Below are 70749 nucleotides of genomic sequence, written 5' to 3' on the forward strand. Positions count from 1 at the left end.
AGCTGACATGAGTAAAATAAAAAGGACCTCCTTAACATCTATAGGTAAGGTTTTGTGCAAGTGTCAAGGCGCCGCGCCACCTATTTAGCGGAGCAAAAACAGATTTCAGACAGAGACGAAGACAGACGATTTCGTTCAAAAGTGTATTAAAGGGACCCTCCCACCTTAACATTAGATTTGAGTTGAGATAGCCAAAATGGGGTCCCTGGCTCACAATTACCGGTTTCGGCACTCACAACATCGAGAAATGCCTTAAATCGGAAATATTGAATTTCAAAATTGCAGCATTTTGATTCAGAGGGGCTAATGCTTAGGAATACCCCTCTGAATGTGTGACGTCAGCGCAAATATCTAATGATTTTTAAATGTTTGACTAAAACGTTTTGTAGCACGCGGTGGTATATGCTATTTGCGCGCAACATCTGCCGCAAACGCCGCACTTCTAAAATAAAGTCGCTAGAAACAGCGGAGATCCCAAAAAAGTAAACAAAAGTAAAAGTCTAATATCTTGAAAACCGGTGAATATTTTTCGGTGAAATTTGGTAGATATTCGTTTTCGCTCTTTCTGAACCGAGCGACATCACTTTCATGCCAATTCATAAACTTTTTTGAAGGTGGGAGGGTCCCTTTAACCCTCGCCCGCACATGCCATTTTCCCATCCTAGAACGCACATGGGGGGGTGGTTGCCACCCCCCCCGCGCCATTTCGTTCCTGTTGGAGATAGAGCTTAGCAGTAAAGACCAAAAAGATTCTTTGGGAAGAGACGAATCCAATGATACCCAGTTTTACCTTCTCAGGTCAGTCATTGACCTTCCAGGTCAGGTCAAACTAAAAAATGTTGCTGTTTTGGGTCACCGTTGGATATCAAGTGCGCTGCTTATCAAATACCGATGACGATGCTGTTTTCTGGTGCCAAGCCAGCTAGAACCTCTTTGTCACGCTATCCGACCAGAATTTTGCTGCTGAGGTCATTTCAGGTCAAGTTAGGTCAAGGTCAATTATATGTGTTTGTATGTCTGTGTGTGTCTGTGTGTATACTGATGTGTGCACCGATTGTTTTTGGGTCCATATCACATGAAATCATGATCTGAGAAGCTTTTACCAAAAATGCAGTCAAAAAACTTCACAAAAAGTAAATTCAGCTTGCCTAAAACGCAATTATCTTAGATGACCTAGGTTGACCTTGACCCTGACCTTGACCCCTGTACATCGTCGAACAACATGTTACATGATAGGTGGGAAGTAAGACTGGCAAAAAAGGCCGAAATCAGGGTGTCAAAAGCTCACAAGGCCCATGGCAAACGCAAGATGTTGAGAATTGGCCATTTGGGTCATGACATGACCTGAAAAACAAGGTCATATCTCCGAAACCAAAAATCACAGAAACTTGAAATTGTCAGTGGACATCAAGAAAGGATAGAGGAGCAGCTATACGAAAAATCAGCCTTCTAGCTCTAAAAATGTTGAGTGCAGAGCAGAAAGACTACCTGGGGGGGGAGGGGGTGGCAACCACCCCCCCCCCATGTGCGGGCGAGGGTTAAAGTGACATAGTTGTCATGTTATCAGGAAACTTGTAGATGGGCGATTCATCTATGCATGTATTTAGTTTCCACTTCCTAGATTCCTCCGCACTATTCAGGTATGCACATTGTACAATGTACCCATGTACATTGTTCACCTAGTACCTAATCGGCTAATCTACGCATCTAACATTGCATGCTTGAATATCATGCGAAACAAACACCCTAAAATGCATAAATTCGTTCTCTGCAGTCCATGCATTGTTTATGGGCATTATTTCCTCGCCGTTGACTTGTGCTCAGTGGTGTTACAACTTACAATAAACGAGCAGTCATCGCATTTCGGATGCAACCCAATTTCCCCTGTCGTCAGCTGTTTCTGAGCCGAATTCAACACTTCTTTTGATCACCTAAGATGAAACACGAGTACCGATCCTTTTTCAAAAAGCTGCCGTCGGCAGTTTGTAGCAGATTGGAGCTCATTATAGATGTTAGGAGCCAACGAGTGCATTTGATCTCTGCAAAACACTCTGGACGATAAAATCGGAATTCTGGGTACGAACTAACGAACATTTTCTGTCCGATAAAAAAGGCTCCGAAGAAAAAAAAATGATTTAATGCAGTGGCACAAGAGCATGGTGCACAACTCACAGCACAAAACGCACGCATACCTACATGCTTTATAGTAAACATCCATGCATTTGTATGCATGCATTCACACGAATGCATAGATTATCCATATAGCACATTGCACGCACCCGGACCCAATTCCTCTACCATCTGCACCATTGACCGACACGCTGGTTGCCAAAACGGGACATGAGTAGCGCCAGCCCCTAGCCTGTTAACCTATAGGTATAGGTACTTTTTCTCAGACCTCCTCTCTTCCCCCTCTGCAGCGGAGACTGGAAGCGGACGCGCCTTTAGGTATATCACTGACGGCTTACTTGCGATTGGTCGGAACTTGTTAGGAGATGGAGGGCTAACCCTTAGCTCCGAGACTTCAGTTTCCAGGCTCCAGCCTGATCTCCCGACACTTCTCAGCTCATTTATAAATCGATAGAAGCAATGGGACTTGACAGAGTTGACACCATGTGCCTTCGTACCTACCGAAGTTTACCCCTATATAGGTAGGCAATCTGCACTGTGCACCGTCCGAAGAACCGTGATTTTGTAACGCTCTCAGTCCAATCAGTGTTATAACTTAAAATATATTTTGCAAATTGCACGCATGACCCATTTTTTTTCGTTTTTGCCACTTTTTTGCATTGTTTGTGATGGCACTGAAGACTGAAGACAAACTAGGCACTAAGGTCATTTATTTGAAGTCATCACATCACATTCACATATTTTCGCCGCTAGGACCCCCGATCAAATAAGGCGCAAATAAGTCGGAGGTTTCAGAATGCACTAACAAGCTCGAAATGAACAATTGATATTCAACACACCCGGCTGACGGCATAACTTTGGTTCTATTGTATAAGCATTATCAATGGTGTAAATAATTTGTAATACCCCGCAGGCGCGGATCCAGGGGGGGGGGGCGACGGGGGCGGCCGCCCCCCCCCCCCCGACATCCGAAAAAGGCGCCCATAGCCCGCGGCAGAGAGGGCGCCCCGAGCAAAACAGAGGCGACACAGCAAAGGTTGAGCAGAAATAGGGCGCCTCCAGCAGAAGTTGGGCTCACCAAGCAGGAGAGCGACGCCCAATTGCCCATTCCCAGCAGATCAGAGTCGCCCCAGAAGCAGATGGGCGCCCCCAGCAGAAGAGGGGCGTCTTATTACAAGAATAAAAAGATGCCTTCTGTTCAAGAGGGGCACTCCTGGCAGGAGAGGTGTCCCCCTGAAGAGGAGCGACGCCCCAGCAAAAGTAGAGAGGCGCCCGCATTCCAAGAAGAAGAGGGGCGCCCTAACCGCAGATAGGCGCCCCAACAAAGAAAAAGAGAAGCCCCATAATAAAAAAATGGGTTCCACTGGCAGAAAAGGGGCGCCCCCGGCAGCGGAGGGGGCCCAGCAGGAGCAAGGAGCCTCCAGCAGGAGACGGGCGCCCCAGCGAGGGGGGCGCCCCAGCAGAAGAGAGGAGCCCCCTGCAGGAGAGGGGCGCCCTCAGCAGAAGAGGGGCGCCCCAGCAGAAGAGAGGCGCCACAGCAAAAGTTGATCAGAGATGGGGAGCCTTCAGCAGAGGTTGGGCTCGCCAAGCAGGATAGGGGCGCCCCATTGACAATATCCGGCAGAAGACAGACGCCCCAGCAGCAGATGGGCGCCCCCGGTAGAAGAGGGGCGCCTCATTACAAGAAGAAAAGGAGTATATTCTGCACAAGAGGGGCGCCCCTGAGGCAGCGGAAGGGCAACCCCAGGAGAGGGGCTGTGCCCCAGTAAAAGGAGAGTGGTGCCCCGCTCCGAGCAGAAGAGGGGCGCCCAAGCAAAAAGAGGAGCCCCATAAGAAGAAAAGGGATGCCTCTGGCAGGAGAGAGACGTCCCCCGCAGTGGAAGGGCGCCCCCAGAAGAGGCGTCTCTAGCAAAAGATAAGTGCCCCTGCAGGAGAGGGGCACCCCAGCAAAAGTTGGGCAGAAATGGGGCGCCCCCAGCAGAATTAGGGGTCGCCGAACAGGAAAGGGCCGCCCCATTCACAGTAGAAAAAGGGACTCCCCAGCAGCAAAGGCGTGCCGTAACAGAAAAGGTGCACTCCCAGTAGAAGCGGGACGCATCAAGAAGAAGAGGGGCACTTCTAGCAAAAAAAATGGGCGTCCCAGATAAGTGGGCCGCCTACAGCAAATTGGTCGTTCTTAGAAGAAATGAGGCGACTTCAGCAAAGTGAGCCTCCCTATGACGGATTGGGCGATCCAAGCAGAGGTTGGGAGCAAATATCTTCAAAAGGGCGGCGCTGCGCGCAGCCGTCTTAAAGATATTTGCGAAAAACCTAGGGGGACGTGACAACGCACGGCGTGGGTTTTAAACTCTCGATTTTGACGACGGTTTGGCGCCCCCGGATTGCCAGGTCGCCCCTATTTCAACTTGCCGCCCCCCCCTCCCGAAAATTCCTGGATCCGCCCCTGATACCCCGGGGGAATCATTTAAAATAAAATGAGCAAATTGTATTTAGCTGCGGTTTGTTTTTAAAAGATCTTTCAAAACGATCCATAAATGACGCGAAAAAGACATTTGCTGCGCCCATAAGTGAAGGCCCGAAGGCCTGTGATTTTGTAAAGCTTATTGACGCTTGATTGACGCTGGTAACTGGTAAGTGTGTAATAATGTATTAAATTTGTCAATAGTCATCTTGCGTATTTAAGAAATATAATGGTGCTCTAGTAATTGCATCCTAGAAGTGCTTCTTAGTAGGATGCCTGATTTGCTACGCAAAAGTCAAGTCACTGCGTAGTTCAAGTTTTCTATTTCAATTTGAATTGTTCATTGCTTATGCCATCAGTAAGCTTAGCACCACTACCCAAAAACAGGTGATCTACATATCCAACCAGCGCTCGATTTCCTGCAGGCTTTGCACATTTTGATCGAAAGCCTCATTTACTTAGGAGACACTGTCTTGGAGGCTCACCGCTATTTCATTTTTGCCATTCTAGACTAACAGTTGGGTGGTGAGCTGGGCACTATCAGTCGGTGACACACCAGGGAAATAAGCTAAAATTAGAGCGCTCTATTTATTGCTCCCGCTACTTCACCGTCTCCCATAGGGTCCTGTGTTGAGCTGGTGTCGAGGCTCTAAAAATGACGCCGATTTTTGCACCCTTCTCACGAAAACCGCTCGGACCGCCTGGAAACTAATTGTTCCGCTCTAAAAATTTCATGATCGACGGGAAAATGAATGAGGAAAAGATTGGTCCTGAAATAATTCTGAACTCCCTGTAGAACATATCGAAATATGGCTGCAAACTAGGAGCATGTCAAAATCGACAAAACGATACAAATAAACTTACCGGGATTTTTTTTATTTTCCATGCATCTGTGTATGAAATCAGTCGGTTTTTCGGAAAGATAATCTTCTGTTTAATAAATAATTCCACAATTGCAATCGAGAAAAAAAAAACATTTCTGCTGTGACGGCAGTTTTGGCATTGTGCCAGTAGTGTGGCGTGCGCGGTGCTGCGTGGTCGTCGGGACGGAGTTGTGAGTATTTTCGGTGTTTTAAATGGTTGATGGCCATTTGAACCAGCTTTATATTATTTCCTACAAATTTTTGCATCAAATTATTGCTTTGAAAGACCATTGAAACCCCTTATCTCTTCATGAAACACGATCATATTTATCGTCGACGAAAATGGCGCGGGACCCCATATGCGTTCCGATCGAAATAAATCGTAAATTAAATAATATTCGATGATAAGTATCATATTCTAGTGACACATTTTCATAAAATAAGGCATAAACTTTGCAAGGAAGTCAACATTGGATGATTGGATTCTTATTTTGCTCACATATCCTTGTGTAGTCAAATGACTCAATTGTTAGATAAATGTAAGCATATGTTTTGGCTTGATGTTTGCTGTGAAACCACCCAGCCACTTGCTGGTTGAGTGGTTTTTGATAATAACCTGATAATCATTTCTCCTTTTCCTTAAAAGAAACTAAAATTCTTTTCAAAGTAATCCATTTTTAGGAAAGGCGGCTTGCTCATTGACATTTCATGTTCTTGTTTTGTTATTGCTGGCAGTATTTTGATACAATAATGCAATATGAATTTTTTGCAATAATAAAACCTAAGACAAACCTAGTTAATGCGTCAATCAAACACCCAACAGAAAGATTGTGAGTCCTTGTGACGTGAAGTAGAACATTCTATGAATGTGTTATATAGAATATGCCAAATTTTAAATTAATTATACTGATAGCTGAGCATGTGAATTATGCCACAATATAATTTCATATTCTGGTTTTGAAATAGCGGGCAGTATTTTACTTCAACAAATGTAATATACATGGAATACATGTTGTTATGTTATGTTAAAAGTTTAATAACAGCAAACAGAAGGGGCTGTTTCAGCAGATAATGTTTGTACCTTATGCATTACCTTTCTTTTCTGCAGGACCATGCTTCCGCTGGGTGGTCGACATTTGCCTCCTGAAGAAGTTGAGCAACATGAAGACCACCAGATGAGGTGTCTGCAGTTCATGTGGAACTCTGCAGACTACAAGTGTTATGCCAACCACAACCAAAGTGCTGTGATCATGGAGGCATGAACCTCATGACAACACTTCAGATTTGCAGTTGTACCAAAGTGTGATTCAAACCACCTGTGGCATCTCACTCAATGTGTGAACAGTGTGATCATTGTGCAGTGTTCAGCTGCAACTAAGACATTTATTAGTGACTTGTTTTGCAATTAGCCACCAAAAGCATTTTTGGGCTGGCTGCTGTAATTTGTTGTGCAATGCGCAATAGTGGTAGTGTTTTGTCACTTGTCAAGTTGTCAGTTGTGCATGTTGCATGTTTCTCTTCCCTCGGCCCTCATTATCAGTTAAGTGGTGAATTGGCATCACTCAGTCTCCCCAGATCTCCATTGACTGTCTGTCAACCACCTAACTTGAGATGGTATTTGCTAATAGTGTCAGAAAAGAAGTGATTGTAGACATTTTTAGGAATATGAGCTCCGTTTCATGCGTGTTGCGGTGGTCATTTTGTCACTTGTCCCATAGTGTAATAAATGGAAACTGTTGTTCCCTTTTCAAGGTACTCGCGGATGCAGAAAGCGTTGGGCCTAATTATTAAACGCACCCTTCTATCAGCGACGCACGAAATCGACAAATATCATCCTTTTTAGAGCAGGAGGAAACGAAAACTTGTGAACATAGCTGTACCTACAACAGTGCATAAGGAATTGGAATTCTGGGAGTTTTTGAAATTCGGAGAAACTCAAGTTGTCGACAGGTATGCCCCCTTGTACGTCAAAGACCGCCTAAAAAACAAACGTCTACAAATGAAGGCAGTATTCGTATGTTCGTTGTAATTGCAGCAGCCTAGCAACATGCATTGCGGTCCGATGGCGAATTACACTCGTGCTAAAAAAAAAACTATGCCGGTAACTGCCAACGTACTTAGGTCGTAGGTGAGGAGAGAAAGGGTTATGTCAAATGTCAACATCAAAGAAATGGCTTCATCTGAGCTGTGCCTATTGTACATAATTCAACCAATCTATGCATTTCGTTTCTTGCTAGCTACTCATGCTTTCACTCCTGCTTCAGAGTAATCATCCCATATTGTACGTCTTAAGATATTGATTTCTATGGCAGTTCGCAATTGCTAGCCACGTCTCACCTCAGTTTGGTGGCCCCGCATCGGCCCACTCGGCCGCTCTAAAATTGACTTACGGAGGAGGATGGTGGCTTTTATTTTAGCTTCTCCGCTGACTGCGGGGAGCGCCGTCGCCGAGGTAGGAGCAATAATTAGCTTAAGTTTGGGACTAATTTCCACGCTTAATTAACATTTTGATGTTATTTTAATTAATTCATGTTAATCTTTGACGCATTCTCTTTCTATTGATACCATCCACCGGCCTGAGAAGTACTGCCTTGCTGCGTAAGGGCCGATAAAAGATCACGCTTTTAGGGGTATCTCTTCAACATGGGGCAGGAGCAATAAATAGAGCACTCTAATTTTAGCTTATTTCCCTGGTATGTCACCAACTGCTATGGCTATTAAGCTATAGCTTCGAATTAACTAAGCAATGTTCTTCTCTGAACTCAAGTGTTGTTGAAGTTTGAACTTTGAACAGTGTGTAGCTCTCTGAATACTGGGTCAAAGCTAAGGCTGTGTAACCCTTTGGTAGTTGTAAAACAGGTGTCACACTTGTTTTTTGCAACCAAGGAGAGGTGCTATACCCAGAGATGCTTTGTTATCAAGCCAAGCCTAACCAAACCTGACCTAACCTTACCTACAACCTACAAGTTACACCCTAAAACCTACAGCTTAAACCTACTACCTACCGCCTACAACCTAACAACCTACAGCACCTCCCCTTGGTTGCAAAAAACAAGTGTGACGCCTGTTTTAGTACTCTACTAATACTACTACCTAACCCCTTTACATGGCTTGTAACATGTACCTTTGCTTAGTAACCTCAGCTTGCTCTTTTCTCTGTCTATTTTCCTTCTATTTCCACACACATTATCAAAACTGCCGTCGGGAGGAAAAAAGCCGTATCTGGGGCACTTTTTCGAATTGAAAATTGTTCTGGAGAGGCAAAAACGCGTTTTTTGTTATAAAATTCGTTAACTTTGCTCAATGTAAATAGAGTGAATAACCTTATGCTCATGTTATATGTTGCAAATTGATATAATTAAAACTAAATTGATATATTTCGATATTGCACCGTCATCAGAATAAGAATAGCAATTAAGCAGCGAAACAAAGCCGATTCAAACGGAATACAAAACGTGCATCTTTTGATATGGTTCTCGTTGGATAAGGTCGATCAGTACGTACAATCATTCAAGTGCGTGTCAACATTTGCACATTATACATGATAATGCTTTCAAATATACATAATGCCAAAAATACATATACGTTTACAATATACATACTTTACATAATAGTAGGATACATGGATGGATATATACTTTACATAATAGATGGATACATACATATGCACATACAATATACAATATGCATAATAGATACATACATAATATGTATATACAATATACATAATACACCTAATATATAGTTGTCTATTGTTACTCATACATACACAAACACATGACATATGACAATGCTAAACAATAGGTATTCTACAATATTGTATGCTACACTGGAGCTACCGGAGCCACTGGGGGTGTGTATGACGGGGGATTGAGGAGAGGCCATGATGAGGTTTGTGTGTTGAGGTGGGGTCGCTGGTTTCTGATTTCGATTGATTCGGCTATTTTGAGGTTTGGTACATCTTTACAAACTTTTTCGATCGACACGCTAAACGACTCGGGCCCTACTATGCTGGTTGGGTGGGTGTGTCCTAGCTACATGATCTCCGAGTGGAGTGTCCTTAGTTTGGTTTTTTGCGTCCCTCAAATGCTCGTGAAACCGCTCCCGGATGCGTCTTTTAGTTTCTCCTATGTAAATACTAGTTTTGTCTTGGCACATGTTACACACGATTTTGTACACAACGTTTTTGGTGTGGCAGCGACCAGGCAGCCCCGCCTCACAAGTGTGACATTTCCTTGTACCTGCCGGGCAGGGAGGACTTTGCATGGCTGACCTGGTGAGGTGTTGCGCTAGTGTTTTTCCACTGGTCCAAGCGACCCGCGCATTCAAACCCGAGCCCCTGAAGACTCCATCCACCCGTCGTGCTAGGGTTATTCACTCTATTTACATTATTAATCATGCTCAGAAATACCATAGCTTACCTCCAAGAACTTTGCTCAATAACGAAACAAAACATACTGCAGTGATCGGAAAGAAATTTTACATCCAATGAAAGTGGTTATAAAAGGGAAATTATTTTAACCTAAAAGCAAAAGGCGAAAAACTTTTTTGCTTCCAATTCAACCCCGAGTTTGCGGAATATTTCTTTCACGAAAAAAGCCGTATCGTGGAAGAAAGCCGCATCGTACGAGACACCTGAGCAATACTGTCATGAAAAAAGCCGTATGTCTGATACATTGGTTAACCGATCGGGAATAAAGCCGTATCGCCATTTTTGTTTAATCATATTGTCGTCAAAAAGCAGTATCATCTGTGCATTTGTATTGACAGTACATATTTGTCCATAAAAGAACTAAAGCAGTTCCGCTGCTGGTTCCGTTCCACTGCTTCAGCTCTCAAGTATGGATATTTAATTGAACGTTCGATACAAAAACAAACATGATACCCATTTTAAACTACAGCATCCATGCATAATCGCATTATTGTCGTAACTTTAGGCTCTTGGATTCTGATTGCGCAGAGTGCCATCAAAATACAGCTTGACCAACCGACCAGGGACGTAGCCAAGGGGGGGGGGGCACAGGGGCCATGCCCCCCTCTAAAGGCGAAAAATAAAATAAAACTTTAAAAAAATACCCACAGCTGCACCACACCCCAAGAGATAGTGGGCCAAATCCGAAGAGTTTTCCTTTTCTGGAGGGGCACGACACTAGGCAGCGACCTGTGGCCCCTCCCTGAGCAAAATCCTGGCTACGTGCCCGCAACCGACAAGGGGAATCACGAATGCTGTCTTTGCACGGTGCTTCAATTTTCGATTACACTGGACTCCAGAGTTAATTCTGAGCCACCGATATATTCGGAGAGATGAGTGTGCCGGTCTGCCGCTGCGCCGGAGCCACGGCGACAATGTCGAGAGAACCGAGATAGTGTAGTTTCCCATCGTCGATCTGCAGACCTCAAAGCACTTCAAGGGGGCAAGAGACGATGAGTGGGAATGTTGCTGATTAGCTGTACACAAGGTTCCCGGAAAAGGGACGCTGTTAAGTCACCTGGTGCGCAGCTATAAGCACGGAACCGCCCGGCTCCTGAACCAAAATAGAGGATTGTGTAAGAACTTCAGGAATTCCCGTAAAGAAACTGCATCTACAAAGCCTGTGCGAAACATCTAGGGCGACAGCACTGTGCCGCGGCTGAGGGTGTAAGCGAATGCCGCCTCATTGTCGGAGATCGCTAGACTGCTGAGAGCTCCACACGTCTGCGGGAACGCCCTTTAGAGGACGCACCCTCAAAAGGCCCCTGCATGTGCACTCGTATTCACAGGGCTCTGATTATAGCGCCTACTGCAACAGAGCAGAGGGCTATTCAGTACGCCTTGCTGCATCCTTCACCAGCCACAGCTGTGCTGGTAGGCTCTGGGTAGCTGCCCGTAGAATATGACAATGTTGGGCTTGTGTGGGTGCTACAAGGTAGCCTAAATATCCAATATGATTGAGCATCATGGGTATGAGGGAGCCGGAAAGAAGACGGTAAAGTCATTGACCAGGAATGGAAGTGACAGGGGATGACGTCCCAAAGATACATGGGCGTGGTCACAATTATCACAATGAATGTGACGAGGTTGGCAATAGCAATCGACCTTTCACGGTATTCAACTATGTATATCTTCACTATATCTTCAACGGTTTTACGACAAAGATTGTAGGTCGTCGTACTAAGCGTGCCGGCTACGAGCTGCATGTCTATGATGATTACCGTGTCGAACTTAATATGATGCTATTTTGGTTTTGGGGTGGGGTGGGGACAGGGAGGACAAATTAATCATGGGGGAGGCTAGATCGGGTATTTTTTATTGGAATTTTAAACGAAGCTGGGGAAAAGAACGGTCGGATTATACTGGCGCTCCCGGCTGGTTAGCACATCAAAATACTGAATGCCCGGCACCCTGCTGACACCACCGAGCTGGCAAAGTTCTGTTGGCTTCAAACTTCTCAAGTTCACTCCCTATTTTATTTCAATTAAAATTCCCCTATAAATGTTCACATGTTGCTGCGATCACGTAGCATGTTTGTGTAAATGTTCAACTGTTCCGTCCAGGATATGCCGAAGCCATGCTAAATGAGTAGATACGGCTTTCTTCCAAACTGCCTGGACCAACGATTCGGCTCATATTTCACAGGCCACCATCAAATAAAAGCCGTATCTACAAGATACGGCTTTCTTCCTGACTTATCAGTACCACATTCTTTGTTTGAAATTTTGCATAAATGCCGTATCTGCCGAATTTAAGGATACGGCTTTCTTCCTGCGTGTTTTGCTATCCCTGATGTAACAAATCCGTTTTTGAATTTTTATATTATATATAATATTTTCATTTTTGAGTGTACACACGTTTGAGCAGTACCATTATACGCGTCATGAAAAGAGCTTTCCAACGATATCAAAAACGAAAAATCGATAAAAATGCGACTTACGGCTTTTTTCCTCCCGACGGCAGAAAACATTTATAATATTATCTGCCTCACTAAATTTAGTGTCAGTATGAATGCCTGCATGTCTATCATAATCAATAGACAGTTTTGAATTGAACTCTGAGCCAGAGTAATAAACTGACAGAGTTAAACTTGTATGACTTTTGCCATCCAGCAGTCAGCACCCATATTCATAAATCATAATTCATATGAACACAAAACATGTATAATTTCCAGAACAGCAGTTTTAGTTTGAACTGTCCTAAACTATGGGAAATGGCTGCTCAGGCTGCTTCCATCAGCAATTTATTTCAATTTGCACAATAAGTTCGTAGTGAGTACCTTCTGGCTTCTGTACTCAAGCTTATTTCATTGCAGGCAAAATACAAACTATGGCTGCTAATCATGCATTATTCCAATGCGGAATTGCACTCATATTTCATTATTGCTAAGACCTTGGCTAAGACTAAGAGAGAACAGACAATTTAATTTTGAATCACCTATTTCACGTGACCTGGCATGATCTCCAGTCCACCCAGAAGAGATGGCGGGCCGTCGTCTGTTTCGCGCCCTCATCATGGGAGCCCCGGGCTCCGGAAAGGGCACCATCTCGGAGCGTATCGTCTCCGACTTTGGACTGAAGCACCTCTCCAGCGGAGATCTGCTGCGATCGCAGATCCTCCAGAAAACAGGTGGGGCGCCGGCGTGCGTGGAAAACAGAATATTTGGATCGCTGTTGGCTGGTGGTGCATTAGGAGGGTTGCTGTAGTAGTACTGTTGACAAGCATATAGTGGATAGCGTGACGTGTAATAGCATTTTGCTGGTCAGGAGGATTGTAACAGGTAGCGATAAAATTTGTTATCGGGAACCAGCGTGCGTTTTGTTGCATGCCTCACTCCCTTCTCAGTCTTGTGACTGTCTTCAGTGACACCTCACTCTGCATTCATTTCTCTTAGTATCTTTATGCCTCTGCGTCCCACCTTACTGTGTGTCCCCCATATGTTGTCAGACGTGGGCCTGCAGGCTCAGAAGTACATCGACGAGGGCGCCCTGGTGCCGGATGAGACGATGGTGGCCCTCATCTCCGCCGAGCTGAAGAAACTGGCTGAGCACAGCTGGCTGCTGGACGGTAAACACTGCCTAGTGCCTACTAAAGGTTCTGTCCTAACATGTCTGATACTAAAAAAAGTAGACCTACTTTTTAGCCATCGATCGGCCGCCGATTTCCAGCGCGATCTGGGTACCCAGCAAACTCGGAAAAAAAATCCAACTGATCATTTCGGTTAAACAGGTATTGCTGGAAGAAGAACGTTGTCGATACTGATTTTGCTTTTTGCCTACACGATTCGCGCGACGAAGACCCCTGACCAGTAGCGGCGGAACACCTTCGATTTAGGAGGAGGGGGGGGGGGGGGGGGGGGGCACCGCCGACTTTTGGTCCCATTCTTTCCATGCAACGCCCATAGGGCTAATGTTAAAATGTCAAAATCAAAGGGGGGCGCGGCGCCCCGGTGTCCTCCCCGTTCCGCCGCCTATACCCCTGGCAGACTGTGTTTGTTATACCCCGTAGCGCCGCTCGGTGCTCAGTGCTCCCGTATTTTTCTCGCTGATTCACGTATCGCTTGCCCTCCGCCAGGGTTCCCCCGTACCCGTCACCAGGCCGAGGCGCTGCACAAGGTACAGCCGCTCGACACCGTCATCAGCCTGAACGTGCCCTTCCAGGTCATCATTGACCGCATCAAGGACCGCTGGGTGCACCTGCCCAGTGGCAGGATCTACAACACCCTCTTCAACCCGCCCAAAAACCCGGTCAGTGGCGCGCGACTAGCTGATAACGACGATTAGTTTGTTGATATAGGGCTGCTCTCTTTGGCAGTAGTGATATGAAATGCAAATAGTTGCGTCGTGTGGTAGACGCGGTATTTATCAGATCTATGCTATGGTGTGGTTGCTGCTTTCATCTTCATCTTCATCTCCTTGTTATCAGGAGAAGATACACGATGTCCTGCAGGGTACATTTCTCGCCGATTTCATTAGCATGAATATGTACTCAGTCTTCTGCGTGTCTGACCCTCTTTTCCTGCTCCGTCCGCCGGCAGTTCACCGATGACGTCACGGGAGAGCGCCTGGTCCAGCGGGCCGACGACGCGCCGGACGCGGTCAGGAAGCGCCTGGAGGTGTACCAGGCGTCCGCCGGGCCGGTGATCGAGTTCTATCGCGAGCTCGGCGTGCTCGAGGAGTTCTCCGGCAGCGAGACCAACAAAATCTGGCCGCACGTCCGTCGCATGCTCCAGCAGCGCATCCAGTAAGTGGCACCGCGGTCAGAAGGGATGACGTAGATGGCGATGTAGTCTACTCAACTGCTTCCATTCCTGATCGGTAATTCCGAGTCGAAAATGCTTCAGGGAAGTGATTCAGATGTAGAGGCTTGTAGTGTATGGTTAGCCTACCTGTCGTTTGTTGAGTTAACAAGCGAGGGTTGGGTGTAGGTGGCGGTAGTACCGACAGTGTTGTGAACTAACTGATCGGTGATGGTTTGTTAGATTTGTGGATGGCCTGCAGAATCGGTGCCAGTTGCTGAGGGCAGGATTGGGGATCAGCTGTTCGTGGTGTGTGGTGTGAGAGATGGTTTGTTCGGTCGGCCGGCCCGCGGTTTACGTGGGCTGGCTCGACAGTATCGTAAATGATGTGATAACAGCACAAGTTGCAATATCGGGCTGAGCGAAAAAGCGTGCCATGCGGCAGGAACGATTAGCGTGACAACTTTGATAGTCGGCTCTTTTTTGTGATGTATTCATCTCGTCGTCAGTGGCTGCGCAGTCGCCATAGTTCAGTGGCACAATCGTCAATGTGGGGTCCAATATTTACATTTTCCCCAGCCGCGTTGTAGCCGTCTCTGGAGCTGCCAATTTCGCCGTAGTAACTGCTGAACGTGTGGCCTCCGTGTCCTGCTCGCTGTGCGCTGTCTTCCATGTGTAGAGGCGTTCGTCTCGCCAAGGACGAGGAATGTGTGATGTGATAAAAGCTTTGCTTTTGACTATCTTTAGCGGGCGGCGTTTAACGAGGTTGCGCGATCATGACGAATGAGTAAATTTACTGATGCGCAATCGCACAAACCCTCCGAAGTTCTTGCCTCTAAATGAGCGCTTTCAACCATCTTCAGTTGCATTTTTGTGTTGCATTCCACGCCTTCAGGCTACCTGCCCAAGGTGTTCTACAGTTACTGTTGAGTTTTACCACAAATAACAGTGTCGGTTTTCAATGTTCCACAAGTGAGTGACAAGTGAGTGATTGTGATTTACGCACACTGGTAAGTGTTGACCCCTAATATTCTGTAGGTTTACCATATGGAATCATGTTTTATAAACATGTATTGTTTAAATACGACTCGGAATTAACATGCGAACCAAAATAAACGCTCTCTCCACCGATGCCATTGTTTCTTCTCCATCCCTCCCCTGCCCACCCTCGAGGCCAGGTCACCGGCACCGACCTGAGTGAGCACTCCTGACTCCGTGTCCTGACCCCAGTGGCCTCCCCTGCCGGCCGTCCCTCCTTTGACTGCACTCCCTGACACACGGCACCGGCACAGTTAAAATGGAGCTGCAGCCACCCGCCACTGAGTCTCCCAAACGGCCGCCAGTCATCGCGGCCCGATTGTCCACCCCGCCGCCGCGCCGGTGGTCGGTGGCAGGCCCGTTTGATGACGATTCCCTACACAGTCCGCCGTCGTCCGGCGTCGCAGCGGCTCGCTCCGCCGTCCCGGCCCGCCGCGGCGGCCACCGGCGGTGTCTCAGCTGCTGCGCACCAGCTGCTCGAGCTGCCGCGCGCACGCCGCCACCTTCTCCGGCTCGGGGACGTTTTTCAGCCTCTCCAGCACCGACTCCACCTCCAGACTCCGGGCGAGCGCCGTCATGTCCCTGGCGGCCGCCGCCAGCGTCCCGAACCCGACCAGCGCTCGGAACTGCGCCTCGCCGTCGGTCAGCTGCTGGAGCAGCACACCCAGTGCCGAGAGCGTCTGCGCGCGCGCCTCCAGGTCCCCGGCGCGTGACAGGCTGACGGCCACGTTGAGCAGGAGAGTGGCCAGCGCCACCTCCACGGCGCGGCTGGCGGCCGGGAACAGCGCCAGCGCGGCGGCCGAGACGTCCTCGCGCGCCGCCATCACGGCCCGCTCGCCGCTGGCGTGCCGGAAGAGGTTACAGGTGGCGCGCAGAGCTAGCATCTGGTTGGCGGGGGGCGAGTCGGGCTGCGCGAACCGCTGCAGAGCCGCCAGCAGCGCGGGCCGCCGCTCCTCGGCGCAGAAGTACTGGCAGGTCTCCGGGTTCCGGACGGCCAGTCGCAGCAGGTCGATCGCCGGGAACGCCAGCTCTGACGGAGGAGAGGAGAGAGGTCAGTGAACATGACATTCATCCCATGACACCACTCGCCATCAGCTATATAAAATGGGCACGGGTCTGACAGGTTCAATAGCAAACAGGCGATTGAGTAGAGTGCATGTCAGCAAAACATCAGATATCAAATGGCTCCACAGACCGGCCTGGCACGCTACTTCCCTGTCTTATACCACACCAGTATCACTTGCCTAGATTTAACACAATCGTTTGCCTCGGGCCACACACACCCCTGTCCTCTAGTCTCTAGCCACCCGCAGTACGCAGCGCGCCGAGCTAACCTTTGGGCCAGTCCAGCAGCCGGAGCAGCATGGCCAGGTGATGGGGGGCCGGCGACGCCGTCGGCTCGGCCAGCTTGGTCAGCTCCTGCAGCACCGTCTCCTCCAGCCGGTGGCACCCGTCGCCGGTGCGCTGGTTGAACTCACGCAGCTTGGCTGGGGGTGGGGAAGGGAAATGCGTAAGTGGAAAAGCCAAAGAGAGTTTTGATAGTCGAATAATACAATGTGTACAAGGTAAACAATCCAGTAATTAAGTGACTTTGTTTGAAGATCATCTATACCCATCATTCAAAAGCATGCACTCTGAAAATCGTGGACCAGTACTATTGCTATGCCAGTTGGTAGCTCGCAACCGCAAAACGTATGTTAGTCAGGATATGAAGAAACAAGCTTTCCAGCTTGTGCACGACCAAACCCAAACTGCCCTAAACATACTCTGGTAGATACTCACTGGCCATTCCCTCCACGTTTCCTTTGTCGAAGTACACAAAGTCGTTCTGCGGGAAGTATCGTGACGCGGGTGGGGCGGCGGCGGGGGCGGGGGTGGTGTCCATAGCGGTTCCGGGCGGTACGTAGCGGCCACTGCCAGTGAAGGGATCTGCGCCGCCGGCCCCCACGTGGTGTTCCCCGGCCGCGGGGACGTACCGACCCGCTCCTGCGGAGATGAGAGCACACCTCCGGTTAGAGAAGGGCGTGTGTGCCAAACATTTAAGATTTAATCATGGGTGGTCATTGCTGAAGAACAAGGACGATGTTTGGCTACCTATGAGCGCCATCTGCAATTGAACTGGAAACCTTCCAGTCCATGAAGCCGGTAGGGTTAACGGATGAACAACACAATAACGACTGCTTGGCATAAAGCAATCCAATACTTAATATAGGTAGATCTCCTCAGCTAGAAAACATCGACGATGGAGGACATTGAAAACTTGCAGAAAAAATCGACACTCGAAAGCAAACGCGCCTTGGTGACAAACAAAGCTGTCCATTCAAGTTGCTCATCAACGCCCATCGTATCCTAATCTACCCACTCACCAGTGAAGGGATCATAGTACTCTCCCGACGGCTGAGGCGGCTTGGCGGCCGCCCCGGCGCCGCCGCTGTTCTTGATGATGAAGTTGGCCACCGTATCGAGGAACTGCTGGCTCAGCTCGTGTTTGTGGATGAAGCGCTGCGCCGCCTGCCACGGGTCCTCGGACGTGTTGTAGGGCAGCTTCAGCGGCGGCGCGCCCTCCTGGATGTCCACCGTGAACACGTAGTCGTACTCCTGGTTGGAGGGACGGGAGGGAGTCAGTGGCGGACAGGTAGGGTGGATATGACAGCCCTCCGTAATACAGCCTAAGATATGAGACAGTTCAGTAAAACATTCGTGCTAGGGGAGACAAACTAGGAAAGACGTTCACTTTTCATTAAAAAAAAAAAACTGATCACATGGCAGCGGCCCTCCGAAACAATTTTTGTGCTACATCTCGATGATGCACCACATCCTAGGAAATCACAGACCCACCATATTGAGCCACACTCCGGAACAGAGGATCCTTGCCCCCTCCGACATCTCTCCATCTTCACTCACCTTCCCATCGTGAAGCACCTTCCCTGAGGTCTCAGTGGAGCCGCCAGAGGCGCCCACCACGTCTCCGACCTTTTTCCAGAGCTGCTCGGAGGCCGACCACGAGTGGCAGGTGACGTTCGTACCGTCCCGTACCATCACAGTCTGACCATCCCGGCGGCCGGGCGCCAGCAGCACCTCCTTGCCGGGGAGGTCAGCCACCTGTAGGAGGGGCGGGTCAGGTCAGCTGGTCAACCATCTATAAAAGGAGGCGGTCCGGTCAGGTCATGTACCTACAGAAGAGATAGGCTAGGTCAGACATGAAGACGATGAATGCTAATTGCGAGCCAGCCCAGTGATCAATGCTGAGTCGTGAGGTGGGTAGCGGGAATCTGAATTCCAAGAGGGAATAAAATCATATGTGATGTTTGACTTGGAGTAACGTGCCAGAGCTTCTGTAGTAAACGCGGTAGAATTGGTTACACGAATTAATTTGATCTATTCGACTGCACACCGTCCAAACGTCTGTACCTTGTATCCTCCGAGCTCTGCCTTGCTGAGCTGAGTGCCGGCAACCTCCTGTTCGTACACCTCCTGTATATCGGGCGGCGCCTGCCGCTCCGGGGCGGCGCTGAACACACGGCACACGCCGTCACTGTGGCAGAGAGGGATAATAGTCACTGGAGTGAAACAGACCGCTGAACACCCGGCACACGCCGTCACTGTGGCAGAGAGGGACCATGGTCACTGGAGTGTACAGACCGCTAAACACCCGGCACACGCCGTCACTGAGGCAGAGAGGGATAAGAGTCACTGGAGTGAAACAGATCGCTTAACACCCGGCACACGCCGTCACTGCGGTAAGAAGGGGTCACTTCAGGGAACACAGGACAGGTAACACCAGACACACGGCGTCATTGCGGAAAAGAGTCAGAGTGGGTCATACAAAACAGCGTGCCGCTAAACGGGTGTCTGGGGCGCATAGCGACGCGAGACTGCCAGCTCTCTGGCCGTCTGCCAGTCTGATCACGCGTGACGGCGTCCTAACACCGAACATAAAACCCATGTGTACAATAATGCACAACTCACTCCTCCTCTACCGTCTCTGCCACCAAGGTCATCTTCGGACCACGGCTCCAACGAGGGCGGCCGAAATAGCCGTTTCACAATTTATGGCAGCGACAACAGCATCAAGGTAGACCTGGCACGTACCTAGGTAGGTACCACAACAAAGATTAGCCGACTGACCTGGTTCCGGCGGCGATGTCTCCGTTCTGCAGACAGGCCACGGCCCACACCGACTGGGCCGGCAGGTTGATGGTCTGGTCGAGCTGGCCGCCGCGCCACACTCGCACCGTCCGGTCCTCGCCGGCAGACACGAGATCCACGCCGTTCGGTAGGACAGCCACGCTGTGGGGTGAGAGAGGGATGGTTACTGGACCGTACACACAGAAAAGAGGTCCACGCCGTTCGGCAGGACAGCCACGCTGCGGGAGAGGGAGGGGAAGGGGGTTACATGACCGAGCACACAGACACGAGGTTCACGCCATTCCGCAGTACAGCCACACTGGGGAGAAGGAGGGAGCGAGGGTTGCTGAACAGACACCAGGTCCACGCCGTTGGGCAGAACGGCGACGCTGCGGACGGAAGAGGGAGGAGTGAGGACTAAAATAAACGTTCGAAAACTCCGAAAGGGAGCTTGTAACTGGACGTACGTCTTTTTCCACACACTCTCAATCAAACCGGTCCCTCAGAGACACCAGCTGTGGAACGGAAACTCCTCAAGGATGCGAATGTACGCCGAGCAGAGTTACATAAAATATTCAGCGACAAAACGAAATCAGCATCCCTGCAATCAGCAGAAGCATTGCATTACAGTACATTACCACCGAACAAAACTAACAGCTTGGCAAATTGGTCGTACTGTCTCACCTGTACACAAAGTTGGAGTGCCCGTACAGAGTCTGTACACAGGTGCCATTGATATTCCACCGTCGTATTGTCGCGTCGTTACCGCAGGAGAGAAACTCTTCCTCGGAGAGGAGCGCCAGGCCACGGACACAGTCTTCGTGACCTAAGGACGGAACAGATGGCCGCTTAAATACCCCACTAGCTGGCGAGACTGACCAATGATGCCAGCCGTAACACGAACATTGTAACACCATTAGATGAGCGGCGTAACTCATTGTGCAATATGCATCGTGATCTGATTGTGAATGAACCGGAGAAACATGCAATCGGGAAACGTTCTGAATAACTCGTTTCTTCGTCTTTGTCAAAACTCAACAATTCTGATATTTTCACGCCTACAGCTATTTCCATTCTCACCCACCTGTGAATTTCTGTATGACCTTCCCGGTCTTCCACGCCAGTATGGTCTTGTCTGCCGATCCGGTGATGACCAGACCCGACCCGGGCAGGATGGCCACCGCCCAGACGGCGGCGGCGTGGCCGCTCAGGGTCAGCACGCACTTCTGGCCGAGCCACACGCGCGCGCTGCAGTCCCACGAGCCGCTAACAATCGTACCGAACTTTCCCGCCGCCAGCGCCGCCACTGCACGTAAAGGGACAAGGAGGGTCAAATGGCGCAGAAATATTCAATAGATGATTATCATACCAAACGAACGGTGTCGCCCAAATGCCCAGGATATGAGAAACAGCGATTGAGATAAAACGCCTCAACAAAATTACGAACGTAAGAACCAGGATCGCAATTAACAAGAGGAACATCTTCATCACCAAAAACGGTTATCAATTATCATCCGACGATAAAATAAAAGCATAGGCCCAAGAATCAATGCCCTCCAATTCAAACCACGACAGCAAAGTTCCCCCTTCTCGTCACCCCCGCGTCCGCGGCTCACCGGTGCCCGTGTGACCGGTCAGCTTGAAGAGCGGCTCGCTACTCTTGTGAGAGTAGACGTGGATGTTGCCGTCGTTGCTGCCCGTGAGGATCAGTCCGTCGGGAAACTCGTCACCAGGCGGCATCACACACGTGGACACCACGTAGCGCGTGTGGCCACGCAGCGTCTGCGTGGTCGTGAAGCCGACCCCGTCGCTGAAGAAGCAGCGGTAGACGAGGTCAGACGCGAGTCAAACGCAGACTGATTGGCTGAGGTGGACTGTAGGACGGCCTGTCTGGCCTGAGCGTGACTTTGATGAATGAAAAGTGATTAAAGGTAATGTGAAACTCACTAGGATGGGTGTACTGCTGACTGACCTGTCCGGTGTCCAAATGCGCGCCGTCTCATCTCTGGAGCAGGTGATGATGCTGCCTTGAGGACAGATGCCAGCTGCCACCGCTCGTACGTCGGAGGCATGCCCGACCAACGCCGCACGAAACTTGTACATGACTCAACGTCTGCAGGAAAACCTGCAATGTGCAAATGGAGGGGAAAGCTGATTCTTCTTTCTCTTTTCTGTTCTTCCACAGTCTTGTACCACACACAAGACACATTTGTCAATAACAATCAATAATGAACATTGCATATTCACCATGATGAGCACCTCACTCACTGGCCTGGCTGAGCCAGGACAGACCACTGCCCTCACTTGCACTGCCTCCCATCTCAGCGTGCACAATGCCTGACTCAGGATAGGATAGGCTTGAGGCATTGGAAGATGATAAGTGTTGATTGATACAGAGTGATGGATATTATAGATATGATATGATTATGAAGAACAATATCATGCCGTATAGATTCTATGAATGATGTTGATGTTTCATTGTTCCAGGGTAGATATTACACTCAGTACAGACTATAGCCTTGGTACAGACTACTGACTAGTTTATTTCCATGTTAACATCTCCCTGGTTGATGGTATGACAAATGACAAAGAAGGTCAGATATTTATTTCTGTTCCATAACCTGCTGCAAATCTGTGCAACATCAAAACCAAATGTTGGTGAATGGTGCTGATTAATCACCTGAGAATTTCCCAGGTGCAATAGGAAGGCAAATCCTAATTCCATAAAAACTATACACTGTAGAGTGCAGTCTGCAAAAAGTAATCTTTCTCTGCACCATGAACAGCTCAAACTCCATCACATTCACAGTCCACAAATCTGCCACCTAATTGCTAAATATCAGACCCAGGGCTGTCTCAACCCTGTCTCTGTAACCTGTTGGGGGGGGGGGGGGACCTAGTGGCCAGTGGCATTACAGCATTGTGGCATGCTGATTGGGCAGTGGTCCGATATTACCTCATGGCTCATACCTTCCAAGTTATTAAAATTCAAATTGGGTAAAAATGTAATTTGGCTCCCAGGTTCTCTTGCTTTGGGCTTTCATACTTTTTAATGGGATTTCATTACCATTATGGATATTTGACTTGACTACCTACCTACCTATCGTACCCCTACTCCATATTGAGGGTCTTGCCAAAGGTATATGACACAACAGCCTTTGGCAAGCAAACGGGATGAGTACGCATGGGGTAAAGGCCTTGGGGTAAAGCACTTCAACCAAAATCAAACCAGTCACCCAGTGGCTGCTGAGAGGCGAGAGCAGCCCCAAACCAACAAATCTACGAAAGCTATCCACACCAAAAGGCACTGAACCTGGTCTGATACACCACAAGACTTGCTGGCATAGGAACAAGTAATTAACAATAAAAGGGCTTCAGGAACTTACCTTTAAGAAACTTACAGCTTCAGTCTTCAGCAATGTTGATAGTTGATAGTTGATAGATAGAGGTGATAGTTGAGGAGATAGAGGATTGGCAATCAAGACACGTAGAGTAAAATCAGTTGCTCTTCAACTTGCTGTAAATATTGCTTTGATGCATGCTGCATGAAGTGCATGAGTCTGCACGTCACACAAGGTCAAACAAGTGACCCTGCAAAGCTGTCTCTGGGTCTTCATCAGCTTCTGCAAAGCTTCTGTGCCTGTTCAGGGAGTACTTGCTCTGCCGCTGAGCACTGGGTCCTGTCTGTCCCTCTCTCGTGGTCCTGTCTGCACCTTGCATGCCTGCACAGCCTGCATTACTCACAAAATGCCACTAAACAGAACACCACCAAGGTCCCGCCCAAATGGTAAAACTCCAACAAACCAGAATCCGTCCCCGGATCATGTGAGTACGGTGGCTAATACAATTGGCCTCCTACCCCTTGATGTTGGCACCAGTGTTTCTCCTACGGTTGTACGGGCTAACCATGGGGGCAATCTCAACCCCTCCATCTGTCCAGGCGGACCAGGCAACTTGACGTGCCACCTGGAAGTGAAAGACTCCCAGCAAGGGGTCCAATGCGATCTTTGTGGAAACTGGTTTCATGCATTTTGCCAAGATATAGCCAAAGCCGCCTACAATGCACTGAAAAGATATGATGTACTGTCATTTATCTGTGACTCATGCCGAAAACTTCCAAATCTCGGCAAACTTCAGCCCAGGTCTTGCATGAGTGAGTCAGCTATGCAAACAGAGAATTGTCAGGACCAACTCCAGCCAGCAAACAATGACCTTCTAACTGAACTAATTAAGAAGGTGGACAACCTTGAACTGGCGGTGAAAAATCATTTGACAGCAGGCACTGCTGCAGATCAAGGAAGCCTGCCCCCATCTGAGAAGCAAACACTCTCTGCAAGAGATGGCCCAACATATGCAGAGAAACTAAGGGGGCCCCACTTGCAACCTCACCCCCCACAAACACATAGTAGCTACCCTTCCCAGGGTGCACCTCAGATGATTCAGCAAGCAACAGATAACTACCGTAGAGTCGTTCGTGAAGAGCTTCGAGAACTAGAAGAACGCAAGAAACGTCAAAACTCTCTGGTCATTAGGGGCCTCAGGGCTAAGACTGCAGCTGAGGCAGCCGCCAAGTTTAGCGAAATATCAGAGCTTCTGATAGGTGAGAAAGTTGTGCTTTCTGAGGCATGTCAAATCAAGAATGATGCAGATCTATACCGGGGAAACGTCCACAACGTCAGACAAAGAAATCTGTTACTTGAACACGCACGAGAACTCAAGTACACCTCTTACTCACATGTATTCATCCGAAAAGATCTGACCTATACCCAGCGTCAAGAGCTTCAACAAAGGCTGGCAGCTCGGCCACGGCAGAGTGAGTGGCACCAGACAGCACCCCGCCAAGCCCAACATCCAACAGTTGGTGGTACAACAACAGTGTCAAACATGCCCAACGCTCAACACCAACCAGATACTGAGCCATCAGAGACACCTGGTGAGCATTCAAGTACAGAAGAAACTGTTCCAAAACAGCTCGAAACAGGCCCCCCTCCCCGTCCACCAAGGGACCAAGGGATCACGGCCACTGAAGCTCCAGCCTGTCAAGCGGCTCCCACTCAGCCAGACCCCCCTCGAAGTAACAGCCCACCCAGGAACTCGGGAAACTGAGATGGCATGGCCAAACTAGCCACACTCAAGTTTTAAACTTTGCACATTGTAATGTAAATGGCCTGTGCACCAAGTTAAACGTTCTTCAACACATCCTCAATATGCATGACACCACTGACATACTGCTAATATCAGAAACTCACCTAACTCCAGACGTTGGAGATGCTGTTGTAAGAATACCTGGTTATTCACTTCTGCGCAATGATAGTGGGGGCTCAAGTATACATGGTGTTTGCGCATACATCTCTGAAAGACTTCAAGTTGAGGATGTTGATTCATCTTACCCCAATGTCATCATATTTCATCTGTCCGCCCTGGAATTGCATGTGGTTGCAGTATACAGGCCACCCTCGAACTCACCGGAACAGAATGACATGCTAATGGCATTCCTGCGTCAAATATGTACTGGCAAAGAACTCATTCTCATTGGAGATTTGAATCTACCGACCATCACTTGGTCACTTGATTCTATGAAGCCCATCTCTTCATCAGACTCGAAGTTTTTGGACTTGTTTGACACACTTGGACTCACCCAGTGGATCCATGAGGCAACATTTCCACGATCAGGGAACATACTGGACTTGATTTTGACAACAGAATCAGACAGGATAAATGAAGTAGAGGTGAGGCCCCCACCACCTGGCTGTGACCACTGCAGTATCCACTGTCAGTACACATTCGACAAAGAAATTTGCTCATCATCACACGCACCTGGTCACATACTCTGGCACAAAGGACAATACAATAATATCAACAACGTCCTCAGCGAGGTGGATTGGGATGTTGAACTTGCGCACCTGAACGCAGAAGAGGCCTTCAACAGGCTCCTTCAAGTCCTACAGCCACTGATACGCCAATATATCCCCATTTCTAATCGCAACAAACCAAAGAGCAAAGTCCCCTGGAAGACAAATCCTCCGACATCTCTCAAGACGAGACGTACCAGGGCATGGCAACAATACAAGCGTGCTAGATCTCTACATGGTCGTAAATCGCACATCACTCAAGATCTCCTCTCTTCATCTATGCGAATCAATAAGGAGCTTCACCTCTTCACTTTCTACTCGCAAGTGGAATATGAAAAGTCGCTACTTCTGAAGATGAAGGAGAACCCAAAGCTACTACATGCTCACCTCCGCAGCAAGAAGAAGTTCCGCTCCTCAGTAGGACCAATTCGACTTCCTGACAGCACCACAACTGACAGTCCAATTGAGATGGCAGAATGTTTTGCCGAAGCTTTCGCCAGTGTGTATCGACCTGAAGTGCCGTCACACCCAGCACCTCACCAACAGTGTGATGGAGCACTTGAATCCGTCGATTTCGACTCTGCAGAGGTGAAGAAGGTGCTGATGGATCTCGACGTGAATTCTGCTATGGGCCCAGACGGTCTTCATCCCCGTTTTCTGAAAGAGTGTGCAGCTCACCTGGCTCGCCCTCTATCCAGGATATTTCATCTCTCACTGGAAGAAGGATCACTCCCCTCACTCTGGAAGCTATCCATCGTGGTACCAATCTTCAAGAAGGGGTCTCACGTCGATCCTTTGAACTACCGGCCGATCTGTTTGCCATCAGTCCCCGCAAAATGCCTGGAAAGACTGATCTCTAATGGTTTGAACATCTTCCTCAATGAAAACAACATCTTCATCGATCACCAATTTGGTTTTCGACCAGGGATGTCTACGGAGGACCAGCTTCTGTCCACTTACGAGTATATATCAAGTGAGATCGACAAAGGGAAAATAGTTGATCTTATCCTCTTCGACTTTGCAAAAGCATTCGACGTTGTCTGTCACCATATTCTGCTAGACAAGCTTGGGCACATAGGCATCGGGGGAGACCTTCTAAGGTGGCTCAAAGAATTTCTATGTGACAGATCGATGCAAGTGGTCGTCAAAGATGCGTACAGCGCACCAAGATACGTCAAAAGTGGTGTACCCCAAGGGTCAGTCCTCGGCCCAGTTCTTTTTCTAATATATATTAACCACATCGCGACAAACCTTAAATGTCACTACAAGATATTCGCAGACGATCTCAAAATATACACATGCATTGATAGTTCGAACATCGGCCGTGACACTGCAAGTCTGCAATCTGATATCAACCTTCTCCACGCAACCGCCAAGTCATGGGGATTACACATGAATTCAAAGAAGTGTGTCACTCTTCGTTTCAAGAGACGCTCACACATCTTGGATAGACCCAGCTATACCCTCGATGGACGTCAACTTCCCGATTCAGTCGCCCAGGTTGATCTTGGAATACTCGTTGACGACCAACTGAAGTTCCATGAACACAGCAGAACAGTGACAAGGAAAGCCGGCGGCGTAGCCCACAACCTCCTGAAAGGCACAGTATGTAGAGAACCTGAATTTATGATACACATACTTAAAACGCACATCAGGCCTATTCTGGAATATGCGTCGCCTGTCTGGAACACTGGATATGTCCAGGACAGGAAAAGGCTGGAATCAGTGCAAAGGCTATGGACCCGCCAGATAAAGGGACTTGAAGGCAAAGAGTATGGGGACAGGCTACGAACGCTCGACCTTTACTCCATAAAGGGACGACTACTGAGGGCTGACCTGATCAAATGCTGGAAAATCTTCAACGGAAACTGTCCAATACAACCTGCAGATCTATGGGATATCTCCCGTGACACTCGTACAAGAGGTCATCCGTTCAAAATCCGAGTGAGCCGCAGTCAAGTTGACGCCAGAGCCCGCTTCTTCTCCCAGCGTGTCGTCCAAGACTGGAACTCCCTGCCGACCTGGGTGGTCACATCCAAGACACTGAAGGAGTTCAAGTCTGCCTTGGAAACCTGTCTCGGAAGTCGACTATTTGATTATCTCCAGTAGCTGAAAAAGAAACACACCCAATCAATCCTGCCTGTCCCTGGTAGGCGCCCCCTCTTATCAAGCAAGAGTGGGGTTATACGCGCCAGGGACTCCCATCCCCGCCCTTGTTCCTAATTCCCTCCCCAAATCCTCACTATCTTGTCTATCCATTCTGATTCATCTCATTCTCCATATGTTACTCACTTCATCGCACATCTTAGTCAACACTTCTTTTGTTGTTGCAAATTGCACAAAGACTACCTCCATCAGCAACAACTACACCCAAGCAGACGTACCATTCCAACCCTTAACAATTGCACAGTCCAGTTCTGAATGTCCTGCTTATCTATTGTCCGGGTTGGCACGTCTCTCTTCGACACGGTTTCCTGTCTAATAACCCTACCACCATCTGGGCAATGAGCAAGGAAACCTAACAGGTGAGTTCAACAGGTGAGTTCAAACAAATAAAGGAACGCAACCGCCGGCGGCCGGCGACGAATGTTTTTGTTGTCGCCACAAATGTATTTTCCGTTCGTAATTTTGCGTCACATTTGAACTAAATGAGCAGGAATGTTCACTGCACTGACGTAAGATTCTAAATTAACCTAGTTGATTGGCGACGAAGCGTGATAATGCTGTTAGCGGATCAGAAGAAGGAGATACCAAGGATAATGAACAGAGAAAAGCGAGTTTGCCGTTTGAAGGAGCTACATACGTTTTTTCGGACGCCGGAGGGCATATTAGTCACGTGACATTTGGAACTTCTCCCCCTAACGTGGGCCTTCTACATACGAAACGTCACGTGTGAATTTCACGAACCTTGATCAAATCGCCCCAGGCGCCCTGTTTTCACCGTCGTCCGTTTTTTCTCTGCTGACCTCTGATCCATATTATTGAATTTTCTGAGTTTATCGTGTAGGGAGCTACTGAATATTAAATATTAATGTCAGATCCCGAAGAAATGCTTTCAGGTGAGTGGTGACCATAGGGATCGAAGTTCTTTGTCAATGCCGGGATGAGAAGTCAAAGGTATAGGTACCTAGGTGGGTAGGCAATAGGGTATTAGTAAGTCTGGCGTCCCACGAAGATGCCAGATGGCCACGGTTCAGAAATTCCCTAGATATCTAGAGATATTCTTCGGAACGCTGTGTACGCTAAAGTTACCGACCGATTTGCAAAGTAAAGATCTCAAACGATTCCCCGATTCACGGACTACCTGCACCGAAGTTCGTGACCTCAAAGGTCATGACCTTCAAGGTCAACATCAAGGTCAAACGGCGGAAACCGCTCTGCACGCTTAAGTTAGCGACCGATTTCCGAAGTAAAGGTCTCAAACGATTCCCCGATTCACGGACTACCTTCACTGAGGTTCGTGACCTCCAAGGTCATGACCTTCCAGGTCAACATCAAGGTCAAACGACGGAATCCTCCTCGGAACGCTGTGTACGCTAAAGTTAGCGACCGATTTCCAAAGTAAAGGTCTCAAACGATTCCCCGATTCACGGACTACCTTCACTGAGGTTCGTGACCTCGAAGGTCATGACCTTCGAGGTCAACATCAAGGTCAAACGACGGAAACCTCCTCGGAGCGCTGTGTACGCTAAAGTTAGCGACCGATTTCCAAAGTAAAGGTCTCAAACGATTCCCCGATTCACGGACTACCTTCACTGAGGTTCGTGACCTCCAAGGTCATGCCCTTCGAGGTCAACATCAAGGTCAAACAACGGAAACCTCCTCGGAACGCTTTGTACGCTAAAGTTAGCGACCGATTTCCAAAGTAAAGGTCTCAAACGATCTCCCGATTCACGGACTACCTTCACCGAAGTTCGTGACCTCAAAGGTCATGATCTTCCAGGTCAACATCAAGGTCAAACGACGGAAACCGCTCTGCACACTTAAGTTAGCGACTGATTTCCAAAGTAAAGGTCTCAAACGATATCCCGATTCACGGACTACCTTCACTGAGGTTCGTGACCTTAAAGGTCATGACCTTCGAGGTCAACATCAAGGTCAAACGACGGAAACCGCTCTGCACGCCAAAGTTAGCGACCGATTTCCAAAGTAAATGTCTCAAACGATTCCCCGATTCACGGACTACCTTCACCGAGGTGTTCACCTGGAAGGTCATTACCTTGGAGGTCACAAGCCTCAGTGAAGGTAGTCCATGAATCTAGGAATCGTTTGAGACCTTTACTTCGGAAATCGGTCGCTAACTTTGGCGTGCAGAGCGGTTTCCGTCGTTTGACCTTGATATTGACCTCGAAGGTCATGACCTTTGAGGTCACGACCCTCAGTGAAGGTAGTCCGTGAATCGGGGAATCGTTTGAGACCTTTACTTTGGAAATCGGTCGCTAACTTAAGCGTGCAGAGCGGTTTCCGCCGTTTGACCTTGATGTTGACCTCGAAGGTCATGACCTTCGAGGTCACGAACCTCGGTGAAGGTAGTCCGTGAATCTGGGAATCGTTTGAGAACTTTACTTTGGAAATTGGTCGGTAATTTAGCGTGCAGAGCGGTTTCCGTCGTTCGACCTTGATGTTGACCTCGAAGGTCATGACCTTGGAGGTCACGAACCTCAGTGAAGGTAGTCCGTGAATCGGGGAATCGTTTGAGACCTTTACTTTGAAAATCGGTCGCTAACTTTAGCGTACACAGCATTCAGAGGAGGTTTCCGTCGTTTGACCTTGATGTTGACCTCGAAGGTCATGACCTTGGAGGTCACGAACCTCAGTGAAGGTATTCCGTGAATCTGGGAATCGTTTGAGACCTTTACTTTGGAAATCGGTCGCTTACTTTGGCGTGCAGAGCGGTTTCCGTCGTTTGACCTTGATGTTGACCTTGAAGGTCATGACCTTGGAGGTCTCGAACCTCGGTGAAGGTAGTCCGTGAATCGGGGAATCGTTTGAGACCTTTACTTTGGAAATCGGTCGCTAACTTTAGCGTACACAGCGTTCCGAGGAGGTTTCCGTCGTTTGACCTTGATGTTGACCTGGAAGGTCATGACCTTGGAGGTCACGAACCTCAGTGAAGGTAGTCCGTGAATCGGGGAATCGTTTGAGACCTTTACTTCGGAAATCGGTCGCTAACTTAAGCGTGCAGAGCGGTTTCCGCCGTTTGACCTTGATGTTGACCTTGAAGGTCATGACCTTTGAGGTCACGAACTTCGGTGCAGGTAGTCCGTGAATCGGGGAATCGTTTGAGATCTTTACTTTGCAAATCGGTCGGTAACTTTAGCGTACACAGCGTTCCGAAGAATATCTCTAGATATCTAGGGAATTTCTGAACCGTGGCCATCTGGCATCTTCGTGGGACGCCAGACTTACTAATACCGGCATGCCAGCACGGCAGATAATGTCGTTCGTCTAATCTCTGACATTCAAGTTAACTGGGAACGTCGCCAACCAACAGTTGCTGTTTTCCTGGACCTAGTTTCTGCCTTTAATAAAGTACACAGCTCGACGGTTCTGAACAAAGCCCATTCAATCGGCATTAGAGGCCATTTGGCCATCTTTCTTCGTAATTTCCTCGAACCTCGCACCTTCAGAGTTCGTTGTCAAACCACGCTCTCTGACGCTTTCCGAATGGAGCACGGTGTACCCCAAGGAAGTGTATTGTCACCTACCCTATTTCTAATCGCTATTAATGATCTCTTTTTATCACTTCCACGGTTTCTTACCCTCTCTGTCCGTTACTCACTCTTCGCCGACGATATCGCAATATGGGTCTCCCACAAAAGCTATAAACAAGCCTTTTCAATTATACAAAAGGTAATCGATCACTGCGTTCAATGGTGTAGGAAATGGGGCTTCTTTCTGTCAGCTCCTAAGTCAGCTCTGATGGTCTTTAAAAGGGGACCTCTACCGTCCTTGGACGAATCGCCACAGATTGATGGAAATAAAATCCCGTTTTACACATCTCACAAATTTTTGGGGATAATCTTGGACTCAAATCTGACTTTTCGACTCCACGTAGAGCACATCAGGACACGTTGTCTTAAAAGAATAAACGCTTTAAGATGCATCGCAGGTTTCACCTGGGGTGCGGACAGAAAAACGTTGTCAATGCTTTATATAGGACTCATCCGATCTACTCTCGAATACAACTGTTACCTTTTCAGTACACTCTCGCCCACTCTTTGTAAACGCCTCGAAGCCATACAATCAAACTGTCTACGGATGATAACCGGGGCGTTCCGCACAACACCGACACTCTCCCTGCGAACGGAGGCAAACCTGCCAGCACTAGAAGACCGCCGTTTCTTCCTTTTCCTACGATACTACTATCGCGCCAAAAGTATTCCGAACCATTCTGCAATTCCAGCGATGGAAGCCAGGAAACCCTTTTCCCGGCAACCTCTCCGCAGGTCGTGTTTCCTTCCCGAAATTATAAATCAGGCTCATGAAATACTCAACATTGGCCGAATAAACGTTGCCTCTAAACCGCCTATGCTTCCCTTCTGGCTCCTGCGAGATATTTCTATTGAATATCTTTTTAACGATTCAAAATCTAACATTTCGCCAATGGATGCCCAACTGCTGTTCCATGAATATGTACAGAGAAACCTAGACTCCACATTCTTCTACACTGACGGCTCATGTCTTTCAAACCAAACGGGCGCGGCAGCCGTGGGCCCGAATATTAGATACAAAATACGCCTGCAAGACCATGCCACTATTTTTTCAGCAGAAGTTCACGCTATTCAAACGGTAGTCCGTCATATACAAACACTTCACATTGAACAGGCAATAATCTGCACCGATTCCAAATCTGCCCTTCAGGCTCTAGAAAGAACTGATAACGTCACCCACTACTGCATCCAAAATATCCACAAAATGCTACTAGAACTAGACGAAAGTCAGCATATAACTTTTCTTTGGGTGCCAAGTCATTGTGGCATCGCAGGGAATGAGCTAGCAGACACCCTCGCTAAGGAAGGAGCAATGAGAGCAGATCCTAGTGGGGTGCCTCTCTCGATCGGGGACGTCTGCCACAAACTCCGAACAAAATTTAATACTTACCTACAAAACAAATGGAATCAAACTCACTCTCCTCATTTATATGCGATCAAGCAAAATCTTACATCCTGGACAACTTGTAACCAGCCAAATAGGATTCGCGAGGTTACACTGGCAAGGCTACGATGCGGACATACTCGTTTCACCCACTGTCATCTTTTCGAAAGGACGGACCCACCAATATGCCAAACATGCAACACACGCATTACGGTTGAACACATTCTAATCGGATGCACAGCCCTCCGCAACGAACGAAAACATATCAACAACCACCTTACAAAATATCGCCTCAGAAACGACCTTCCGACTCTTCTCGGAGATGATCCAGCACTAACTGATCTAGTACTTGATTTTGTCTTAAACTCACCTTATTCCGACAAACTGTAAAGTATGCACCATTACTTGACCTCCTTCTCGCTATCATCGTAAGGGACTGTCCACATACTCTGGGACTGTCCCTTCACCCACTGCACAACGACGAGCAGCGGCCAAGGATTCTACAGTCACGGACCCGGCCGCTGAACAGCGGCAGCGGCCGGGTTTGGGCGACCACAGGCCCGGGTACAGCAATCGGCCTTCAACAGCGGCAGCGACATATCCCCCACTCTTCAAACCATTCCTATCATCCAACTTTATCGTAACATCGTAACCCTACCATTCACAAACTTCCTCCTTCCCTCCCCCCACAAACATCAATTTAACGGTAAGTCTCACTGTCATTTATGTGTCTTAACGTAAATTCATGGGTTTTTCCCCATATTCATGGCATAGTACATGGATATGGGTTTTCCCATGTTGTCTTGCAGTAAAAGTGGCCACCGGTCTTAGTTAGGACGGCCGGTTTCTTTTGCGCGGCGTAGTTAGGTCGCCGCCCTCCTCGCGAGGCCGGTAACGTAAGTTAGGGCCACTAAAAAAAAAAGGTATTACTTACTTACCTATTTATCATCTACTTATCGCGTACCTAATACATACTAATACCAAGATACCTTCATTGTGATAGGTGGATGTAGGGCTGAGGCCAATATTTATAACTATAAAATGATGGTATGATTTTGCCTATGTCAAATCTGCAAACTCAGAAGTGCTGAAGTCGAGAATATGCTGACTTCAAAATAATTGCCTTCAGAACTTGAAACTGTTATCAACTTAGAGACTGTTGCTGCTTCAATCTACAAAGTGTTAAGCTTAAAGGGACCCTCCCACCTTAACATTAGTTTTGAGTTGAGATAGCCAAGTTTGCGGCCAGGCTCAGAAACCACCATTTATCCTGGTCGCAACCCCCGCAGCTTTATGGTGTTCAAGAAATTTCCTCCCTTTACTTGCAGGGTGGGACCAGCGTGGTCCCTATCTCTTAACCATTACGGGAATCTGATGACGTCATCAGGCTTTCGAACGTCCGTTAAATGTTTGACTAAAACGTTTTGTAGCACGCGGTGGTATATGCTGCTTTGCGCGCAACAAATGCCGCACTTTCAAATAAAGTCGCTAGGAACAGCGGAGATCCCAAAAAGTAAACAAAAGTAAAAGTCTAATATCTTGAAAACCGGTGAATATTTTTCGATGAAATTTGGTAGATATTCGTTTTTGCTCTTTCTGAACCGAGCGACATCACTTTCATGCCAATTCATTAACTTTTTTGAAGGTGGGAGGGTCCCTTTAACAGCTGAGACTTACTGGCTGTTTTGTGGCTGACAAAGGCCCACCAACTAAGATAAACCCTCGCCCCAGTGAGGGGGGGCAATTTGCCCCCCCCCCTGTGGTTTTTCCTGAATAGGAAGAAAACAGTGGCGGCACTGTGCGCCACCAAATTTTCAGTACCTTCCTGGGGGTTCTAGCCTGGGTATATGTCAAGTTTCCGCCTGTCCTAACTCCTAGCTATGTTAAAGCACAGTCCAGTGAGCCGCTCATACCTGCCTACCCCTACCCTCATCCTGTCCTGTCCTTTGTCTTAATCTTTCCTCACCTATTTCGCTTTTGCATAGCACCAAAGTTTGCAGCTAGCTAAGTGTCCTGTACTGGTACAACAGATGAAATAACAAAGGACATTGGTCAAGGAGAGACTGGAAATCCACTCACAAAATGCACACCCTGCACAATCATGTTGCTTCCACAGCTACACGTTTCCAAGTGTTGGCTGGATATTTAAGCTGTTTGAGGGAATTCTGAAATAAGAAATCTCTGTTTCCAGTTACAATGGATGGCAGTACTGGTAGTATTCAAGATCTGGTTGAAGAAAGCTCAACCAACACTTCAGTTTCAGAGAACAGCATAAAAGACAGTGAGTTCTGGACTTAACATCAGTCGGGCACACTGTGGTATTTCCGATCCATTTATGGAAACGTTTCCATTTTTGGAACATTGTTCCAAAAATGGATACGCCGTTTCCAAAAATAGAAACGATCTGTTCCATAAATGGAGACGCTGTGTGCATCGCTACCTTTAAAGCAAACTGGGCATTGATTGGTGCAATTTGGCATGCGCAGGATGCCACCAATCGACAGCCAGCATTCTAGTTTATGTTCCTGTTCTCCGACTTTCCGATCAGAAAACCGAAAGTTGACGAACGAGGCGATGCTTATAACATGTTGACGTGATAAAAAATTCACACGTTTTTCTAATGGAAAATAATAACATCTATGAATAACATCTCAAAAATAATAACATCTCAGACATGAACTGAGAAAATGTGAATCAGTGAAGGCCAAGAAGTTTCATGCTCTACTGAGAGAGAACGGGGGACTGACCTTCTCCGGTACACATCCTAGACGGTCAGCAACAACGGATGTGACGGTCATCAATCTCACTAACCAGCCACTCTCTAGAGAAGAGACTCATGCACTTCAACTTGGGTCCAAGTTTTCCATAGCTCCAGCAAGGCCCCCTGTTCTGGAGCTGGCGTTGAAAAGCCAGATGGTCTCCGACATCGCCATCAAGCAAGCCGACCAGCAAGGTGTGACCGGCGATGACATCACCGCCTTCCTCAACAAGGCTGAGAAGATACTGACACGGGCCAACAACCAACCACAGCCTAAGCCGCCTAAACAACTGACCGAGTCTTTGAAGTCACTTACCAGAGATGACTCCAAGGTGATTGTTCCAGCAGACAAGGCCAAGGCTCTGGTGGTGATAAGCAAGTCTGACTACACAGCAGCCCTTCTACGTTCACTCCAGTCACCGGTCTACGAGGAGGTAACCAGTGATCCAGCGGAAGCCTTTGCTGGCAGGTTTAACGAGCACCTGCTCACAGCATTGGCCGGACCTGCTGTTCGTGGAAGGCGACGTGACACCATGCTGAAGGAGAACAACCCAGAAGGCTACCAACTCTATCGCCGCCTCTCCAAGACCCATGGCCGCAGCGGTCCGTTCTATGGACTTGTGAAAACTCACAAATACTCATCACCTCCCAGCACCGACGACGACAGACTCAACTGGATCTCCAACTTGAAACTGAGACCAATCTGCCCAGCCCACCGCGGTGCAGATTACGAGTTGACCAAGCATCTGACGAAGTGTCTGAAAGTCCTCCCACGCCCTCCACACTCGATCAGCTCTCCACTGCAAGTCCTGGAGATGCTACAGAACATGACGCATGCGGTCAACAGCTGCCGTCTCGTCTCCCTGGATGTGGAGGCGATGTTCCCGTCAATACCTACTCAGACAGCCATCTCACTGATTCGTACTCAGCTGCGAGACAACAGAGACGCCCTCTCCGACGTAACTTGTCTCAAGCCCGACGCAGTCGCTGACCTGCTGAACATCTCTATCCAGAACTGCCATGCGGTCATTCAAGACGGTGACAAGGAGCGATGGTTCAGGCAGACTACCGGCCTAGCCATGGGCAAAAGCTACTCTCCGGTGGTCGCTGACCTGTACATGGGTCACTGGGAGGCTGATCTGGAGCTCCTGGCGGCCAACTGTGGTGGCAGGGTCCATGCTTTCTGCCGATACGCGGACGACTACCTGGTCTTGTTCGAGGGCAGTGACGACATCCTCAGCACGTGGGTCAACCAGCTGAACAGCAAGGACTCCAGCATCAATGTCACCACTGACTTGGAAGTAAACCGACAGCTACCGTATCTTGACATCTGCATCACTAGAAGAGACGACAAGTTCTGCACCAAGGTCTACAGGAAGTCCTGCAACACCAACCAAGTGCCTGCCTTCAGCTCCTACACCGAGACCCGCTACCTGAGAGCGGCCATTCGATCTGACTGCACTCGAGCGATCCGATACTGTTCGTCCATGAGAGACCGCCAGCAGGAGCTTGACTTCATCCGCCAGAAGTTTCATCATCATGGCTACCCACGATCATTCATCGACTCGGCCATTCAGAAGACTCGGACCGATCTCAGACTGAAGGCAAGGGCCCTACCAGCGCCACCTAGCGCGAACTCACACCCGGCGCCTGTCCGAGTCTCTGTTCCGTTTGCCGGCCCCCTGTTCTACCAACTCAAACGGGAGGCCAGCAAGATCGGGATCCAGCTCGTCTCCAAGCCTTCAGTCACCATCGGCTCGCTGCTCTGCAGCAAGGCTAAGCACCATCTGCCTAAGCTACAACAGAGCAACGTCATCTATCGGATCGAGTGCTCCTGCCAAGTGGACGGTGACCCAATGGTCTATATCGGCGAGACAGATCGTGAGCTGGGCACGAGACTCCGAGAACACCGGGAGAGCTGGACTGGAGCAGTCCGCTCGAGAGCCAATACATCGGCCTTCAGTACCCATAGAGACTGCTCACCTGCTTTCGATGCCATCAAGATCTTGAATCGAGCCAGTCATCACCAGATGCGACTTCTCCTGGAATCGGCCTATATTCGGACTGTTGGTCGGCGTGAAGCCGTCCTGGTGTCGCCGAATGACGCAAACGTGAACAGGAACTCGGGTGCCCTGCTGCATGACCGCTGGCTGCCGATAATCCGCCGTTTTTGTCAGTAGTGTTTACGTCTAGTTCGGCCTTTGTATGTATTTATATTTGTACTCGTCCTTGTACAGTTTTTGCACTCATTTTTGTATAGTCTTTTCTACTCAGTCTTTATCACCATAGGTATCCTGTTTCCCCCCCCCCTTTATTGTATTTTTATACGTGCCATTTATGCATTTTAGCACCCCATTTTAATTCATTTTAGCAGCTAGTGTATCATGATTGTTCTCACGTGTTTTTTATTCTCTTTAATGCATAATTCGAATAGTATGTGATCGCTCTGCCGCGCAGCTCCCGAACCTCTTCGATACCCGACTCGATTCGACCCGTTATTGATTCGCTGACGACGATATGTATAATACATATTGAAAGCGCTCCGACCCATTCGATCTCCTTGTGGAGTAAGTCCTAGTATTTCATCAACATCTATGAATGTTTTGAACAAAAAATAACGTTTTTAACAGACTACTGAAAGACTGACCCATTGACTGGAACAACCACATCACCGGGAAATTCAGTTTTTCATTCATTATCACGCTGGGTTTTCCGCAGGGCAAGGCCCTATATACCAGGTAGGGTCGTCCGGCGATTCTACCTGATCGTGACGTCAGCTCGTGACGTCATCTGGGGGCAAGTCTTGAAGTCCCCCTATGCAAATGGGCGATTTTTGAAGCGCTATAGAACAAACTCTGCTACAGCTAGCACAAAACTAAGTGCATCATCGGAAAGCCGAGACATTTTTCTTCGAATTATCTAAGAAGCATTTTTCACTAAACCCATTAGTTTTTTCCAAAAATGCGTAAAAAGCCCCCATGCCTCCGCAGCCTCCCTTCCGCCGGCCGCCACGCCGCCGCGGTGGTGTAGTGGTTAGGATGCTTGCGCCGTAATCCAAAGATCGTGTGTTCGAATCTAGGCGCGGGTCGTACTTAAAGGAAATAGTTCACTTTCACGAAATTATTTTTTTTGCAATGGATTTATGATTTTTTATGTTCAAAATGATCAGCAAAGAAAATAAAACCTATTTATAACAAAAGATTATTTTCTATATTTTGATATAAGAAGAACTTTTCAGTTTCTGTAAGGCACAGGCGATCCAGTATGAAAAGAGCATGGGTTCCGAAAATTCTTCAGAAACTAGAGAAATTATCGCGGCCACCGGCATTTGGGCGATCTGCTGCTGCTGAATGTCCTTATTGATCAGTACGAGAATTTCTCTTGAGTTCTCGTAGATAATTTCACTAGTTTCTGAAGAATTTTCGGGACCCATGCTCTTTGCATACTGGATGCGAATATATGCAAGGCACACATCCTGGGACGAGAAATAGAATATCTTTGCCTAGGGTGATCGTTGGGCTGTAAAAGCTCCTGATTTATGCTCGTCTCAGCCCAAGCTACGGAACTGCTATTCCAGTTCAAAACCCATGTTAAAAAGTGAACTATTTCCTTTAAATCGAAATTGCAAGCAGAATATGTGTTGTTTCTTGATAAATGACTTATATTACAGCTAACCGTTCATAAAGCTATCGATAACAATTGACTGAAACACAAAATATAGAATACATTCTAATAAAACAAATTCAAATATGGCGGCCGTTGCGCCAGGCTCCGCCCCCGACTCCGCCCCTTCGTGTGACGTCATCTGTGCACTTGGACACACAGGGAGATAGGGGACGACATGGGCCTGCCGCAGGGCTGTCTCATCCCTATCTCCGTAACGTGTCGTGTGCGACCAATGACGTCACGGCATTGTGGCGTTCTGATTGGGCGGTAGCTCCGAATCGCCCGACTGGTGGTCCCCGCTCGACAAGCGCACGTGCGCCGACTAGGCATTTGTAGAGGCATTGACGGCAGAAAAAGTGAGCTAATGCAGAGCTCTGAATATACTTGAATAGAGTCTAAGCCGCTAGTAATACGTAAAAACGTCACATAGGTTTCTTGTTCGTCTTGATTCGAGCTTTCATGTGATATAATTTTTACCCGAGTATCGAGTCTGGCAGCTATGTGGGAGAGCCCTAAAGTTGGGTCATTTTCCATATGATTGCATTACAGCCGTCCGACCCTTCGTACCTGTGACGTCACGGAAATCGCTGCTTTGGCCTAATGAGCATACCTTCTATATAGGGCCTTGGGTTTTCCGGTGTACCAGCGGCCTGGTGGTCGTCAATCTTTTATTAAATCGCATGAAAGTTGTTGCAAAGCCCTATTTGGAGACTTAAGTGGGCATTTTATGATATTTCAAATGTGCTGAATATGATCGTAGGCTCGGATCAACGTAAATCTCCGTGCAAATACGTAAAAAGCAGGATGGAAATAAGGTCTGCACCGTCGTCACACCAAATACCATTGCATTCTGACGATGAATTTATTCATTCTAGCTCATGTGTAACATGGATATTAATTTTATATATTGAAATGATATCTACGCTTTATGTATTGCCCACTTTGGACCACATCTGTCCAGTAGTTTCTGGGAAATCTTAGTTTTAGTTGACTTTTGAATGTGCTCAAGTTGCGGCTCGTAAGGTATTATTATCGAACCCGGCGTCCAAGGTAACTGCCGAGAGCCGAGATGCTAAACCAGTCCCAAAACATCAAATTTTTAGTTGCATGTGAATTTTAAAAACACATTTAAGCTAAGTTTGCACACATTTGAACTTCAGCGTTTCTATTTTTGGAACATCGGCGTTTCCATTTTTGGAAACTAAGTCTCCATAAATGGATACGATTCAGGAGCATTTTAAAGACGTGAATTTTAATGCATACGACAGCTTTCCATGCAAGAAGACAAGTGCTTTTGGTGTATCTGAGCTTGTTTTACGTGAAACAGTTGTTATACATCGAATCCAGCCACCCTTGGCAAGAAAATATGTGCGGAGATGTTAGCGTTTCTATTTATGGAACGAGCGTTTCCATTTTTGGAACAGAAGAGTAGTCAAAATTGGAAACGTTTCCAATAATAGAAACGTCTCCATAAATGAATCGGAGATACCACAGTGCGCCCGACTGACATAGCTGCTGTCTTACAGGCACCTTTAACTATGGTCTATGACCCTTGTGGCAAGTTCCTACTAAGAATATAAATATCGGTATAAAAAAGTAAAACTGTCACTCAGAAAAGGCCTTGCCTCTTTGTGACCTCGCTGATGTAACTTTGACTAGAAGAGCCTTGAAAAGAATGGGTAGGTACTAGGTAGTCTTTATGATATTTTGGAGCACAGTTTAGTGCTTTGATCATTGATAGTTCACCAACAAGGTGTCATAATGAGTGATTAAGTATCGTCTTTGTTGCTTTTTCTTGATCTTTCTGTCATAGAAACTCCCCAAATGAATGAATGGAAGACTGTGATCCAACTCATGATGCTAAGCAATAGTTCAATAGTGCTTGTTGCAACTGACACCACTGGCACGGACCCACCAAGCGATCTTGCTCGGGACGGATTCGCCGGTGATACTTTTAGCCGAACGTGTAGCTGTCATGTAACCCTCCGGTCTCGAACTCATTCCACTGAGTGTCGACTACGAGACAGAAGCCTTATCCGCAATATTACGGCAGAACGTAGCACAGTTTCAAAAGTTATTGTGCTAATGTTTCATGGCTGTCACGACACCATTTATCGCCAACCATGCCCTTTCTGTGTACACATGTGAATCTAGACATGATGAACAAGGACGGATCGGCTGGAACTGAGGTCATGAAGGCGCTACGTCTCTCGCCTGGGTCGACGAGAGGCGCCAAGAAGATGAAACGCACCGTTTTCACCTGCGACTATCCAAACTGTGGGAAAGTCTTTCTGTCGCTGTACTCCCTGAAGGTTAGTGTGAGCATCGGTGATCTTCCTGTATTGGCTCGCCAACGATGAAGCCTGTATCAATTTAGTAGCTAGCTTTGCTGGTGTCTTTTCACGATTTATCATCCTTCATTCTTTCTAGGAAAGTTGAAGGACGCTTTGGTAATGTAATGGTGTTCGTTCGCTGGACCTTGATTTCTAGTTTAGATGGAGACAATCCCATGCACTCGTTGTGTGGTATTCAGCTGTGTATTTCATGATCTCGCTGTTGATCTTGCATGTGCATAATCGCACTTCTCACACGAACTTTGCCGTCTGCCGTTCCTCCGCCGCAACCCGGGCGGTTTGTTCGAACTTTAGCCTCTAACACACCCTCTGCCCGCTCTCTCCGCCCGGCAGGCGCACGACATGTCCCACACGGGCGAGCGGCCGCACGTCTGTGGCTGGGCCGACTGCGGCCGGAGCTTCACCAGCTTCTACAGCATGTCTGCCCACTGCCGCACCCACACCGGCCAGCGTCCCTACTCCTGCACGGCGCCCGGCTGCCAGAAGGCTTTCAAGTCGTCCAGCGATCTGCGCCGACACTCGCGCACACACACGGGTGGGCAGGGGGAGGGGAGTGGATGTGAGATGGAGCGTGGAATTACATGGTTAGATGCTGTTGTTTCTAACAACATCGGTCGTTTATGTCTGAAGACTGAAGCTGCCAAATAACGTTTGTTACCATTCGGAAGTTTTACATCAGTTTAGGTGTCAAATCACAAAGTGGCCATGATTTTTAACTATCGCGGTTTTGCCGTTTGAATTATAAAATGTACATCTCCTGGCTTTGATATGTGTGCATGACGCTTTGTTGCGCATCATTTCGGTTAACACCTCAAAAGGTTTTCATTTAATGTCGTTAAATGACGGCTGTTTTAACGATCTTCTCATCTTCCAAGGTGACAAGCCGTACGCGTGTACGTTTCGCGGCTGCTTCAAGAGTTTCTCGACATCCGATATCCGGAAGGTCCATATGAGATCGCATACAGGTGAGCTGCTATGCATGAGCGAGCAACGGACATGGTTGTGTGATATGTGCTAGTGTTTCAACTTACGCATTTCATCAACCGGGCTATTTCACTACGTTTTGCTAGTTTGTCGGGTACAGCTGGTTCTCCGTGTATCATAGGTATAGCGAGGAAACATACTCAATGTTCCGTCTCTAGTTCACTAGTGTTATCTTGGATCACAATATCTCATAGTCTGTGACTTTACCCTTGTATTATCTTGCAGTGTTATATTTTAATCGTCGATCATTTGCGTGTCTTGCCAGGCGAGCGTCCGTACGTTTGCGATTATGAGAACTGCCAGCGCACGTTCAAGTCTCAGACGAACCTGGCCAACCACCGGCGGGTACACACGGGAGAGAAGCCGTTCCAATGTAAACATCCCGTGAGTAGCTGCGCCGCCTCCGACACCGGGAAGGGTGGAGCATTTGGTCTGACATTAGCGTAGTAGATGCTAGTGTCGATGGTGATGCGAAGGACGTAGATACTAAGTGCCAAGGCAGAAAAGCTAAAAGCTGTAAAAGCTGGCGCTCCATGCCAAGGTAGATGATTGACGCAAAGGCTCTGTTAATTGTCAAGGCCTTGCACTTTTATTACGAATTGGTTTGGTTGTGTTCTTGGCTTCGCAATAACTTTACCGTTGTTTGGCCATGTCCGTCAGGTCGCCATGTCTACTGCATATTTGTCACCCATGCCGCTTCTTTCACCCTTTCACACCACACTCTGCCATCCTCTCCCCCTCTTTCACAGGGCTGCGGGAAGAGTTTCGCCGAGTACTCGACCCTTCACAAACACCAGCTGGTGCATACTCCGCGGATAACCTATACGTGCGAAATGTGCAAACGGGTGTTCCGCAACATCACCATGTATCAGGCGCACCAGCGGCGGGACCACAACTGGGTCAACGGAGAGGCGGCGGCGCAGACCCCGGCGGTGAGAGAGACGGGGAGGGTGGGGGAGAGTGGGGGAGGGGATAGAGGAGAGTGGAGATGTAGTGGTGGACAGTGGAGCAAATGATCAAGGGAGCTCAACTGTGAATACGGCGCTTGAAACGTTATGTCCAGCGATTTTAATCGTCTTCAATTTATATCGACGTCGGTCATACTCGTCAGTGCACAGTACAATTAAGCTTCTATTATTTAATTACGTAGATGTTATTCGTACAAATAAGCGTTGCAGGACGCTCATTATTGCACATCGTATGGTAGCGATAAATCTCGATTAGCGACATTTTTGTCCACGGCGTGACTTCTGATAACCCCTCGCATCCGTCGACTGTCAAAAATAAAGGCTACCAGTTGTTCACTGACCTCCGTGCTCGCCCTCTATTCCCCCTCTAAGCCCTCCTCCTCTCTCCCGATCAGGATGACACGGCGCCGTCGCCGTCCGCTGCCGAAGAGAGTCCTCAGCGGATCCAACTGCTCCTAACCGACGTGGATGTCCGCTCTCTGGGCATTGAGGGCGACACGGCTCAGGTGCTGGTGCTGCCCTCTGACGGAGACCAGGGGGAGGTGAGAGGAGGGGAATCTAGAGGATGGGGAAGTGGGAGAGAAGGGGTGGGAGGGTAGATGAGGGTTGGGCGAGTGTGTTGAGGGCTAAGAAAGCATGGAGGAACATGAAAGTCTGATACAGAAGGCAAAGGTGACAGAGAATGTTATGGAATGCATTCCCATCTTCGAACATTTGGTGTGTGAAGGATTTGTTGAAAGTGAGATTTCTCACAGTGTGTAAGTCGTGTGTTATCTTGGATCCTTAGGACCTTGCTGTAACCCATATACCCCCTAAGCGAGCACCCCCCCCCCCCCCCGTCTTCGGAACACTCTCCAGTATGCCTCTCCCCCGTTCCACAGGAAACTGACGGCCCGTACGACCTGCACCTGGTCGGCTGTACCAGTACCCTGGTAGTGGAGAGCGAGGGTAACTCTCCCGGCCTGGCCGTGTCACCGGCCGAGGGCGGCGCGGACGACCCGGAGCTGGGAGAGGTGGGACTGTCTGTCGTCATTGAGGATACCGGCACGTGAAGGCGGTAAAAACTAGGGTGGTCTAGGTGAAAAGACGGTGGTGGTATGTGAACAGAGAGTGCAGGGAGCTGTCTCTGGACTGCACTGCAGCGATATGGTAAATTAGCCGAGATGAGCTCAGAGTGAATGGGGTGAGCTCGGCTACGGTGAGATGTGATGTGAGGAAAGAGAAGTGACGAGAAGGAAGAACGAATGGTCGTGGGACTGTATTCAGCGGATATTACGCCCTATTTGCGGGGTTGGTGATAATGTGGTAGGTAGCTCTGTGAATCGGAGCTGTTTGACGATATATTGTGAACCCCGATATAAGTCTTTCTGATAAGGCAGCAAACGCTGGTAACTGGGTCCTTTCCACGGACTGACGAGACTGTTCATTGACTGCTATAATACTGCTGCTTGGATTCTGATGGGCTAGTCATTGACTTCTTTTCGGCTGCTAATTACTAGACAGTTATCTCAGCAAAACTATCCAGCTTTGGCTGCTGGCTTGCCTTACGTTATTGGTACACCCTCGACTATGGTAGCTGTCCCCTGGAGAGTCTCGCATTACTTTAGCGCATGCGGATGCCTGCCTGCTTTGTAATGCTCGTAGTTGTTTGCTGACCCCCCCCCCCCCCCCGACTGTTTGGTGATTTAGCATTGGATGCTGCTCTCGTGGTTCTGACCTGCTGCCTGTATCACCGGCGGCGAACCGGCTGTCCTTGTTATTTATTTATTAGATGGAAGCTGTGACGTATCTGTGACCTGTGTATAGTTCGGTCATCTGTTGTGTTATTTGAAAAGTAACACCGACGATTGAGTGTTTTGCGGATTCGCTGTGACCGAAAAGTTTTGCATTGTAAAAAAATGGTGTTTGTTGATTTATGTGTTTCTATCTCCTGAAGGTGCTGTTCTGTTCGGTTTCGCTTTTCCATAAACCTTTACGTATGCTAGGTCTAGCGTTTGTTTATTCGTTACCCTTTATACTAGATGTATGCCAATTCTTCTGCGATTTGCGTGTCCAACTCCATACGGCCGCAGTTCTTCTTTATTGACCTTGTAAGACGGCCGCTGCGCTTGGTACGGGTCTGCAATCTGGAAGGGCACACGGCCTCAGAGCTCAGGCTATGGTTTTGTGATTGGCTCTATTTTATTCGAAACGTTAAAAATCTCGCTTTTGATAAAGTCACGCCAATACTGCTTAGACTTCAAACATGCTCTTTGCATATGGTACCGTTCAAGTTGCCGTCTTGTAAATGCAACGGTTCGGCGTGACGCCACCACCTACTGGCCAATCATCTAACTAATGTTTCTCAGCAATGCCACGAAGTACCACCGATGCCTGTCGGTGCTAAATGCTCTAATGCTTGTGTCCATACGAATAATACGTTCGTTGAATACAATGATGACGAGAGTGAAACACACGCTTCATTTTTTTGTGACCAGACCGAGGGTTCCGAATCCGATTGTGTCTACCGTGCCAGGGCGACTTTAAAACGCCAATCGTCCCTTACCTCAGTTGGTAAATAAGGTAATATCTGTGATGAGAGCTCGTGTTTGAGTTGCTCCGTCACTCGATGTAATAAATTTGGAATTGATTTTTAATCACCGTATCAGGCCACGCCATCCTCATGACTGACCCATCTGCATCCTTGCTAGCAATACTTTGTCCGGCTTGCGGCCTTCTCTACCAGACGACTGTGGTTAGGGCCATCATCTGGCTGGGGGTATTACAGGGTATCATATCCACTTTTATAGTTGCCAAATCTACATACAGGCAAATCAAACTCCGACGGTTTATTTAGAGGTGCTGTGCTAGATGATTTCCGCTCATTTGCTCACGCTCCATAGTAAACGGGACAATAATCATATGCATCCGTCTTCACTAGCCCCAGTACCTACCGAGTTCTATCCGTGCCATCGACCACAGCCCATACTTTCCTGTTCCGGGAGAACGGTCACCCCACAGGACAGCCAGCAGAGGACAGCTCCAAACTGAACCCCCCCCCCCCCTCTTCCGATGGGACCCTTTGAACTGCTGTTTGGCCCGCGGTGGGATGAGCCGTGAGAACGAGTCTATCCACCGGAGCTGAGCCTCAGCACACCACCAACGAATTACCCATTGCATACGATTGCCTATTGAATAGATGCGAAAATTATACCAAGGACAAAGGAAACCGATCGGATGAGTCGTAACGCAGATGACGCATCTCCGCAAGAAATGTAATTCAAGGTTGACTGACGCATGTTCACTAGCTTGGTAGGCTGTGCCGCATGGACCCGATGCCGGCGGCACAGTATAACTAGAAGTGTGCGTCTAACACTACTGTTGCAGTCTCCAGTCGGCTTTGTCACTCCCATGAGTTAGTTGCCTCTGCTCAGTACTCGCCGGTCAGTGTCGGGCTTTTGCATGCAGTTGAATGATATCTGAACCCCACGCAACATTTATTGAACGAACGGCCTAAAGCTGTTCATTGTTTTTACAGATCGAACGGCACATGTGTGCCAATCGCACAATGCAAATACAAATGTCGTCTTCATCTGATGTAGCTTTGGGCTGAAGTGCGGATGTGTGACTCTACCGCCCCCATCCGCGTGACGCGGCGTAACCTCCGAAATCAGCTCGTGCATCGTATGCTTGAGATACCCAAGGCCAGTTCAGGAGAGGTGCGGCCTAAGCTGACATTTATTAATGCCTTTGCTTTAACCCGACGCTCGATATCGATCTCGTAATATAAACACTTATTTATTTCCCGACGTCAGGCTGATAGAGCTTTCAACCGTATGCTATGAAACGTTTCCGGATCTTCCCAATCAAAATATGAAATTTATTAGGTAAGACGTTAGATACTCCATAGTCCATCCATACTGTAAAACGTTTATACGTTTATAAAACGTAATAAGATGAAGTGAACATTTTCACCAAAGCAGTAGTTCCAGACAACTGAGATGTTCCATATACCTATGCCATATTAGCTACACGCAAAAGTAAACAATTGCTCTCCAGAATATACGGTGATTCAGAGAGGTCCGGCCTCTTACTCTCCATACCTACTGCATGAATCTGAGAAGACAGCCAGACTGTGTTCAGGAAGAACTGTCTAGGAGAACAATGGGCCATCGAGGGATATGGGACATTCGCGTCTTTTACTCGAACACAAAGCTTTGTCCAAACAGTCATGTCTTTCATTTTGGTTTGCACGCTCACGTCTGTCGCTTGAATGGCACGCACGTCTTTTTCTCGAACACAGTGTTTTGTTCGAACACCCACGTTTCTTGCTCGAACACCCACGTCTTTTGCTCGAACATTCACACACATTGCTTTGCATCTTAGGCATCTTGATTCTGGAGCTCCCTGAGTGCTCCCGCCCCTTGTCCGCCTCTGTCCGCGCCACGTCTGCCTCTCTGCGCCGCGCTCGTCAGCCGCGCCGTAAATCGCCGCCGACGCTGCTCGCGCTAAGCGGGCGCGCCAGGCGACGCGCGCCTTTTTGCCGCGCGGCGCCGATACGAACGGCGACTATCTGCGACGATCGCGGCGCGCTCAAAAGGCGGTGCGCCGATTTCCGATCGGCGGCGGCCGGTCACAGCCGATAATTAACCCATATATCGGACGGGACACGTCCGGCGCCGCGCGGCGCGCTGTGGCGACATCACAAACGCATTACCCCGTCCAGCGAGCACCTCCGCGCGCGCGTTTTTACCGGCGCGCGCTTTTCGTCGCGCCCGCGCCGCCCGCTCATTGGCGTCGATCTGTATGCGGCCGGGAGGAGCCGATGCGACGATGGATGTTGGGCCGGCCGCGGTCAGGGCGGGTCACGGGGAGCGGACGGGACGGGGAGGAGGTGTGGGAAGGAGACGGGCCGAGATGCGGGCACAGATGGTCCCGGCGAGGTGTCACCGGACTGGATGAAGGTCCCATGGAAGGGACGAGAACTGCAGCTGTGGATGGAGCTGCTCTCCGATCTGTTCTCCGGCTGTGCTCACTCAACACTTCTGTCATTGTGGCAAGCATTGTGCTATGAATATTTTATTAAGCATTTGTGGATAAATGATTACTTCTTTTTATTGGCTCTTATCCACCGTATTTTAATAGGGGAGAGTGGGGCAAAGCGGCCACCCGGGGCAAAGCGGCCATCCATCGTTTTAGCCCTCCACAGCTGGCGTCAGTTCCAATTTATGATTTCCAATTATACTTCTCTTTGCGGTCGTTCGAATGAGCCAGACCGGGGTTTCAGGCCCATCGCCATTGTTCTGTGAAACACGGAAAGGCATTTCTTGCCAGGTTACCAATTATGTTTACAATTTTTAAATGTTATTTTATTCCATAACCGTTTGGAATTTTTATAAGCGTTTTTGTCCATGCATTGCGTGGTTATCGTACATGCCTTCTACCAAGTTAAATGCTTTTTACCCCACTAATAGCTGAGCTGGAATATTTTTGTCTCGGACGGTATGCGCGGGGCAAAGCGGCCGGGGCAAAGTGGCCAGCCCCCAATTGGCCATAAGTTGTTTCCATCTGGATAAAAACATTATTTATATTCAAATGTGTCGTCATGCATTCATCTTGGCCACTTTTCGGTTACATGAGTTACCAAATTATGCAATTAAATGTTTTTCCAAGAAAATTCTTTCTTTGTTTAGCAATAGGTGGGAAGATAACAAAGTAAACATCCATCTTCCTTTAAACCTTGTCACCATCAAATACCCTAGTCGTGCATGAGGCAACTATTCTGTTTCTCATATCGGGACTTGAGAAGTCGCCAGTGGCCGCTTTGCCTCAGGGATGGGGCAAAGTGGCCAATATGCTATAGGTTTAAAGTTTTGTCAATATCTCCCATATGTGAACGCCTTTGGAAATGAAACGCAGTTGGAATAAAAGACAATTTAATAGGGATCACATTGGTATAGAAAGAATCTTTCCAAGTTTAAAAATCAAGCGTCGGCATCGTTAGAAACGTTAGGGTGGCCGCTTTGCCCCACTCTCCCCTACAGAATTACGCCAAGCCAGAAATGCTAATTCCAAAGGTCAGTCCGGTCACCAATGACGCTGCTTTTCATTATTCAGTGCGTGTCTGCATGCTCATTATTGCGATAGCGTAACACATCGCAACGTTTGATTACATATTTAGCTTCTTTTTCATAAGACGGTGAGGCAGGCTGCAGACACTATCCACTAGCTAGCGACGGTCGCACACAGCCACTAAGACCAGTTTCACCCGGCTAAGCAAGTGAAACAGACGTCACTGACACGGAACACTGCTGAACGCCGCCCACCGCATCAATTCTGCCGAGTACAGAGCTGTCGTGTCAAATCGAAATTCACACGACACTCACTCAGGCGTGCAGTTCACATACAATGAGGCCGGCCAGCTCAGTCTGGGCACTGTGTGGGTATACTCGCTCAAGGATCAGGGTATATAGTTAGTTGCAGCAGCCAGCAGCCCTGTTACCAAACATCCTACCGATCAGTGATTCTTTCTAGGTGCCGTTCCCCCTTTACAATCTGACTGCAGGAACAGTTGATAGACGGTACAACTTTTATAACATGTGTAACAACATTTTCTGGGCTTCTGATTCCGCACTGCTGGCCGGTGGCCCATTAGTGTTCGCGCCGCACTGCGTGTGCTGCTGACGACCGATCCGCTTCCCAGACGGGCTTCCACAAATGGCCATCTCTCTCGGCCAGCTGACAGGAGCCGGCGGTGGGCTCCCTCTGCCAGCCACCGCGGCCCCGCAGGGGGCGCTCCCCGCGGCGCGGAGGCGCGCTGCCCTCACACACTTCACCGCAAGTCATCGGCGCCGCTCTCACGCCGCCGTCATGATCGCCTCCGCCGCGCCACGATCGGCAATCGCGCCGATCGCGGCAATCGCGGCGTGTGAACGCAATATGACACGCGCCGCGCGGCGGCGGCCGGCGCGGGCGCTCGCGCAGCGGTCGTCGCCGCTCGGCGCCCACCCATTAATCCGGCGGCCTATTAGTCAGGCCAGAGACAGCCATGTGACGTCACCCGGCGGTGGGCCAATCAGCGGCGCGGCTGGGGGCCGCTCGAGTGGCGCGTCTCGGTGCGCCGCTAATGTCTCAGGTGCGTCATTAGCGACTCGGTCGGCCCGTTTGGGACACGGGCCATTGGGAGCCGCGCGGGAAGCGGTCTCTGCTGGCGAGAATAAGGCGACAGGTGGATGGTCACGTGACCTCGGTGCGGCCGTCGGTCAGCAACTCAATGACGGTTCGATATTGGCTAATTTCATTATCATTAATACCTAGCCTGAGGCTTTATACACACTCCTCCTGTAGGCAAACATTGGCACATGATCAATTATCAAGGAAGATTTGCAATGTCGCTCTAGCTGCAGTTTATCACACGTTTAGAAACGTTATTCCTAGCTCCTCCAGCCTCCCAATCGCACCGTGACAGGAAGAGAGGTACCTGGACTTGGACGTGTTGTGCAAGACATGATTCATCCATTATCGGTTCTTCTCTCAAATAAATTGGCGAAAGCTGGGCGACGGAAAGTCATTTCAACATTTAAAAGCGTCACTTTTTCTCAGTGTCTAACACAAATCATGAAAACACGTTCTAACGTTTGCTCAACTTGTTCGCACCTGTACGTCTCCACCCAGCATTTTTCTCGAGTTCAGGCAGGATGTGATCACTGCGGCTGTATTACATCTTGTTTTCCAGTTTGGCACGTGTGCCGAAACACGGATTCCGCCGGCAAAAGCATGTTACGCCCTCGCGCACGTGTCGTCCTGTGACACAAGAAAACTTTGAGAGAAGCACCGTACACTATTTTTGTACCAGAAATCAGCGCACTCTTCTGTGATGGCCTTGAGCAGCAAATTGTGCTTGAATGACCCTTGTATCGCCAGTTATCAGCATCCTGAGACGCAAGAGGTGGAGATACCATCGACGACAGCGCGTGGTGAGCCAGCAGACAGCGACATGGTGCCCAGCGCTGCACACACGTGTTGGCCCAGTCACTAAAACAAAGACCAAGGCGCTCCATGTCAAGGATCTGCGAGAGAGAGAGAGAGAGAGAGAGAGAGAGAGAGAGAGAGAGAGAGAGAGAGAGAGAGAGAGAGAGAGAGAGAGAGAGAGAGAGAGAGAGAGAGAGAGAGAGAGAGAGAGTGAGAGAGAGAGAGAGAGAGAGAAACATGGAGAGCTGGAGAGGAAGAGAGTGATTACTGATCAGCGTCGTGCCTAGAGCCTATACGTTGCGCTTCGGTCTTTCGTGATGCTTTTATACGTTGTGCCGTGCTAATTAGTGTTACTTTCTTGTGACATTTTGCAGTCACCGCTGTTGCGTTTCTTCGCTACACTGTACTGCAGTCGCTGGTGCTATCTTTCTATGCCTTCCTGTAGTCGCCAGTGATACCTTTCTATGTCGCCCTGCAGTCGCTGGTGATACCTTCCTATGTCACCCTGCAGTCGCTGGTGTTATACTCCTATGTCACCCTGCAGTCGCTGGTGCTACCTTTCTATGTCACCCTGCAGTCTCCACAAGCGATTTACGCTAGGGCGTTATGCTACGCTAATATTTAAATCAATTTCACATTGAAAAATTTTGTGTTTTATTCAAAGTACTACGGTGCCATATCAGGTTATCAGTATAAAAAAGAATGATAGCTATATGTGGAACTGCATTTACATATGTGGATGCACCTCAAAGTGCGCCAACGGACCTACGTAGTTTTATTTTAAATGTTTGATTACGAGCGAGCGAGCGCAGCGAGCGAAGCGAAGTCTTTTCAATATAACGGAAAAATCTCAGTATGAGCGGCCCGGCCCGGCCTGTAACGCTTTTGAGAGGCTTATATCTCAGCAACCGCTGGACCGATTGGCCTGCGGTCTTTTTTGCTGGGTAGCCCCATCCCTTCTACCCCGTAATTGACTACTTTTGATACATCCCAGTGACCGTCGTGGCACGTGCCACGTGAAAAGTCAAGGGTGTTCAAGCTGTTTTGCAAAAGTAGTGATTTTGAGAGGCTCATATCTCAGCAGCCGCTTGGGCGATTGACTTGCTGTAATTTTTATAGGGTAGCTGCATCCTTTCTACCAAAAATAGGATACTCTCGATGCATGTGGGTCACCCCCAGTGCACGTGCAAAATACAACAATAAGAGGTGTCAAATTTGTTCCCATTTTAATAACTCGGTAATTACTGGGGCGATTTCGCTGAAACTTGGCATACAGGTAGGCACCCACCAGGCAAGCATTCCCATGTGTTGCGGTTAGGGTGCTACTGCACGTGCGCACGTGCAGGGGGCGCTTCCAGATCTCGAGAACGGCTGGGCCGATTGCGCTCAAATTTGGTACACGGTTGGAGACCGGTTAGTAGGGTGCCGTGCAAAAGTCAGTTTGGACCCCGTTTGCACGTGCGCACGTGCAGAATGCCGCTTCCAGATCTCAGGAACGGCTGGGCCGACTGCGTTCAAATTTGGTACACCGCTAGCGACCGGTTAGAAGGGTGCTTTGCGCAAGCCCGTTGGAAGTACCCTCTCGCCCTTCCGCGACCGCACGTGCAGGGCTCACTATCTCGCTCGCTCGTTCTTCGCCCAAAAGGCGTTTTACTGGTAATAGATGCCATCATGAGTTAACTCTTGGGATAGGCATTTTGCTATCAATCAGAAGACCTCAACTTAAGCAGTCGCACGCCTAATCGGATAAAATGGAAATTAGTCATCAAAATGTTGGCAGGTGGGCGCTCCCACTCGATATAAAAACTCGCAGGCTTGTATTTTAGAGACGCTTATGATCACCGTTACTTTTATCTTATTCTTTTGGAGTCATCACCATGTGTATTGAAGCATGAACTATGAGTCATTATAATGCCAGCTCTAAGCACACTCGTCTTATCTGATTCAGTAACGATTAAAACCATAGGGCTTATAAATCTCTCGCTGGTTTGACTTACGTCCACTGGCGATATAAAAGTCTGGCATTAACTTGTATGCATTGAAGCTGTTGAATTCTGCACCAGCGTCATCGCGCTAGTGACCAGCATTATTTTAATTGGATTTGATACTGTAAAAGGTATTATACAGTGCCGCAGACCAGACATACTGAAGGTGTCCCGTTATCTCAATATCGCACCCTTCCTCGAAATGATGATTAGTTACACTGCACATTTGACAATTTGAACGGCTTAACATTCCGGTCTGGGACCAGCTGTCGAAAGTACAAGCGGATTTCTTGTTTGTTAAACCTGGACCAGGATCCGGGCATTTGCAGGCTGGCCGCATCATTTATCGATGCATTTCTAATAGCCACAGCGGTCACGACTACCGCCTCCTCTTCCCTAATGCGGGATGTTCGGGTGGCTGAGAGCTGAGACTGCACGATCCGCCCTCTCCGCAGCACAGGCGGCACTCCCGTCACCAATATGTATTGGTTTCATACGATGTAAGCATTAAATAAAGTGAAGCCGTCTCGAATCCAGCGTACGTAAAACGAATGTTTTGGTTTTAGGTGAACTTTGATATGAGTCTGTCATGCGTTATGTTCACTTCAATTTCAATGCAACTATCAGCCGTTTACATCTGACAACTATTGGACGCTAGCAAACAAAAATATGTAGCTAATGCAGGCTAGTCCAGACATTAAAAAACTTAAACATCTCAAAATGATCAGTAGTCAGTACCTTCTACTTTGAGGAATGATGCCGTCTTCGGCGATCATTTCAGTCAAACAAGTTAGTGCCGAATGCAGATGTTCATGGATACCTAATCTTATAAGAAACTGCCCAGCCCAATAATTTATTCTTATCAGAAAGTTTGATCATCAAAATTCTCAAATTTATGGTTCATACTTCATATCCCCTAGTTAATTTTCATGTGCATGGGTATGAACTCAGCTGTTTTTGCGTTTCTTCTACACGAGATAAAGCTAGATGCCTTGACCTTGACATTTGGAGCTACCTCCCAGCCCCATTGTCACACGTGCCATTTCTATCCCGGCGAATCTCTCGCTCACCTACCTGCGCCTTTCATACACCCCAGTGTGACGTGGGTGTCCACCCCGCCCGCGATCGCGATACCAGAGCGGAATCGGGCAGACAATCGCAGTCGGCTCCGGTTATTGGAGTATTGTTCGCGAGGCGCGTAATTAACGAACTGCTGGTCCGACCGGCCGGCCGCGCGGCTCAGCCCGCCGGCTCTGAGGGGGGCGGCGCTGCCACCCCGGTAGCCGACGCGGCGGGGCGCTGGCTCGCCAAGCACGCCCTGCACCCGGCTCGCCACCGGTCTTCAGGATCGCGGCGCACAGAATCCGGACACCGGGCCGGACACGGGTCACGTGACTCGGCATTGTATTGCAGCAGAACGGCCGGTGGGATCACGTGACTAGCCACTGGAGAAGCCGCCAATGTAGCCACCGAGTGCCGACTCCGTGACCCTGGCTGACACGCCGCGGTGGGCGCTCATGACACACCGTATGGCGACTCCGCCGGTGGCCGACGAGCACGTGATCCATCGGCGCCGTGCTGGGTGTGATCACGTGACCGGACCGCCACGGAGACCGTGTGCAGTGCCACAAAGCGGACTGACTTGCAGAACGGGCTGGGCGGGCGGCCGGCCGGCGGTTTTCGCGCGCACGCCGCGCCGGCCCCGCCGGCACAATGGTGTTAATCAAACTGAAATGTATGAGAATGGATGGGTCGGCAGCGCAGTGCGCCGACAGACGGTGGCCTTGCCGCTGGGTGGAGCGACAGGTCACCACCAGGGGGCAGGACCGTCGACAGGTCAGCACCAGGGGGCAGGACCGCCGACAGGTCACCACCAGGGGGCAGGACCGCCGACAGGTCACCACCAGGGGGCAGGACCGCCGACAGGGCACCACCAGGGGGCAGGACCGCCGACAGGGCACCACCAGGGGGCAGGACCGCCGACAGGTCACCACCAGGGGGCAGGACCAACAACAGGTCATCACCAGGGAGCAGGACCACCGACAGGTCACCAGCTGGGGACTAGACCAACGACAGGTCATCACCAGGGGGCAGGACCGCCGACAGGTCACCACCAGGACCAGGGGGCAGGACCGCCGACAGGTCACCACCAGGGGGCAGGACCACCGACAGGTCAGCACCAGGGGGCAGGACCAACGACAGGTCACCAGCTGGGGACTAGACCAACGACAGGTCATCACCAGGGGGCAGGACCGCCGATAGGTCATCAGCAAATGGCGCCACCACACCACCACCGACCGGTCAATAACAGGGGGTAGGACCACCGACAGGTCATCAGGAGGTGGTGCCACCGCCGACAGGTCATCAGCAGGAGGTGGCAGTGCCGACAGGTCTCCGTCAGGAGGTGGCAGTGCCGACAGGCTACCGGCAAGAGGTGGCAGTGTCGACAGGTCTCCGGCAGGAGGTGGTAGTGCCGACAGGTCACCAGCAGGAGGTGGCAGTGCCGATAGGTCTCCGGCAGGAGGTGGTAGTGCCGACAGGTCACCGGCAGGAGGTGGAAGTGCCGACAGGTCACCAGCAGGAGGTGGCAGTGCCGACAGATCACCGGCAGGAGGTGGCAGTGCCGACAGGTCACCGACAGCAGGTGGCAGTGCCGACAGGTCACCGGCAGGAGGTGGCAGTGCCGACAGGTCACCGGCAGGAGGTGGCAGTGCCGACAGGTCACCAGCGGCGGACCGAGTTATCAGCACGGGTGCCACCAAAGGCTAAAACTTAAAACCAAGATGGTGTGATTGCTTTCTCGCTACAGAGTACGAAGAATGTACAGAAAAGAGGTGCCGACCGTTTTGCTTTTGGGAAGAATGGATGGGCAAAGCTGAAGAAAAGAGCGGGCTTCCAAAATTGTTTGTAGTTTGTAAAATTGCTATCGTTAATGTTCACTGCAAAGAAGTCCAAAGCGTATGGAACAGTACAGGATCACTATGGAATTTTAAAAGCCTTTAACGACTCTTTCATTGTCTAATCAACCAAGGCCCAAGCTTATTCAAATCTCAGAAAACATAACCCTGACCGTAAAGATGACATCACACCAATTCAGAAGACAGATAGCTCCACGAGCGGCATAATCGGCGCTCCTTGCGTTCGCTGCATGAACAATGCTCCTCTCACGCCATCCGAACGCAGCTGCCGTGCCGGGGGCTGCTGTCGGCCTCATCAGCCGCCTGCCCCCGGCTCCTCTGCCCGGCCAGACAATGCACGCACTAATGGCCCCACAAACGAGCAGCGCACGCGGCGGCGGAGCGCCTCAATAGGTCTGGTTACGAGCGAGACGCACGAGGCCGCGCCGCTGGCGACGTGGTAACCTGTAATGGCTTCATCTGCGCCCGGTGTGATAAACGCAGCTACTTCTGGAGTACGGAGGAGCCCGGCGGCAGCTGCGGTCGGCTGACTACCTCACGCCGCCACCGCCGCCACCGCCGCCGCCGCCACCGCCGCTGCCGCCGCCTCTCTCGCTCTCGGTGACGGGCACGGCGGGAGCATCATGCAGCTGCCGAGCTGAATGGATCGCCAGGAATGTCGGCGATGCCGGCAGTGTGCTGCGAATGGTCTGTTCGAGCCGCCTGGCCAGTCCTCAGGGCAACACCTGGTCTGACTTGGATACTCCCGAGATGAAACAATGGGTGGTGTCATAGCGCGGGCCTGCACCTAGTTATTATTGCACATATCCTACATAATGATATGAATGTAGCATACACCAGTATAACGCCTTTTGGGGCGACTAACGGAGCGAGCGAGAGGGTGGGCCTTGCACGTGCGAAATTGCGAGGGGGTACCTCCAACTGACATGTGCACGGCACCCTACTAACCGGTCTCTATCGATGTGCCAAATTTGAGCACAATCGGCCCAGCCGTTCTCGAGATCTGGAAGCGGCACCCTGCACGTGCGCACGTGCAAAATGGGTCCCGACTGACTTTTGCACGGCACCCTACTAGCCGGTCCCAACTGTGTACCAAATTTGAGCGCAATCGGTCGAGCCGTTCTCGAGATCTGGAAACGACCCCTGCACGTGCGCACGTGCAGCAGCACCCCAACTCTGGCACATGGATATGCAGTGTCTAGTGGGTGCCTACCTACATGCCAACTTTCAGCGCAATCGGCCAAGTAGTTACCGAGATATTGCAACAATTACAAAACTGACACTCCTTCGTTTTGCACGTGGCACGTGCATAAGGGGTCTCCCACATGCATCGGGAATAGCCCAATACTTGGTAGAAGGAATGAAGCTACCCTACAAAATTTACCGCATGTAAATCGGTCAAGTGGTTTCTGAGACATAAGCCTCGCAAAAGCGTCCGCACGGCCGGCCGGCCGGCCGGCCGGCCGCTCATACTCAGAAATTTCCGTTAATCTAAGGAAAGACTACGCTCGCTTCGCTCGCTCCGTAACCAATACTTGGTAGAAGAAATGAAGCTACCCTACAAAATTTACCGCATGTAAATCGGTCAAGTGGTTGCTGAGATATAAGCCTCGCAAAAGCGTCCGCACGGCCGGCCGGCCGGCCGGCCGGCCGCTCATACTCAGAAATTTCCGTTAATCTAAGGAAAGACTACGCTCGCTTCGCTCGCTCCGTAATTATATTTACCATATACTTAAATGTATAAGATAATAGAAATTCTAGTATGTTGGGTTGGCAGATTAATTGGCCTAGAATAGAGATGAGCTGTAATATGCCGTATGCATTTCATTTGTTGTAACATGTGCTATATTAAAAATCGATTGTAAGGATACGGTGATCCATTGCTTCATAGGAATATGTGTTATCTTTGTCAACGGCCGCTAGTCAAACTAGTCACCACAGAAGTAAATTCGTTAGCGTCCTGGCGAGCCACCGTTGCCCATTTCAGCCAAATCACGGTGTTTACGTGCCCAAACTGCACACAATATCCCGCCTCTCGGTGACTGTTACGACTTCCGGCGGTTTCCAACGATGTCGCCCTGACTGGCAATCTGCCAAGCATCCGCGCTCGCCTCCTCTGAGCCCGGCTCGTCTCCAGGCGTGTCACAGAGCCGGCACAGATCAGCGCAGCTCGCCGTGTCACCGAGTGTTTGATGAATAGACACAGTCGGGCGGTCAGAGCCATCAGCCTCCCGCTATCTTTGGCCTCGTCAATGGCGCGCGGTGGTCTGGCAGGGGGCGGTCTGTCGACCGTGTAGGGTCTCTCATGGGAACGCCGCAGCGCCCACCGCAGCGCGGCCAACAATAAAACCCGACGGTCGAGTCGCCGCGCCGCGCCGCGACCACATACAGCACAGAAAGGCACACTCACTCAGACATCATTTTTCAGATCGGCCAGAAGTTTATGAGAATGCAAACGTAAATAAAAGTGATATAAAGGAGTCGGCAGCGGCTGGCCGGGGGCCTGACTTGCCAGTTTGGACAATAGCCGCAAGGGGTGGCCGGACTCATTGATATTTGATACGGTGGAGGCAGGCGGCTCGCGCACAAAAAGCCCAGTCGAGTCAAGGCAACAACAGTGGCGCTGAATAGAGCCGCCCGGGCGCAGGAAATGTATTAAATGCGCGCCCTAACGAGCTGCAGCCTGAGCTCGGGTGGGCCGGGAGGTCGACAGACAGCGGGAGCGGACGGTGGGAGTGTCAGGGAGGCTCCTCAGACTGCGGGACCGTCAATGTCGGCCTCGACTGCTACACTCTTGCCGGCATAGATCATCCATTCTGAGCGATTTTGCGCAATCGATGGATACATTTGGTTAAATTGAATTTGACATAGTTTTCGCTTGATCGCGTCAAAACTAGTATCACCGATTACAGAAAGGTCGTAAAGCTGGTCGTTAGGACAGTAATTGGATTCTGCAGGGTTTTATTGCACGATGATGACAAGGCTGATGGTGATTGGCGCACAGCCCTCGCTGGCCAGAAGTGAACATTCTGTGGTGACGCTGACACGGTCACCCTACCCTCCAAACCTAAATTGAAAGAATCGGTACATCACAGTTTCAACGCTTCTGGCTGTTCATTATCATTGGCTCCTCATTTTGTGGTAGGTAAATGTTGAGGAATTTTTCGCGAGCGCGCACGTTTAAATTCCAGTGGGTTTTGCAGTTTGGCGACCACAAAGCCGCACCTTGTCAGTACGCTCGACAAGGGCTGCGTTAGTGAGATGGATGACTGGTGAGCACCAGTTAACCAGCGCATGGTGGCTCTCAGAAAGCCAGCTGTCAATTTTATTCACGCATCGGCACATAACACGTTTGCGGTATGGTGGCCTTATGAGCAAAGTACCGATATGGTACGGGGACCCGCAGTTGCTACTGTACAGCGACCCTGAGTAAATTGTCCCAGCACCCTCACAGGGAACAATGATAAGCTGTCAAAGGGCACACACAGAAAACCTCAGTTGCTCTTGTACAGGGACCGGCAGTCGATATCAATGTTATCGGTTGTTACTGGACAGGACAGACGGCTAGAGTTGGGGTTCGTGTACAGTAGCAACTGCGGGTCCCCGTACCGCTGTGACTTTGATTAAAAAAAAAACACAACCAACTGCTATTTCCATCTGAGATGTAGGACCTCATACTGCAAATAAGATTTAAATGTGAACCTGTTATAAACATTACATAGGATGACGCCATCATGAGAGGTTTACAGCGGATACTGCAGTGCGACATAGGAGGGTATCACTAGCGACTGAAGAGACTGCGATTTGTCATGTATAAGTATCACGAGAAACCGAATCGTAACAACGCTGATCTCTCTCTCCCTCTCTCTCTCTCTCTCTCTCTCTCTCTCTCTCTCTCTCTCTCTCTCTCTCTCTCTCTCTCTCTCTCTCTCTCCCTTTCTCCTTATATCGCTGTATCTGTCCTCTCCCCTCTTTTTCTATATCTCTACCTGACTCTGCCCTTAGCCAGTATTACATTCTCCAGTCTCCACTAACTACCGCACACCTCTGACACAAACGCTCTTTGCCCGGCTCCACTCTGTCCTTGTTCTAACCGCTCGTCGATCAAGTCGCCAATGCTGCAAAGCCAGCTGATCTGATCAATCGCCTCATTACGTCAAGCGATGTCTGTACGGAACTTACAGTCGCTTCCTGTGTCGGCGCAGATTTGTAGCGATAAGAATACTGCACGGAGCTAGCTGCGCGCCACTGTCGACAACCTGACCTGTCACACTGCGAGCAGTCACCGGCGTATCTGTCAACCGCCACCGGTCTATCCCCATACCTGTCAACCACTGGTCTGTCAACCACCAGTCTGTCACCGGCAGACCTGTCATCTACCGATCTTTCATCCGCAAGCCTGTTACATGCCTGTTGCCAAGCGATCAATTTCCCGCAGATCTGCCCCCTCCGATCTGACACTTGCAAAGACTGTACAAACTGTGCCATACACTGCGATCGTACCTATGCATTGGCTCGAGCCTCGAACCATATCGTAATTGCGCGCTGACGCACGTGAATCATGTGGTAGCTGAACGACAAACCATACAGATTGTACCGTATGTCATGCGTTTGCCCTGTTCCAATAACGCGCAGAGGTCGGTGCTAATTCGATGATGTTACGCCGGTAGTTCTTCCACGCGCTGCCGATTGTTACAACTCGGCGCCGCTGCGCCACTGTCCGTCACCGCGTAGCTACTCGTCGTCCGCGCGCCACTGTATGCCTCTGCCGCGTCATTGTTCGCACGATGATTGCTATACGCTGACCTGTCGAAGCTTGGCAGCGCATTGTATTAGATGCTATAGCACTCCAGCTATTCAATGTTTTACATCGGTTCTCTGATCTGAAAGCGTTGAGAGTTGGGAGTAGTTTTTTCCTCCAAACGGGTGCCATTCCCATGTGTACAGATTGTGTCTGATTTGAGAGAATAATAGGATTTACCCTGTGTGGATGCCAACAGAGATTGATGATTCGAAGAAGATTGATTAAATAGTTTATATTATCCCTACGGTAATTAAGCCGAAGGAATGTGGCGATTAATTATGGTTTGATGCAGCTTATCTTTCACAAGTGTGAACGTTAATGACGAAATCAAACCGCGCGCAAATCTGGCGCCGCACGAGACATTAGTTTTCCGCGCACGCCAGTTCTGATAGCCGATCTACATGCTTCAAGATGGCCATCGGACATGATCCGTTCTCGCTCTTCGTGCCAACACATTTCGTCACTGCTAGCAGGAACATGATTGGGTGAACGTGCGTCGGCGCCTCTGCGCTCAGGGTTATTAAGCCAAATAGAGCGATTCGTGACGGAAACATAACAGGCGAAACCGAGATCTCTTCCGTTATCATGAATCGAGATGACGTGGACGATTTCATAACCACACGACCTGATCTTCGTCGCAATCGTAGCCATTGGAGAAACTGATGAGATAACAAGCCTGTTTTCTACTCATCAATGATGCATGCATGTAAACTTTTTGAAATATCTTAAATAATTGTTCATGACGGAATATTGCCGTTTTCGCTTCTTTAATACACACTTGCAGAAGCCGTGCGAAGTTTTATTATTAGATTAGTTTCGGTATCCACTGTCGGGTGATCGACCAAAACAGCTGCAAGTGAAAAATTCGCAAGCTGCTTAAATTTACGTCCGTTTCAGACATCTCGATATCAATTGCATCGCGACATCACGCAGTGCTCATGTCACGACAGCATGTCTTGCATTCCCCTCCGTCTTGTCGACGGTGCTCTCAGGATCAGCAGCTGGATGGAATGCCTGCCTGTGAGCGGGTGCGGCGTGCCTGGCTCGTGCCGGCCGGGGTCGGAGGCAGCAGCTGCCTCCGTGACCCACTGAGGGGGCAGCTGAGCTCGCTGTGCCAGGTGTCTGTGCAGTGCCGAGGTGCATTGCATGCAACAATCGGCAGATGCCGCGTCGGCAGACCGTTCGTCCATCACTGAGCGAGGGGAGATATGGCACCGACACGTGCTTATTATGCCAACATCTGCCCCCGGCTCAGGCTGGAGCAGCCGCCTTGAGCCGCAGTCATAGCTCAGGTCAGGATGCCAGGGTGGTGAATTATCAAACAATCATCGGCCTTCGCATGTCTCGTGTGTGAGCGGTATTTGTCCTTAACTTTAATGGTGTTGATGAGAACGGGGTCATTGTCGCAGTGGACTGGTTGGGAAAGCCAAAGGTCTCGGAAAAGACGAAGTTTCTCTCGAATGCGGAAGCATTGCCAGTACCTACAGATTTACCAGAAATCACCACATAAAATTAATGACTATGTTCGGTTGCCATTTGGCCACCCTTCACGTCACCACTGATGTTGAAATCGGTGGTTTAGCAGAAACTGTAATTCTTGTTCCGGAATGTGACTTGCGACTACATATATCGTTAGTGTGATTTCCTCACAAACCATTTTCAGTTCCAGGTAGCGACCAAAAGATGAGACAGTGACATCGGAAAACATAACCAGAGCATCACTATAATGATGTGTTTAATTGAGAACTTGGTAATAAAACCATAAACTGCTAGACTTATAAGCAGAAATACAGCAATAAGCTCGTTATAGAAAGCACGACGTGCTAGCCACACTTGGTATTCAATGAGTTATTAGATAAGCGTCTGGTCCGAGAACACAATTAGATAAAACTAAAAAATTAGTATAGGATGCTGGTCGATTCAATGAAACGATTGTGTGATATTTTGCCGTGTATCATCATAAGAAAAAAAATTTGGCTTAATTGTTGCGGACAAAGCACAAACCGACATGTTGGGTGGACATTTTAGTGATAAATATTTCCTAGAATTGCTTATCCTTCCATATAAGTCCTTTAGTTTGTTCCATCCACGTTGCGAAATAGAGCGCATAGCTGACTTGTTCATGGGTTTCCGTGTGTGAAGCAATTATTTTAGGCCAGGTTAAGGGTATAACTCATGTACTACGTGCATTTTGGTGTAGTTAGGACTCTGTCAATGTCAATAACACCACTTTGTTCCCCGTGGCCATTGTCAATTATTTATTACGGAACAATCCATGTCAGTGATGTTTGGACGACCCGAGCCGTGTATTTCCTTCCTCAACCCTGACTCCATGCACGGCCCATGATGTTATATATCAGTGCACTTGATGGGGTGGGGAGCCTAACAGCCTCGAACTGTTCCCTGAAAAGTCTTCTCAGCCTGTCCAGTGTCCATGTCAGTAGAATACGCTCAGTCTCCCCCTAACCTCTCAAGCTCTCTGCACATCTATCGCCGCTTTTCTCCGGACCATCCCATCCCAAACCTTGCTCAATTTACATGGTCCATTCTGACGGTTAATCCCACTAGATAACCAGTGAGTGGTGAGGTCGATTCATGGTGAGGCGAGTGGTGAGATCGACCCCAACGGAAACTACTGCCTCACCCGGAGGACGGTCTCTGCTTCTACGGCACACTTGTCTGTCCCACTAGTGCGCTCGTCCATTGACTTCTCCCCATTTCCTCATATCATTGAGAGGATAGCGCCTTCCCAGACACAAAGAGCTTGCTCTCGCCAAAATAAAACGGCCTCCTAGTAAGCATAATGTCTTCTTCGATCTGGTCACCCATGTCCCAGCGATCAGTTCTTTCCAACCAGCGGTGGACGGCTCCATCCAGTCCCCTCCCTCTCAGCCACCGACCATGCTCCCTCTCTGCTCCGTGATTCTCGCCTCTCGGCGCCTGTGGCGCGAACGCCTGAAAAAGCGCGCGCTCTGGCTCGATCGGCTGCTCCCGCCACGGCTCCGGCAGCGGACCGTGTGCGCTCCCGGCGCGTTTTTCTCGCGCGCCGCGGAGACGCTCGGTGAACGCTCATAACCGCCGACACCATTACAATTAGGCGGCGCCGCCGAGCCGAGAAAACGCCGGTAAATAAAGAGATAATTGAGCCGGCGCCATTTAACAAACAAACTGCGTAATCGTGATGCGCGCCGGTCGTGACGCGCCGCGGCGTTTCTCGGCGCTCGTGGCCATTGTGGCGCGCCACAAAAACGGCGCACGCTACCACTGTTGGGCAAGGCGCGGCAAACGGCCGACGACTGGACGCTGACGACCGCCTCAAAGGTGGGTTTTGCTAGAGCGTCTTGTATTGTGCATCTTTCAGCGAGTGTTTGCGTTAAATGTATCTTTTTTCCTCTTCTTTTTAGTTCATGCAGAAGCTGCAATATTTTGCCAAAGCAGCTTTACGGGATTATGAATACGTGTACCTATGTCTAATTTATGCTGAAACACACGAACGTTTCGAAAAGCTGACTGAAGGATAATATTTCGCCAAGTGCTGTGCGCGATACGATCTAGCTACGCAAATTTGCTATCATGTCTTACTGATTAAAATAACATTTACACAATTACTCAATCCCAGTCCACAATATATGAAATTGTATGTAACCGGGTTATGTTGTTGTGTGTTATGTAATGGATTATAAAAATAATACGGTCACGCCTCACTAGAGCCCTCAAGGTGAAATAACGCGATCTTCTCACCTCCATTATGAAGCTATTCTCGAGTGAAGCCACGATAGACAGCTCACAGTGTTATCTAAATAAACATCGAAGGCCCGATCCGACGTGTGCTCAATCATTCAGTGAAAATATTATGATTGCTGGCATTTATTTGACCATGAAGTCTGAAGAATTTCAGCAATAACCATGGCTATTTCTTATCACTTGTAAAAAATCGTGAAGACTCAGCACGTAATGAATTGATCATGAAAGGGCTGAGAGCGTCATTTATCAAATGCCGGCGAAGGAGAACCGTTTGGTCATTTAAAAATCATGTATTTACGGTCTTCGAGAGTTAAGGTGACTTTTCATTCTTTCGAGGCATAAGCTGGTCTTTTCAAGTGAAACGATTCCAAAACACTTAAAATTGATCTTGCACTAAGATGATCACATTAGCAAATGAATAGATTTAAAATAACAATGGAAATTTAATTAAAAAGCTCACGTCTACGATTCACCATTCATTATCAATGTCAAATGTAATCTAAAGTTAAAGACCGAGCTCGCTAACGGTCAGACGCGTGAATTGCCAACCCCGCCCGAAATCATGCAGATCAAAGTTGTGAGAAAAGAGAGAAAGAACAGACATGTTGAACCATTGAATCAAACTATCGTTAGAATCTGCAAGTCTATTGTTACACACTACGCTCGCTAGTTTGATGATTGGAGAGGCCTGATCGATGAGTTGCGTCAAATACGCGTCGATTAATGTCCTGATAATTGTCTAAAGCCACTACAAAACAGCGATAGCGGCGGTGAAACCGTCATTTCGCCACCAGGTGACCCGGTATCTCTGAGCTGACCAGTCTCTGTGGATAATTATCACCCGACCGCACCGCCGGTCGCCGACTTAACTCCGGCGAGCGGGCCACCCGGCGATAAGTCTCTGAGTCGGTATCGACCGCAGTCGGCGGAGAAAAATCGCCCGCTGAATAGATGTGACCGATTCGGCTCATTAGGGGCGACTCGGTCAGCCGCGGCGGTGGTGGTCATCCGTCACCTGAAGCCGGTTCGAACCAAGCGACCGACCGACCGAGGGACCAACGTACGGATAGACGGCTGGGTAGGCGGGCGGGCGGACGGAGAGACGGAAGGACGAACGGACGGACGGACGGACGGACGGACGGACGGACGGACGGACGGACGGACGGACGGACGGACGGACGAGCGGACGAAGAGACGGAGGCTATGGATAGACGTTTGGACTAGGGCACTAACGGATGGCGGAGAAGAGTCTGATCGACCCATAAGCCGGGCTGACTGTCTGGCAAACTGGTGACGCTTAGCTATTCCGCAATCATTTGTTCAACCTCTCACCTCATCCAATATACCTACCTACATTTTTCAGTATCCGTGTTCCACTATGCCTCAACTCAACTCAAAAGTGCCTCAACATTTTTCAGTATCCGTGTTCCACTATGCCTCAACTAATCTAGCATTCCGTCGTATTCCCCGTTCCTATTCCTTTCTGTCTCTGTCCCTTGTTCCTTTAACCACTCCATCCTGTATCCACCACTCACCCTCTCCAACCTTCATTTCATCTTGTTCTCTACCCTAACGCAGGTGTTACCAGGCACTGCCCAGAGCGCTCGATTTATCCCGTCTAGACACGTGCAGCTGAGGAGTGGCCCTCTCCGGAGAAGGCAGCTGGCCGCACAGTAGTCTGGTTCAGAGACACATGGTCCTCTGTCAGCCAGACTAGCGATGAGATATGGACCAGGTGGGAACCAGGTGGCGCGTGCGGTACTTCGCTGACCCACTGACCCTGCAAGGAGGTCAGTGGATAAAGCAAGGCCTAGGACTGGGAGATGACGAGGGGGCTTGTATGTTTATGGATACTGCCGAGAAAAAAATAGCTATTGTGATAAAGGAGAAGAATTGATTGTTGTCGATCAGGCTTGTGATATAGTTTTCCATAGTTACTTTATTTTAGAAAACCATTAGTTATGAGTTCAGCGTAAATGATATTCATCTGTGCTGCCATATGTATCACTCATATGTATCACTTAGTTGCCTTCCCGTTCCGCGATACCTGCCAAGCTCAGCTTTGGAAGTGTTTCGATTCAGTGAGATGGCTTAAAGTACCGTAACTCATCTTTTCTTGCTTCTTTGAAACAATGAAGTCGTTTTAAAAAGGAGTGTAAGTCGCCCTCGTTCTTTCAAAGACTGTGTTGGAGCTTCTGTCATGAGTCAAGACCAGTGATCTCAATATTCGGACTAAGGACGAGTTAATCTCGCCGTGACAGTCACGTTTGGAGCCTATCGACCAGCCCGACTGTCTCTTCATCGAGATAGCTCGGACGTGTCTGTCGTCTCCGAGTCTGTTTTTTGTCTGCAGGCTGGCAACCTTGAGCGGGCGCTGGTGTCAAGCGATCAATTATAGACTTACGGGCACTCGGTTTGTAATTACGAACGTCACAAACCCCGCCCGATCAGCATTTCACTAAACCGCAAACTGTCAGCCGAGGCAAGTTGGAACAACACCCGGCCGGCCGAGGTGTAAATCCCTGCGAGTTGTAAATTACGAGGTGATTTTTGCAGGAGTGCTCGTCGACTATAAATCCCGTGACGTCACGCACATCGTCTGTCGGTTCCCGTCGCCGTGTGCTCCCGCCACCAGCGCGCGATGAAGTCGTCGCTCGCCGGATGACAGGTCTGCACGGCGACCAGTTGACCTGGCAGGAATGCTGGCTGGCACCGCAGCTCGGTGTTTGTCACTCCATTCGCCAGCTGTCAATCCGCGACTCGCGAGAAATTGATGCCCGAGCTCAGGTTTGAATTAGCGTGCGGCTCTTGCGGTGCCAGGATTGCATATAACGGACCATGCCAAGATCAACGCCAAAATAAGCCAAGGTGTCAGCCTCTTTTGGCCATGCTTCGTTATAAATACGAGTAGGCGTGCTCATGATGAACATATCATGAGTCTTGTCAGTAAATACACATTTTTCCTTTAATCCCATGAGGTGAGATCATAGAACAGTGGCATTTACAAATCCCGTTTCATTGCACCAAGGGCTTGTTTAATCACTTTCTACAAAGACAGAACCCAAACTTTGTTTCGTTTTGCACAGTGTATGGCCTTCAAGATACGGTCATTACGCCCATTCTTTTCTAACACTTTGATTAAGATTAATTACAGTAACGTTCGGATACGCTTATATCCAGGTTACATCGTCGGAAGCGTTGCAGATATTTTGACACACGGCCGGTGTAGCAGTGAATGTAATGACATCCGTAGCGGGCATGTCAGATACGCCCCGAGCTTCTGTAACCGCCAACGGACACGCTCTCCCATGTAATTAGTGTGGTAAACGGTGTACGATATTGTTTTTGACTTGTACCCTGTCAACCCCCATGAAAAAGGAGGATATGGAGTGTGACGACGGCATTTCCTGCGCTCACCATTGGCGGTTACTCATACCCTATCAGCTTTGCCGACAGTTATCACGCATTGCACTATGTGAAATTTACCATCATATGCAACACTATGCAAAGCCTTCCAAAATAATGTTGTTTAATGTGTTTGCCACTTCGTGCAAACTCTTGTGTGATTGATATTTGCTCAGCCTGATCTTTTTTTTTGCGCTTTGACCATTTCTGCTTTGACAGTGACTTCTTAGCTCCATCGAACTCAACAGCTACTTCAATCCATGATCATTGTATGGGTGGTGTGGTTATTTCACCCCTAACCTAACTTCCTGACCAATGCAAGCCTCTTCACGGCTCACCACCACAACACCACCGAAATCACTCGCCCACCACTACCCCTCCTGCTCTGCCCAGTGCCCGTTTCATGTAGGGGAGAGTGGGGCAAAGCGGCCACCCTAACGCTTCTCACGGTGCCAATGCTTGATTTTTAAACTTGGAAAGATTCTTTCTATACCAATGTGATCCCTATTAAGTTGCCTTTCATTTCAACTGCGTTTTATTTCCAAAGGCGTTCACATATGGAAGATATTGACAAAACTTTAAACCTATGCATATTGGCCACTTTGCCCCATACCCTGGGGCAAAGCGGCCACCGGCGTCTTCTCAAGTCCCAATATGAGAAACAAAATATTTGCCTCATGTACGACTAGGGTATTTGATGGTGACAAGGTTTAAGCGAGGATGGATGTTTGCTTTGTTAGCATCCCACCTGTAGGTAAACAAAGAAAGGATTTTCATGAAAAAACATTTAATGGCATTATTTGGTAACTCATGCAACTGAAAAGTGGCCAAGATGAATGCATGACGACACATTTGAATATAAATAATGTTTTTTATCCAGATGGAAACAACTTATGGCCAATTGGGGGGTGGCCACTTTGCCCCGGCCACTTTGCCCCGCGTATACCGTCCGAGACAAAAATATTCCAGCTTAGCTATTAGTGGGGTAAAAAACATTAAAATTGGTAGAATACATGTACGATAACAATGCAATGCATGGACAAGAACGCTTATAAAAATTCCAAACGGTTATGAAATAACATAACATTTAAAAATTGTAAACATAGTTGGTAACCTGGCAAGAAATGCTTTTCTGTGTTTCACAGAACAATGGTGATGGGCCTGAAACCCCGGTCTGGCTCATTCGAACGACCGTGAAGAGAAGTATAATTGGAAACCATAAATTGGAACTGACGCCAGCTATGAAGGGCTAAAACGATGGGTGGCCGCTTTGCCCCGGGTGGCCGCTTTGCCCCACTCTCCCCTAATCACCACCCCCACAGCCCTGTCTCTCCATGTTCCCGCTGTGGCGACTCTGTTCGCTCCATGTTCCTACCATAGCGGAGCCGCTAATCTGCCGGAAACGACCGGCCGTCGGCTCGCCGGCACGGGTCGCCGACGGCTGTCACACGTCATGTCGGACCGACACACCGACACTGGCTCCATGTCTGTGTCGGCCCGACACCGGTCGCAGGTCTGTGACGGTGCAGTGCGCCGCTCCGGCCGCCGCCGATCCGCCCACAGAGCAGACGGATAACGGGCGATGTCCGCGGCGGGGAGCTTAGCTGGAGCCACGGAAGGTGGGCTAAATGGAGCTGCATAGATGAGCTGAACTGAAGCTACAGAGGTGAGCTAAAATGGAAAACAGATATTACCCATGGTTGAAGATGACTTATCGATGTGTCTGAGCTCACGATCCTAATGATTTCTGACGTCGAGCTTTGGGAGCTAGTTAGAGCTTAGCTGAGAAGAGCTCCGGGGGTGATCCCCGGTCCTCCACGGTCTAGTTGACGTCTCAGTTTTATGGTCCGGGTAGCGCCTCGGTCCTCTGGTCCGGGGACGTCTCGCTCCGCGTCCCGGCTCGCTCGGACCAGTTCCGTCTCGGGCGCCCACCGGGCAGACGTGAGTCGTGTCCCCGTCACTCGGGCTGCCCGCGCGGCGCCAGAGTCGGAGATTTGTGTCGTCGTTTTTGTCGTACGTCTAATAACGCTCGTAATCGCGTTAGTGGCTGTTTGGTTTCCAGGAGTTGCTGGGTTGTGCGGTTAGAGAGCTGCTCCATTCGAAAAGAGTGAGATGGGTCTTCCGATGAATTGTGTGGTTATGAGATACTAAAGTCAACAAAAGTAGCCTGTCAACGATAACAAGGAAATACGTCTTCACATCGGTGCAGTGGGGAAAGGAGGCGTCACTAAATGAAGAATGTGTTCTGTTCAATGGCAACGAGCTTTTACCGACAACTACTAACAATGTGACAGCATCTGTATTTATGCCAATTTATCTCTTCCTTGTATTGCCAAAGACCAGGAAGCCATTGATTATATTGCAATGGCCGCTAAAACTAACTATGCTATTGCCTATTCTCATTACATGTGTTACGCTTTCAGCTTTGTTTCCA

At 49.1% G+C, this 70749-nt stretch overlaps 3 protein-coding genes across 23 annotated transcripts; 2 read left to right on the forward strand and 1 right to left on the reverse strand.

The window, feature by feature from the left end:
- The first annotated feature begins 4689 nt into the window (after window positions 1-4689).
- On the forward strand, window positions 4690-15794 carry LOC122384821 (GTP:AMP phosphotransferase AK3, mitochondrial-like). Of its 2 annotated transcripts, none has more exons than XM_043372594.1 (5): window positions 4690-4760; window positions 12893-13054; window positions 13373-13492; window positions 14000-14172; window positions 14463-15794. In XM_043372594.1, the coding sequence occupies exons 2-5, from the start codon at window positions 12907-12909 to the stop codon at window positions 14670-14672; spliced, it is 651 nt and encodes a 216-aa protein (XP_043228529.1). In that variant the 5' UTR covers window positions 4690-4760; window positions 12893-12906; the 3' UTR covers window positions 14673-15794. The 2 variants fall into 2 exon arrangements, with proteins under 2 accessions (XP_043228529.1, XP_043228530.1); XM_043372595.1 differs by having other exon boundaries at window positions 4741-4764.
- LOC122384819 (phospholipase A-2-activating protein-like) lies at window positions 15717-38243 on the reverse strand. 3 transcript variants are annotated; one of them, XM_043372570.1, is made up of 13 exons: window positions 28230-28436; window positions 23216-23248; window positions 21802-21954; window positions 21446-21639; window positions 20914-21135; window positions 20514-20655; window positions 19830-19991; window positions 19113-19236; window positions 18606-18803; window positions 18068-18299; window positions 17484-17687; window positions 17036-17188; window positions 15717-16731 (listed from the first exon to the last, which is right to left on the reverse strand). In XM_043372570.1, the coding sequence occupies exons 3-13, from the start codon at window positions 21930-21932 to the stop codon at window positions 16157-16159; spliced, it is 2337 nt and encodes a 778-aa protein (XP_043228505.1). In that variant the 5' UTR covers window positions 21933-21954; window positions 23216-23248; window positions 28230-28436; the 3' UTR covers window positions 15717-16156. The 3 variants fall into 3 exon arrangements, with proteins under 3 accessions (XP_043228505.1, XP_043228506.1, XP_043228508.1); XM_043372571.1 differs by lacking the exons at window positions 23216-23248; window positions 28230-28436 and adding an exon at window positions 38185-38243; XM_043372573.1 differs by lacking the exon at window positions 28230-28436 and having other exon boundaries at window positions 23231-23248.
- LOC122384820 (zinc finger protein 76-like) lies at window positions 28615-45421 on the forward strand. 18 transcript variants are annotated; one of them, XM_043372582.1, is made up of 10 exons: window positions 28648-28740; window positions 34971-35060; window positions 40730-40882; window positions 41358-41515; window positions 41891-42092; window positions 42433-42522; window positions 42807-42925; window positions 43291-43473; window positions 43905-44051; window positions 44391-45421. In XM_043372582.1, the coding sequence occupies exons 3-10, from the start codon at window positions 40879-40881 to the stop codon at window positions 44559-44561; spliced, it is 1074 nt and encodes a 357-aa protein (XP_043228517.1). In that variant the 5' UTR covers window positions 28648-28740; window positions 34971-35060; window positions 40730-40878; the 3' UTR covers window positions 44562-45421. The 18 variants fall into 18 exon arrangements, with proteins under 18 accessions (XP_043228510.1, XP_043228509.1, XP_043228527.1 ...); XM_043372575.1 differs by lacking the exon at window positions 40730-40882 and having other exon boundaries at window positions 28615-28740; XM_043372574.1 differs by lacking the exon at window positions 40730-40882 and having other exon boundaries at window positions 28646-28740; window positions 41346-41515.
- Window positions 45422-70749: the final 25328 nt, after the last annotated feature.

The sequence above is a fragment of the Amphibalanus amphitrite genome, unplaced genomic scaffold (assembly GCF_019059575.1).
Source record: "Amphibalanus amphitrite isolate SeventyFive unplaced genomic scaffold, NRLGWU_Aamphi_draft 000199F_arrow, whole genome shotgun sequence".
Lineage (NCBI taxonomy): Eukaryota > Metazoa > Arthropoda > Thecostraca > Balanomorpha > Balanidae > Amphibalanus > Amphibalanus amphitrite.

What these genes read in the sequence shown, in the direction of transcription:
- LOC122384821 (XM_043372594.1), top strand. Translation starts at nt 12,907, where the DNA reads ATGGCGGGCCGTCGTCTGTTTCGCGCCCTCATCATGGGAGCCCCGGGC. An exon ending in GCAGATCCTCCAGAAAACAG is followed by an intron (nt 13,055 to 13,372) that starts GTGGGGCGCCGG and finishes ATATGTTGTCAG; the next exon opens with ACGTGGGCCTGCAGGCTCAG. An exon ending in TCAACCCGCCCAAAAACCCG is followed by an intron (nt 14,173 to 14,462) that starts GTCAGTGGCGCG and finishes GTCCGCCGGCAG; the next exon opens with TTCACCGATGACGTCACGGG.
- LOC122384819 (XM_043372571.1), bottom strand. Translation starts at nt 21,932, where the DNA reads ATGTACAAGTTTCGTGCGGCGTTGGTCGGGCATGCCTCCGACGTACGA. An exon ending in CGCATTTGGACACCGGACAG is followed by an intron (nt 21,640 to 21,801) that starts GTCAGTCAGCAG and finishes CTGCTTCTTCAG; the next exon opens with CGACGGGGTCGGCTTCACGA. An exon ending in GTACTATGATCCCTTCACTG is followed by an intron (nt 17,688 to 18,067) that starts GTGAGTGGGTAG and finishes TCATCTCCGCAG; the next exon opens with GAGCGGGTCGGTACGTCCCC.
- LOC122384820 (XM_043372574.1), top strand. Translation starts at nt 28,713, where the DNA reads ATGTCAGATCCCGAAGAAATGCTTTCAG. An exon ending in CGGCGGCGCAGACCCCGGCG is followed by an intron (nt 43,474 to 43,904) that starts GTGAGAGAGACG and finishes TCTCCCGATCAG; the next exon opens with GATGACACGGCGCCGTCGCC. An exon ending in CTGACGGAGACCAGGGGGAG is followed by an intron (nt 44,052 to 44,390) that starts GTGAGAGGAGGG and finishes CCCGTTCCACAG; the next exon opens with GAAACTGACGGCCCGTACGA.